The sequence below is a fragment of the Poecilia reticulata genome, linkage group LG5 (genome assembly GCF_000633615.1).
Source record: "Poecilia reticulata strain Guanapo linkage group LG5, Guppy_female_1.0+MT, whole genome shotgun sequence".
Lineage (NCBI taxonomy): Eukaryota > Metazoa > Chordata > Actinopteri > Cyprinodontiformes > Poeciliidae > Poecilia > Poecilia reticulata.
The window spans coordinates 26,394,647-26,465,377 of record NC_024335.1 but is presented as its reverse complement, the minus strand read 5'-3'; the positions used below and the strand labels follow the sequence as shown (position 1 = coordinate 26,465,377).

The following is a 70,731-nucleotide window of genomic DNA, read 5'->3' as shown; positions in this document are numbered from 1 at the left end:
CACATGAAACCCAATCTGGAAATGAAAAGGAGCCGCAGAAAACGCTGACTGCGGAGAACACAGCCTGTGCCTCTTATTCGATTGATTAGCTGTAACTCATTTTATTGCAGCAAACCACTCGGCTGTGCTTCTTTTCAATCACGCTGAAACCGGCTGTGCTGAATAGAAAAACAGCTGTCACCCCCATCATTTCAGATGACACAATGTACAACAAGATAAGATGGGCTTTATTGTCCCGCTGGGAAAAATCCGCCTTGGTATAAATAAAACACAAACACAAACAATGCACTAAACTGTAAATTGTGCAACCACCTCTAGGACGTTTGCCCTGCAGAGCAAGTGAAGAGTTAATGACACAAACAGACGGGGACAGACTCACTGTACATATTTTAACCTAAGTGCAAAGGGACAAGGGAATGCTTGAAGCAATTACTGCGTCTCTGGGGAGCCTTTTACTGCGGGCCCGAAGCATGAATCTCATACTCTGAATTGAACCACATGGCTAGGAACTAATATTAGTCCATAAACTTGTCTAATTATGGCTTATGAAAAAAATGACCTAAAGTCTGGAACATTGGCAAAGTTACAAGTTAGTGTTTTGGGGATCTGTGTAAGTCAGGTGACCTCAGCCAGCAAATCTCTCTAAGTCTGACTTTTTGGTTGCTAGGAGTGAGATGGTATTTCTAAGGCGTCGTTGGTTCAGCCTATAATGATGTGAAGCTGAGAGCTTTCAGCTGCTGTGTCTACGTTGAGTCTCTTGAAGACAGGAAGGATTTCTTCAGCCCAAATATGTGACAAAGTTGGGTAATATCAATTATTAGACTGGATTATAAACCTAAAACCTATAAACCTCATTGTTGTCTTCTCGGGCATCTAAAATCCAGTATTCTTCACTTCTTGTTATACATGTATATATTTCAACATATGTCTGTTAGTAACATAGAGATTTATTGAGTATTTCTGTGTCAATACATGACCACAGAAAATCAGAGACACCAAATTAATGTTTCCATAACATCAGCATTTCCTCCAACTTGCTGCAGAAATAACAGAGGATGTTCTTTTAGGTTATTGTTGAAGGGCGTAAATGATGCTAGAGTCAGGTTTTGTCTGAATTGTACTCTGGTTCAGGTTTTACAGAATCTTCGATCAATGTAGAATAGTTCATTCAGGTCTTTATGCTGCAGTCTAAGCTGATGTAAAATAAGAAGGGATAATTCTCCTTTTTGTCTCCACACTTTGTAAAAAACCTCTGTTCAGTCTAGAAAACTCCAGTTCACTCTAAATGTTTCAGATGTTGAACTGGAGATGCTCCAAAATGCCACATTCCTTCAAAAAGAGACCTTTACTTTATCACTGAGACCAACTTTACTGTCATGATATCTGAACTGTACAACCTAATATTCTCAGCATGAAAGCTATATATGGTGCATCTCATTGGACTCAGAAACGCGATAGTAGAGCTGACAACATAGAAGCTGCTGGTTGTCCTACTGGGAACCTTTGCAGCCTGGAGTTCAGCATGGCTGCCACGGACATAAAACAGTGAAAGCTGCAGGTATTTAGTAGCTTCTGATGGTTTGTGTCTCATTTAACCAGAGGTAGATATAGTAATGCACCATCTCTATTTGTGAATTAATTCCTCGAGTGTTTAAAATCGTAAAATAGTGAAAGTTGCGTTATTTTGAACTTAGTTAGCGCTACAACAATTAGCATCTCCCAGTGGTTTTTCAACATGTTGAACTCTTAATGTCATTCCCAAATCTAAGGCTTGCATTACAATTTTTAATAAAGCAAATGAAAAGGTGTGTGCTGTGAAATGAACATTTAAATTCATGATAGGCGTTTCTGCTTCCCTTTAATGAATGGAATGACGCTCTGGTGGAGAGCCATAAGTCAAAATATCAAAACTGACACCAAATTTGATTTGACGTATTTAAACAGGTATTTAAACAGGTATTTAAACAAGAGCATCTGGGTTTTGTTTGCATTATTGGTATCTCTTTTTTACAGCTCTGGAAAACCACTTAAAATGATCAGTTCTCTGATGTCACTTTTTATATGATGTTTGAGTAAAATGAACTTTGCTCTTTTATTCTATGAACTACTGACAGCATGTCTCTGAACTTCTTAGCAAAAACGTAGCTCAGAAAACAAGAATTGGTCAAAACAACTAAAACAATGCAGTGCTTTCAAACCTCAAATAATGCAAAGAAAACAAGTTCATGTTTATTTAGAAACAACAGAACTAAAGTTTTAACTGAGGAAGAGCTCAGAAATCAACATTTGGAGGAATAACCAGGAGGTTTTCAATGGGGTTCAGTGCAGTGGGCTCTTAAGTTTTAACGAAACTGCTTATGGACAAAAAGTCTGAATAAATGGTTTTAAAATGCTTGTCTTGTTCTGTGCTTGTCTCTGAACTGGTGTTCAGATTTTCTTCATAAAAACACGATTACATTCAGTCTGCAGTAGAGCTGATGAGAACTGAGCCTTTAATAAAACAAACTCAAATTATTCTCAAATTATTTGTAGTAGGCGACCAGCAGCATAGTGTTAATTGGGTGGTTTATTGTTTTATCTCATAGTCTCCTAATAGCAATTTGTGTGTTTTCCTCTATAAATATTGCTAAAGCAATTTCTATTTTGATTAAAAGTACCAGAAGTTGTTCCTGTCCATTTTTATTAACATCCAAACTTTAAATTCTCGTCCATTCTTGCCTTTTGAGCTAAATGGTAGTGATTCAAAGACACATCGCTGTGTCCACATGCTGGTGTGTGAGAACTCACGGCGTTAAAGTTGTGGAAGAGGCCGATGCTGGCCGGATGAGGCGACTCCAGGGGAAACTGGAGGAAAGGCTTCATGTCCAGAGGCGGCGGGAGGACAGGTGGGTTCCTGAGGAAGGCAGGGACCGGCGCTGGTCGGTTTACACTTCCTGTTGTAGATAGAAAAGAAAGCAAAACATTGCATGCTTAGATGATGTAAATCAATACATCTAAGCCCCTTTATATCACCACGGAAACAGAAAACAAGAGTATGGAAAAGTACTTTTGTTTATTTTCTGTCTAAATCATCCAGCCTGGCTTTCAATAATTGTTTCCAAAAGAAACTTTTGTCACACAAGCAAAAATCATCAAGTCAAAAGGACTCATGGACCAAGAATTTAAAAAATCACAAATTACAGCATTATTGTTATTTTTTTGTTATTCATCACAGATCCAAAGGACTTTGCTGCATTAAAAGAAATGCATGTAGTTTTCTAATTTTGTTTAAACTTAATTGAACGTATTTAATCTCTGGTATATCAATGCGGTTTGGGTCACTTTTCTTTCAAAGAACTTGCTTCATTTAGCCAAATTTAATAAATCAAGTACAAGGCGATTTGGGTGCAGAGGTCGGCTTTTCAGTAAAACTCTGTAGATAAATGTGCTGTAAAAGTTTCATTGTAAAAATATGAATATTTTGTGTTGTTCATAGCATTTTTCCACTGTAAAGAAACTGTGTTGGTAATAATTTTACCCTGATTAAAAACAAAATGTTTAATAAACAAATCTGTATCATTGTTGAATTGCAGTAGAGGGCGGCACAGAGAAATCAGTCCAAGGGCCACAAATGGCCCCCAGACCAAAGTTTGAATTAAGCTTTATTGACTTATGCTGAATGCAAAACAACTCAGAACTCATTTGTTTTTCTCCTTCGGTGTTTAAAATGGAGTGGGTTTGCTCTAAACCCACTGCATCATCTTCTCCACCTCTTCCCACCCTCACCTCTCCTCTCCTCGCTTCTTGCTCACTTTACTCTCAGTAGCTCAGTGGCAGTGAACGCTGCTCTTGAGGAGTCTGCTGTGACGGGCAGGAGGGCTAAGCTCCTTAAGCCTCGCAGCTGGGCCGCTGCAGATATCAGTCTATACTCAAATTCTCTCTCTCTCCTTCTCTCCAAGCTCTGTTTTCTGTTTCCATTTCATGGTCGCTTACTCCACCTGCCTCTGGCTCCCTTGTTCGCCCTCTCAGCCCAGCACTGATTCTTGTGTTTTGTTCATCTACATTTTTCACAGTTGTTCTAATGTTTCTTTTCTGGATTTTGTAGATAATCGGTCAAAGAACTCGGTGTAACGTTTTCTGTGGTCATTATAGACAGTCAGCATTGCTTAATTCTGCCATTTTATGATGAATACTCAACATTTTGTGTTCAGAAAAGCTGGAAATGTTGATGACAAAAGAGGATGCTCCTTGTTTCGGCAACAATAAAGACTTGCAGGACTTAGAGGGGAAACCCTGCTTGTGGTGATGCCGTTTTGTGTCTCAACCTGCTTCCATTTTGTTCCAATGTATGTAACCATTGCAAATTATTTTATTTCTACTGGTGGTTCGGATATTGATAAGCTATGACCATAAACCATCATTGAAATGAATATAGAGCTCATTTCTAATTTATCAGTTATTGGATATTTGTGTTGCATCTCATTTTTAGTTGATATTAAACATCCCTGATGCAGGAATGAATTGGTGCCAAAACTACTAAAGTCTGAAATGTTCAGTCGCCTAATTGACCAAAGTGCTTCACAAAGCAATTTGTGGATTTTTCTGTGGAACAAAATGGTCAAATTTACACCCATCATTTTTTTACGTGGCCCTCTTGTCTAGAGGGCCACGTAACATTTGAGCAACATTTGTGTGCTTCAAAATTCATTTTATAAATCAAATCAAAGTCTAATTTGCTGCCAAGTATTCATCAGATGCAGAGATAACAATTCATTTGTATGTTAACAGTTTGTTAATGGGTAATTTTATCATCTGGTCCTTTGAGGATTCATGATCTTCTTATGAACCAAAATGAAAATGAGTTTGACAATCCGCTGTAAATGCTCAAACTCAGGAAGGGAACATCCCTGTTTGACTGTGCAATAAATCAGGATGTTAGAAAACATTTGTACTAGGAGCTTTGAGCATAATGGGGAAATAAAATACAAAATTCAAAGCGTCTGGGATAATGTAGGCAAAAGGTTAGACGTCACCACGTTCCCAGAAAGGGACATCTTTTTTTTGCATATAAAAGCGCGGCGTGACTTTATATGCAATAATAACTAATGTTACAGGCATTTTTACAGAGTAATAACTCCTGAACTTTGACAAATCTGTTCAGATCTGCAGAACCAGAAATGCCAGCAGGTGGATCAATACCAGCGATGGATGTTGACAGGCTTAAGTAAAGTGTGAGAGTAACACATTATTCTGTGGAGTGTGGCAGATTTAATACGTAATATTCAGCCTGACGCAGGGCAATTTAATAGTGTCCAGCTTCTATCAGTCTGTGTGTCCCTCACTCTGCTGTCCATAACCGGGACCTTACCTTTTAAAAATACTACACACGCAGTTCGATCATTGTCAGCAGGGATGGCAGATTACTTTTGGCCTTTTTAACATTTGTACAAACGTGCCTTTTTTCGAAATGGAGTGACACACAACATGCAACTTAAAAGTTAACGCAAGATCTGAAGTTAAGTGTTCTGATTAAACTAAATTTAAGAGTAAAAGTGTGAAGCCTGAAAGCCTGAGATCGTCATCCAAACTGTGAAGTCAGTCAGTCTCATTCTGTCTCAACATCTCAAGACATTAATGTAATCCCAGCTACCCTAAAATGAGAAAGTTTAGTCTTTTTTAATGTTGTGTCTCTTCTTACTGAGTATGCACAGGTACATCTCAAATACTTTTAAAAGATGTATTTTAGTCAAATATTTCAGATAACGAAGCACACAAATACAGTTTGATGGTAATGAGCCAACAGATGATAAAAACCCAACATTCAGTGTGTCAGAAAATTAAAATATTGTGAAAGAGAAACATTTTGTGTCACACCCTCATCAGCAAATTATGTCAAAGGTTTCCTGAGCCTCTAAATGGTCCCTCAGTCTGGGTCAGCAGGACACCACCATGGTTGAAGACAGCATGGTTTGAAAGATGTCCATAAGGCAGGAACTGACAGCCTCCACATCACATAAATCACAAAAGGTCAGAGCTAATGTAGGTGTTGTATCCAAACATATTCTTAGAAAGTTGAGTGGAAGGAAAAAGTGCACAGGGATAATCATTCCTAAAGTCAAATCACTCCTGAACCAGAAACAACATAATAAGCATCTTAATCATTACAAGAAATGATATTGTTGAAATATTTTTCTCAATGTGTGATGAATTTATTTAATACATGAATTTCACTCTCTGAAATGAGTGAAAAAAATATTGAATTATTTTTGAGATATACATCTGTAAGTATCTCTTTTTAGCACATTTTCTAATTTTGAGCATAAATAGGATATTTTGTATGTACCTAAAACAGAACTTCCCAAAATGTTCTCCTCAATATGTTTTGCTCAGCAGAATGTGGAAATCTGCAGTCGACTGTGTTTAGATCAGCTTGCAGCGCGTTTAAAACAGCAGCTCACCCAGGTGGTCGTTTAATCTAAACTGTATTCAGGCGGTTCGTCTGTAATGTTTCAGCTGTGAGGTTTAATACCGGCATCATCACTGTTTCCCTTCGGGTTAATGAAGCTTATTCCTGACATGCTTCTGGTAAATCTGAAGCTCATTTTACGCTACATTACAAGTGAAAGGTCACAGCCCGTCTTCTATTATAAATCTATATTTAAGATGCAGACACTTGCACTGGAGGGAGGTTCTTTACAGTTCTGCACCATCGCAGAGCCGCTCGGTTTGGTGTGTGTGCGAGCGTGGCAGCGCCGTCCCCCCCTGACCTACCCTCCTTCTGAGTGATTTACAATGACATCAGATAAGCGAAACGGCGTGACTCTTCAGCAGCAAACACGCCGGGAGGGGTGGGAGCATTGATTGGACACATTCTGAGGAGCGTTAAAGTGTTAAAGAGCTGCCAAACTCAATAAATCCAGGCACCACTATCCACGGCTCCTTCACTACACGAAAACGAATGCCATCTCACCGACTTTCCCTTTTCTAATGCAAATGTTTGGGTGATAAAAAGATCAATGCCCGTGTAATGGCTTATTGAATTTTTTTGTGAGTTGTGATCAAAGGGTGTTTGGTCAGAAATGAAGAGAAAACTAAAGATAAACAGATTTTTTTTTTTTCAGTTTCCCAAACTACATTGCATTGCAGACACACACACACACACAATCCATTGGATGTGACTAAGGCCTCCTAAATTGGCAATTCATTTAGCCAATTTAGCTTTAATGATCATAGAGGTAACGCCAATGCCAGAGACGTCCTCGGAGCCTTTCTGCATTCCCTGGCTGCGTCCGTCTCCCTGCTGTACGACGGCTTCAGGATAGACCGCCGACAGAACTACCGAAATAAAATTCAAGTCAGAAACATGGCGGACTTTGCTCCAAAAAAAAAAAAAAAGAAAAAAAAAAAAGAAGAAAAACAGAAAAGATTTTAAGCCACGTTTGGTTACAGGCCTGTCAGCTCGACGATGGCAGCAGAGGCACATCTGCATCTAAATGGCCTGCTGTGCAAAGATGACTCTGAAATGAGAGTCTGCGGTGGATTAGCCTCCCCCCCTACAAAATGCCCCGCTTACTGTCACTGCGGCAGGGTGGGAGTGAGTCTGTTAACCAGAAACCCACGTGACGACTCTGTTTGTCTTCCCAAAACGGTTTCATGAAGGAAAATAATGAACAATTGAGCAAAAAGAGTTGATTGCACATTTTGGTGGCAGATGGCATCACTTGTATGTTTGTGATTTACGACTCTTGATTCTAGTTTTGCTGCAGCAGTGCTGAGCTGTTCGTCGACGCACTTTGACAGCTGACATTTATAACCCCCTCGTGAGCAAATCAAGTGCTCCGAACTATTTGTCACACAAACCCGCTTCTAGTGCGAGGTACAAATGCAGTGCAGCTGTGTTTGAGGCTCCTAACCTTTCGCGGTGGAGGATGGTTCTTTCTTAATGTCGCTTGCTGCTGCAACTGCGAAGGACTGAGCATGAAATCCAATTTACTGCAGCTCAGCTTACCCTCAAGTCAGAGGCAGCTATTTCAACCTAGGCGGGGGATGGACGGCCGTGTGTCGGCTCTCTGCACAGACACACACACACGCACACACACACACCACACACACACACACACACACAAACCTCTGGAATGTGAATGAAGCTGGGTGCTTTAGAAAGAGTAACTTATGCGCTTTGGGGTGATAAATGTTGAGTTTTGTTCTGTGTGAGATCGAGAGGCGGCGAGGAAAGGACAGAGTGAAGATGGGAGCCGAGTGCCGGTGAAGGAGAAAGCGCTTGATTCCAGACTGCACTTTGTTTTAATGATAGATGCTCTGCACTCCAGCAGCCCAACTTAAATGCCGGCTCCCAGAGAACTCGCTCCAGTCGTCCTTCTCTGGAAATGTGTGCGTGTGCTCACAAGATTAGCCAGTCCATTTTCCAGTCGACTTTCTGATTTTATGCAAAATTGGTAATTAAAGAAATGTTTCTATTTGGCCCCGAAGGCTTTTAGCACCGCTCTCATCATCATTTCTAGATTGTCTTGTTCTTAATATTCCTCCGCGTCTTTTTATTTATTTTTTATTAATTCTTTTTTTTTTTTTTATCGTTTTCTTGTTCTGAAGCATCATTAGGTTGTAAAAACCGGTCATTCAGAACCTGCAGATGAAAAGCAGGAGCTGGTTGAGACATAATAACGGTATGTTGAGTGGCTGGAATCAACCGAGCGAGAAAAAGAGGTCTGGACGCGGAGGGGGAGATGAGGTGGAACGAGCGGGAAAGCATGCGAAGAGAGAGAGAGAGAGAGAGAGAGAGAGAGAGAGCCGCATATTTCGAGGTGAGTCCAAGGTTAGCGGCGCAGGTAAAGCAGGCTGTTAACCTGCAGGTTAATGTACAGAACGGACGCCAGCTGCCTTGAAGGCAGTCCCAGTCCCCGGTGCGTCTTTTTAAAGAACAACATGCAGCGCTGTCGAAGCGGAGAAAGCTGTCCAGTCAACACCTCTGTCTAACCTTTGTCATGTCCACTACACAATGTCATGCATGAACTACTTTGTTTCATGTTGGCTTTGTTCCTCGTGGGCAGATCTGATTTCATATTTCCACTAACGGTGACGTAAACAACCTTTACCACTCTTACAGATTTCTCTTGTTTCTGGACTTAAATATCTTAGATTACATTTTTAATGCCTAACTCTAACCTGAGTGAATACGGAAGGCAGTTTTCAAACTGTGACTGAATTTATTACAGGGAAGAAGTTATTCAAACCTACCAGCTAGGAAAGGTTAATTGCCTTCCTGGTTGAATCATGAATTAATTTTGAATAACATCCACTCCTTTTAGCCGAGTTCAATTCCTCTTACCACACCAAAGAGCCGCCTGACTTTAACCTTTAAACAATGACTGAAACAGAATTTGTCTGAGGAAATACAGTGACCTAAACTATCACAGCCTGCTCTGATCTCGAGAAATTAGTAGCAGACTAGGAACATCTGCTACTAATAATGTTGCCGAAAGGTTACAAAACCTTTTTAAGGCTTTGAGATTGAACCAAATGATCAAGAAAGACGTAATGAACAAAGTTTACCGAAGGAAATTCTTCGTCTTTCTTATGTGAAATTTGAAACTGCTAAATGCAGAGCTGATTGATTTATTTGGGACTAAAATGTTTTTTAAACATTTTTTAAAATGGGCTTTTTATCCAGCTTTTGTCCTTTAAGTTTATTGATTTTCGTCCTTCATAGCAAATTATTATTACAAACAATTTACATACAAATAAATAAGCACCTAGAAGATACAGTCTGATCTAAACTTGTTGCAGGTGATTATGGTTTAGTTGATGGAGTAGTTTTCTGACAATCGAAAGGTTGTGAGTTTGATTCTTGTTCAACAAAACAGCAGGTTTCTCAAACCTTTGACTCAAATCAAAATGAGTTCAAGAGAAGATTTCTATTCTTTTTCATCTTATTCTGTAAAATCTGCATCCATAAATTCTTCATCTAGCTGTCAATCTGTTGAGTCTACAACATTTAAAGTGTATTTAAAGGCAGATCTCCACAGAAAGGCCTTAAATTCAAAGCCAACTCTAAAAATGGACTTCACGAGGAAAGAGAAACCACTGAGAATTGGAGTCTGGAAACTGAAGCCACTTTGACATTAAATGAGTTGGAACCTTGAACACTTTTAGAGGTCAGGTATAAGTTCAGAACATTTATTATATTTTGGTAAATATGCCGACCAGCCATTAAGTGGTGCGCTTGGCAGAAACCGGTCCTCCTGGATCGCCTGGAGCATCGAACCGTTTTGTCAGAAAACACTTAATGAAGGTCGCCAAAAATAGACGAGGCCTCATAGACGCGTTAGGACGCTTTTCTGCCTTTTGATGGACTTTGTCAGAGGTCGTATTTTGTCTAGCTGGAGGCTGTGTGATTGTGTGTGGTTTCCCAATCGTTCCAAGATCATTGTGAAACCTACGTCCTCCAAATTCCTGGCATTCCCACCGCAGTACCGCCTGTGCACCGAATTATATGAAAACCAACCATTCTTTCTGCATGCTTAATTTTCCTCTAGTGGAGTATACTTGGTGCTAATGTTGGTGGTGAATAATGAGTTTAAAGGAGGGAAGGGACCCATATCAAATTATATTTAATGGCCTCATAAGACCTTCAGCCATCTGTGTTTATTGTAGTAATGCAGCGTTTTAATTGCATCAGTTTTACTGAGCTCAAGTTGATGGCTTGAACATAAAAAGGGCTCGGGTTCGTCTGCCATTCCGACATCTTAAAAATGCTGAAACGCCCGGAATCTGGGACGGATTTACTTCTCGGATTTTTACGTAAAGTTTTGCAGGTTAAAGCAAACAGGCGCATCTTTTGTCACGCAGCCACGTCGAGCAGAAAGAGGATCACCAAGAGCTCCGCCGTGTCAACACAACAACCAGCACTGCATTATTGCTTCTTTTGTCAAACAACCCGCACACCTGCTGGGAACAGCAGGGCAGCACTTATCTGTAGATGTGAACCTATAGAAACCGGGGAGTGTAAGCTGGAGAGGTTATACAAGACCGATGCACACAAAAGAAACCGTGTGCAAAAAGAGCAAACAGTGGCCTTGGATAAACAGAGAGCACACAATAGCAATAAGCAAACCAGTAAATATATATTTTACTGGAGTGTATTTTTAAAGCTGACCACAAATATATTTTGAGCAAAAAGTTTTGAAGCGAGACAAAAGGCTTTGCATACTTTCTATCTAAAAAATGTCAACACTGGTGTCCTCCAGCTACCTTTAACATCCAGACGAGTCAAGACTTGTCGTCTTCAGACATGTCTAAATGTTCAGGCAGTTAAGTGAATAAATAAAATCTTCATGACAATTTTCTCAGCTGTCGTGCTTGCGTTTGCAAATATAAAACATTCATTTTGCACCACTTGTACTCGAATATTCAGAAGTGACTCAATCCATATGAACTCTGGTCCTAAAAGCGATAAATAAAGGTGGAGGATTCCCTCCTGGCTCCAGCAGAGTCGCACCAGCAGCTTTTTTTTTTTCTTGCTGTTTTTACAGGTGTGTAAACATGGCGCCACGTGACACCTTGTCATAGTCGGCTTACAAAAAAGGATGTTGACAAGCGTTTTGGCAGTGACAACACAGCGACAGGGTGAACGTGAGAAAACGATCAGCTTCTTCACCCAAAGTCGTTTTCACATCCATTTATCCACAAGCCTAACTGCTTTGCACATTTTTCTTTAAATGGTTAAAAAAAATTGCAATTTGTTGTAATAAATTTAAATTTAAAAGCAAACAAATCCCTTTCTCTAATTTCCAGCTGATTTCTTGTACTTGACCTTGAAATCACACTCTTTCTAGAAAATAAGGAAAGCAGACGAGAGGAGAGCAAAATAAGAGTGAATCTAATGTGACAGGAGATGTGCATAAAAAATTACATCCCTAACACTTTCTCTGAAACAATCCAGCCAGCCATCGTTTCCACGCCGTTTTATTCAGGAGCGTTGGTGCTTGGTATGCTGCAGCTCCGGCTGTGTGTTTAGTTTTGGGTTGTTCTTGTTGGAAAACTCCACCCCAGATTTAACTTTTCTGCAGCTTCTTACAAGTTTTATTCCAGTGTCCACAAGTTTCTTGCGTCCTCTACCCGGCTTGCCTCAAACTGCAGAAAGGCTTTCCTATTGCTTTTCTTTAAAAAAAATAATTTCTTTCTTGCCAGTCTTTTGTGAAGCCAGTTCCTGTTTAGTGACATGAACATCTCCAAAACTTCATCCTCAAGCTTTTGTGTGTTCACGTTTTCTAGCCCAATCCTTTGGGCTTAACAGTTCAGCGGCATGTAAACTGAGATCAAATGACGTCATTTTTATGTACTAACGAGGTAACGGATAGGTAAGAGGCTGCTCTAGATTTAGATTTGCGGTATCAGAATTGGTGTAGGATTATGTTACCTGTATGTCGTCTGCATGTTTGGCATTTTGATTTGACCTTCCCTTATCTGACGTATTTGACCAGCTTGTCACGGTTTGCACAAATTTCAAGCTTCCCAGATGCCTGAAATGTTCACCGGTTTGTCAGACATGCAGAGCGACGGGCGCATTTCTCCAATTCAAATGTCAATACTTTTCACCCTTCGTTGCATCGCCCTGGTCTAAAGGTCACCCTGTTTGTCAGGGACAACGTGTACCTGCGATTTATTCAGGGGACATTTACGAGACGAGGACTTATTTGTTTGAAATGCATGTGTGTCTGTGCGCCGGTTGTAAATAAACAAACACAAGGAAACATATTTTATGCAATCTGTGATGTGTTAATGTCTATGTGTGTGTATGAGAGAGAGAGAGAGAGAGAGAGAGACACACTGGTTCAGCAAACCGTGATGCAAGCAGCGAAGTTTCACATACTGCTGAGTGAGGTCTTTGCATCAGACTGGAGGAAGCTTCGGCTCACTTTTAAATAAATAAAAACCCATGGGTCTGAAATATTCATCATAAAAAAAATCACACGAGTTACTAAACTGAGCTCCACTCGTCTTTGCATCAAGGGAGCCAGCTTCGGCACAAATTTCCCAGTCTCAACCTTTTTCATATTTTCCTTTCATCAAAGCAATAGATGGATGAGGAAGGATTAGCGGAACGCAAGGAATGATAAAACGGCGGCGTGGAGAGAGGCGCTCATCCCTCCATCTTTGCAGTCAATGTCATTGATGCTATTTTGGTGCCTGCGTCTAACTCTAAAAGGAAAATAATACGGTGCGCGGACTTCCACCTACCCACGTTGTCAGGTTCACGAGTTTGTCTGTTCAGTGTTTATAATACACGCAGAGTTAAAGCCTCCGCACCGGGAAGGGGATTACCGCGAGCTGGAGCTTAAAGCCAGATCACAGGAAGACCCGAGTGGGGCTGAGAATAAAGCAAATATTTAGTCAGCGAACACCTACGCGGAACAAGGTCACTGCAGTTAATCAAATTTACTGAGAAGCTGCACGTTGGACTCATTATTACTATTATTATGATTATTAATACACTGACAAGATGAGACGTTTAAAGTGAACGGCTCCACTGTGATCACAATGATATGGATTATAAATTAGAGATACTACTGGTTCACACTGAATGCTGTCGATGCAATAAAGAGGACAATCATGATTAACTCTGTTACACAAAACCCAACTTGTCTGCATTCATATGTGTATAATGTTAAATTGCTTCCCTCTTTATCGCAAGTTATATTTCCATGTTTCCATGTGTAGACAGTGAATGTAAAAGTTTACGTAACCCTGTAGAAATACCAGGTTTTGTGATGCATCAAACCAAAATCAGCCAATAAAGTGACTATAATTGAACATAAATGTGTTGCTGAGAAAAATGGGAAAAATAAAAGCTGCAATCACCTGGTTGCCTAAGCTAACACTTGGATTAAACCAATTTTAGATCAACTTTCAGCTGTCCTAAGGCGATTTCCCCAACATTTTCTCATTTGCATCCTTTACTTATTTTGAAAAATGTGACTTTTTTTTAAGTTTGCATCATGTTATAGTGAAGTGTTGTTTTGATTCCTTCTTGCATGTTTGAGGAATCCTTGTATCTCCCAGACCAACTTGGGATGAGAGTTTAAAACACTGATTAAAGCCATCTTGTGTTCAAATAATAATTATGTAAAATATTCAGAAAATATATTCAAGGAACCCAAGAATTATTTTGGATGTCGGAGTTAGTAAATGTTGCTCGGTGCAAACAGAGAGTCTGCATAAGGCAACATAACGGTATCACTTTAGTTATTACTGTAGTAATTGAGTTGTATTTGCACAAAAATATGCATTAAAAATTGCATCTACACTGTCATGAGATTATAGCATAAAAAGTGAAGAAAGAAATGCTGTAATAGCGAGTCTTAAGTTGACGACATCAATACGTGAGTTTAGGTGAAGCTGTTTTTGACTCAAGATTCTCCCCAAACATTTCTGGAGCTTGCATCGAAAGTTTATATACATATATACATACATATACACACATATACATACATATACACACACATATATATATATATATATATATATATATAAAACACAGTTTAAAGGGACAAAGCTGTGAAAAAATCATACAAGTTTGTGTTTGTAACACAGAAAGTATAGTGGGTCATTTTAACTCCTTCATATTTTTGTAGTTTCAGTAACTTTTTCACCCTTTTTCACAAATAATTATGTTCCACTCATTGTCTACTGTAACACCATTTGGTTATATAACGATGATTATATGAGAATCAGATGGAAATCAGAATTAAAATGAATAATGATTCAGTTTAACACTTCAGATTAAAAGAAACAACTGAATAAAATTCTGTTTTTGCATTTTAAGTAACATCTACCTCCATATTTAATAGATATTATGAACACATTCCCTGATGCATCATGGTTTAAAAACATGGGTATGGAATGGTTGGTTTAAGCTGCAAAATGAAAACAGGAAGTAGAATGTTGTTGCTGACGCTACTGACATTTCTTCATGCCTAATTAAAATGCGATGCTGATGTTCAACGGTGTGACGGAGGTCTAAAAATTAAACTGTCTGACCGCTGACAGGAAGTGAGGCTGCATGTCATCATTTAACCTCCTTTCATCAACAATCTTCATTTGAGTCCTTGCTAATTAAACGTGACGCATCGACTGTCCGTGTCACTACTGAGGTAAAATTTTCTTCAAGATTTTATGACGTTAGCTGCCAATCTTGTCTAAAAATGTCTGACTTCACCGTGTTTCTTCTGCAGAAAAGTCAGATTCTTCACTCGTAGTTTGCTGAAGCAGTTTTTCATTCACATTCAGCTTTTATTCTTCTTAAGATATTGGCAGCACATTTCCCACGTTTCACACAAAGTGAACATCTCTTGTCCTCTTCACTCACAGTTGATTTGTTGGATTTAGACTTAAGTAATTCCAAAACCTAAATTCACCTTTTATTTTCAGTGTAAGGTTAAAGTCACTTTACGTGATAAAAACTACAAGTCATCTTCTTCTTTAGACCAAAATGTTGAACTATTTGTGATTTTTCTAATAAATCTCCATGTGATCATATTGAGTCGCTAACAAGGTTTTTGGCCGATTGGATGTTTTCTTTGAAAGAGAAGCCGTCTGTCTTTCTACCATACATCTTCAGAGTTGATGTCTGTAGGGTCAATTTGTGACCTCACTCTGAAACTTTTGTTTGTACTAATCAAGTAATTACGTTTCCTTCAGCTAATAAAACGCTGCATACATCAAACACGACTTATAGGTTATCTGACTTTGTAATTTGATTCCATCTCCTTTAGAAGCTCCTGATCTTTACAAAACGTCATCTCAACAATGCTGCTTCATGATGCCGTTAATAACCGTTCTCAGAAGCGTTGGACTGAGAAGTAGTTTGTATTATAAGCCCTGCTAATTGCTGCTGTCGCTAGTCTGGAGGAGCTGAGTTGAGAGGCTCTGTGAGGTTGAAGCTTGGCTGGAGACTGCAACTCCAAGGAGGGGATTTGTGGAAATAGGCTGCGCTTTGTGAGAGTAAGCGTTTAAGCACCCTGAATGTTTGCCATAGAAAACTCCAGGTATGTTTTTGATGAAGAAATAACATTAAAACATGATATAAACATGATATTTCATGTGACATCCCTCTTTTAATAGACATAACGAGGTAATGTCCACAAAACGTGACGTTCTTGACATGAAGACCCACAGGAAACGGGTTTCTAGTTACAGCTCCATATGTGGTAACATAAGAAAACCGTTTCACAGCAGGCTTAGGCGTTAAAATGTGAAACAGCTCATTTCATTCGTCAAAAGTGAAAACAGAAGAGAGATAACTCAGATAAAGAGCATGTTGTTGAAATGAACCTATTTGGCTCACATTTGGAAAAACTAAATTTGGTGTAATACCGGTTTTAATAGGTTTAATAGGTTTGATGTGTTTTGATCACAGGAGAAACTTCGGATTATAACCCAACCTATAAGAAAACAATGCCCACATTCTCCAAAGACTCCACAATCTTGAAACCATGCAGTTCATAGAAGGTAAAAATTCCTAAAAATGTTGTAGAACGAACTGGATAAAATGGTCAAATTAAGTGACTAATCTGAAGGAAAGCTGTGTGCCAGCGAGAAGCCAGTCAATCAGATCAATAGCGGCACAAAGAAGCAAGAGCTCTGAAATGCGGTCTTACCCAGGATCATCCTGAATCCTTCCACTTCTGTTTCCCACGTTGTCTTCCCGTTTCACTCCTCCACTCCTCAGTCTGCTAAAGGGATGACTCAAAACTTTGGAGCCCTACATCTCTGACTCGTACAACTCAAGGTGGAAAAGCCCAATCACCATCACAACTTTCACTTTTTCTAGCCCCTAACCTCGTTCCCCTCTTCGTCCTCCTCGTCCTTGAAAGAAGCTCGCTCTGCCTCTGATCTCGACACCCGGCTCAGCCAGCTGTTGACAGAGGAGGAAACCCAGCAGCCTGAGCTGCAACACAACATGCACTCAAGCTGCTGCAAGGAAGCCTGTAATTTATTCTCTGTGATGCAGGAGGAACACCAGCAACACGGAGGCTCGGCTCACAGGAGGAACCTCTGCACTACAGCATGCCTTTCTCTGTCTCTCCCTCATATTTTGGGGTTGGGTATAACCTAAAGGCACCTTGCATTCCCGAGCTACGATTGGCTGGAGGTGCAGCCAATGAGACGAGCCAGAGCAGAGCGTTTACTTGTGGTGTTTGAATCAGGAGGCAGAGTGATAATGCGGCTGTCATTTCTGCTCTCTTTTTCTCTCTGTCACCGTTTCTTTGCTGTTTACTACAGGTCATTTTTCACTCATGCATCCTTGTCTCGCTGCACACCCATCCTCCTTTCACTCGTCTCTCAGGTGCATTAAAGCCGGCTCTGACAACATCCTCTCTCTCTCTCTTTCTATAATCCTGGATGTTTCCACTGGTGTCCACCTGTCTTTAGACTTTTAGGTTGGAGGCATATTCGTCTCCCCCCAACAAAAAAAAAAGAAAAGAAAACGTTGACAGAGTTCACTGAAAGCTGTGTGAGGACAACAAAAAAGGGAGGCAGACACAAAGGTGCAACACAGACTGACAGCTTCAGAGACTCAATGAAACATTGTGTGGAGGTGAGGAGAGATTGAGGTTAATGCGAACTGACTCCTGCATGGACGTTTTGGGCGAGGAAACGTGGAAGATGTGGTGAAGCAGCAGGATGAAGAGAAATGCTGACAGCTGCTTGACAGTCATAGGCAAAGGCTGCCGAATGAGCTCAAATAGTCTTTGCATGCACATCTTTTGCAACGTGAAGCAGAACAATGCAGCCTAATAAAAGCACAACTCTATGCTAATGGATGTTTAAGGGTTTTATAAACCACATTAGAGTGTCACAAAAGCCTCAGCTTCAGGTAATATAAGAGTTTTACTGACAGCAAGTATGTCCGTAAAATAAAGAGGCAGTGCCAAAAGAATTTGGTCACATTATAACTACTTTATTATAAGCAAACACAGATTGAATCATATTTTTCACATCCCTAAGTACAAATTCTAACGTCACCTTGTTAGTAAATATAGCCACTTGTGTGTAATTTCATCTCAGTATGAAGTTATTCTTTAAACACCTCAGAAGCTCGTTAGCAAACATCAGTGAACGGGCATCATTAAGAAGACAGAAATACAACAGAGAGGTCAGACATGAAGTTGTGGAGAAATTTAAATCAGAATTAGAGTTTAAAATAGTTTCCCAAGCTTTTATGATCTCAAAGCACAGTTCAATCCATCATCTGAAAGAGCCTGACAGAAAGACAAAGACGTGTCTGTCCACTTGAACCGACAGGCTGGGAAGAGGCAGCATCAATCAGAGAATCAACCACGAGGTCCAGAATACGTCTGCAGCCGAGCCAGATTTATTCAGAAGCATTTTTAAAACAACAAAACTGACCAAAGTGCTGGACAGACTTCATATGCAAACAGCAAACTGAGACTGAAAGTATGTTTCGTAGAAGATTTGCAGTAATGTTGGACACATCGTCCCCTCTGTGAAACGTTGGCGGCAGCATCATGCTGTGGGAACGCTCGTCTTCAGCAGAGACAACAAAATACAGAGCGATCCTACAATAATCTGTCCTGCATGAATTTACAGCCAGAATTACAACTGGAGCACCGCAGCTGAAGGTTAAAATATTGGTTCAGTGAGACTGAATATTAAAGCTGCAGTTTGTAACTTTTGCAAATGATTAAAATTTAAAATTGTCACCACGTTGTGACAATATAATATGAGAGAGATAATCTCCTCCCCATGTGACTATTGCAGTCTGCACCGGTCAAAAACAACCAATCAGAGTCAGGGGGAGGGCCTTAGCGCTGTCAATCATCCTCCTGAACGATGCTAAATGAGCTAATGGTGGAAAAACAACTTATTCTGACAGGAAAACTGTTTGGTGGCTATGCTAACTAGTCTTAGCATTTCTGGCAAGCTATGTTGTAGTGAACCAGTTTAGCTTAGCAAAGAGCAAGCGGGATGAGCTGAGCATGAGGTGATTGACAAGGCTAAAACCCTCCTCCTCGCTCTGATTGGTTGTTCCTGACTCAGTGGTGTTTTTCTGCAGTTAGTACTGGGAGGACTGGGAGAAGGCAGAGGAGCTAGATTTTTTATTTTATTTTTTTTACAAAATGTTTGTTTTATATTACACTATCACCACATAATGATAATTTTAACAAATATGTACAAAAAACATATATTTTTAATAAAAGTTACGTACTTCAGCTTTAATTCTTATTTTTTTTAAATAATTTTTCTCCCAGCTCACAGTTATACACTACTTTGTGTTTTTTATGTCATATAAATCAGATTTTAAAAAAACTTCTCTGTGAATGAGGACATCCGAAAGGCCTGCAGCAGCTCGACATCAGCCCATCTGTTCAAGCCTGGGACGGCGCTCATGACTGATAAGGTTTCCTCATTAGTAGAGTCGGCCTGCATAATGCAGACAGGTGTATTGTTGTAGCCAATAGGCCAGGTGCTAATATGGCTGTCTGAGGGTGCAGGGTCAGACGCAGCATGACTTTAATGGATGTCACCATGGGAGGATGAAACCAGACCACTGGGCTCATGTTGCAAACCGCCCTGCATGTTTGCGGGAGCGTTTGGGTGTTGCTCCATTGGGGATTTATAGCAAAGTTTTAAGATGTTTACAAGGCTGTTAATTATAAAAATTTATTGCAACTCTTTACTTTACACAGCTCACGACACTGTGGTCTTTGAAGCTCTAATAAGCTTTTATTATTCAAATATATGCAAAGGAAAAAGTCATGGTCTGAGGGCTTCATCAAAGTCATAATGAAAGGCTCTTCATTTTCTGGAGCTCACTTAATGTGTTCTTCAAGACGGCTTGAGCTTTTAAAAATACAGAAATATTATCAAGATATATTTCAGTTATTGTGTCAAAATTTTAGAATAAAGTTAAGAAGATAATTGAGGGAGCGACATTAAATCAGTAAACAGCTGGTTCGTTACATAACTCAAGAAGAAGAAAAGAAAGAAGTTTTATTTATAAAGCAGTTTTTCAGCAACAAGTTCGTTTAAAGTCCTTTCATGAATTAGAAGAAAAGCAAAAACAACAACACAGGCACAATAACAAAAAAACAGGCACAAGAAAAGAAAAACTACACTTTAAAATGCTCCAGTTGTTGCTGGTCTGAAAGTCTTGGGAGCCATCTAGAAATTTTATAGATAATTGCGAGGTTTTGTTGTTCCCATTTTTTTATTATTAAGAATCATGAACTCTGACCTTGTGACCTCCTGGGCAAATTGTTGTTACACTCTAGAAGTAAGTTTGGTTGGCTGTGTATTTCTGCAAAGATTCATTACTTTTCCATGATTTGTCTATTTGTGGTGAATGGATCCACTTTTCTTTGAATCCCAAAGCTTCTGGAATATATTTTTAACACTTTACAGACTAATTGATGTTAGTAACTTTACTTTTCTTGAACCTCGTCTTCTTCATGTACAGGTTTATGATTCCTTAATAAATGGAATAATTTTGAAACTGCTTTTATATTATTTGTCAGACTATATTTAAACAAATTACGCAGAAACATAAGAAGTTTGTAACGGAGCAAATACTTCTTCATAGTATTCATTACGTCTGAACATTGTTGTGTGTTCTCAAACTGTCAGGTATGAGGGATTGTACGAAAAAAATGCCAAAGAAAAAGAAAAATGTTGGGTTGTGAAAAACATCCAACATGTTGAGTCCAAACATTTTGAGTCAGAGTGTAATGACTAATTTTTGGCTGTGAGCTGTGCAGCCAGGATTACTTTATTGTGACCTCTGCCATCCTCTCACTCCCTCAATCTGCCCCAAGAGGCCATAACTGTGTCAACAGCCTTGTTAAACTAAAATTAGCTTCAGCCGCTAGCAGAGAGTCCAGATGAGAGTCCTGCCAAAGCTAAATGATGTCTTCATTCGATGTGTAACTCCCAAGGAAGTAGCTTTAAGCATGTGTTATAATCAGCTACAAACAGGTTAAAGTGCTTTAATTTGAGGAGACGAAAGGATCATTTAGATTTAGTCTCTATGATTTGTTTTCTTTAGCAAAGTAAACTGATTCACAGTTTTCCATGGGGTTTGTCTCATGTTGTTACACATAGAACAAATTGTTCAGTTGAGGAGAGTTGTTTGGATATGAAGAAAATATATCTATAAGTTGATCACCTTATAAGCACATTCAAACAAAAAAGGACTGTAGAAGTTATGACAACTAGATGCATTAAAAAGATTATATTTAAACCCCAAAGTATTCAAGTACTAACAGACTTAAGTAATACATAGATACATGCTGCTTAGATATATTTATTTTTACCAATATGCCTCGTCTTGTAGATATAAAGCTGGTGGAAGGAGCTAAGGATTATGGTGACGGCATGGAGGTCTTCACACCTCAAACACTTGGAGGTCATTGTCAAATAATCAATGGAAACAATCAATTAAAAAGCTGCAGAGAAAGTATAACACGTCTTCTGTTGCTGATTATCAAGAAACATGTAACGTTTTTTACATAATGTAAATAAAAACAATAAGTGATACCCTTTTTTGTTGTGCAGTGTTATTGTGAATTTTATCTACATTTCTAAAAGAATAAACTAATTAAGCTCTGACTACCTGCCTAATTTATTCACTTTGGATCAACATTATTAGCTTTTTCTTCTTTTGCTCTTTCCTTTGGTTTGTTATTTCCTTTTAAATCCTGTAAAGCACTTTGTATTGACTTGTTGCTAAAAATGTGCTATATAAATAAAATTATCTTTACCATCCCATCCTAAAAAAATCTTATGATTAGATGATTTTACCTTGATACATGAAATCACATTAATAGTAGGTAACAAAACTTTACTGCTGACATTAAAATCTTAAGTAACTCTTAAGGTTTCCATATTTTAGTTCTAAAATCTTAAATCTTGATTTTTTTAAACTTTTCTTAGCTCTGCGCCACCAGACATCTTTTCATCAACAAGACAAAAGCACACAGACTGAAATTCTTGTTGTTTTGGTGATTTCAGCTACATGTCGTCCTCAGGCAGAATGCCATCACTGAATAGCAGTATTATTGACTTTTTGCTTCCACCACCTGGGGCTCTCTGTATGTGTGCATGATATTTCTGTTGTAAAGCTGCAGGAGGGACAGCGTGAATGTCAGGAAATACAGTATCTTGAGATAATATTCATACTCCTTCATGTTCGTCACAGTCTGTGGAATTTCAATGGATTGTATTGGGAGTTTCTGTGATAAACCAACACAAAAAAACATGTTTTTAAAGGGGAAGTATGATTAACTGAACAGAGTCAGCGCGCATCACTTTTCAAGTCTCGCAACAGATTCAGTGTAGGTCTGGACTTTGACAGGACCATTATAGCACATTTGATTCAAACTGTTTGTGGTTCGATATTCTCTGACCGTCCTCCCTGTTCCTGGTGAAGAAACGCATCCTCTCAGCATGACTCTGCCGCCACCAATTTACACCGCCGAGCCAATAGTTGTGTACAGATAAAACTTGCCTCCCTGAATCCCCCTCCTTCTCTCCATCGCTCCTTTTACTGCATCAAACCCGCTGGCCAGAACAGGAATAAGGGGACAGACCTGTGTTACACGCCGATGTTTGCCGACAACTGCCCGAACTCTCGTGTTATGTCAATTGCTCTTTGGTTCTGCTCAGAAAAAAGTCAGCTATGAGAGGAGTCCAGCTGATGCAGCCTCTCAGCTCTTTCTAAAGTGATCAAAGGACAGGTACTGCTACCTGGAGGTGCTTTCTTAGCCTTACCTGAGCCCCACATCTGCTGCCTCAGGTCCTCACGTTGTTCAGACTGATTTAGATCCGTTCTCCCCAGCTCCAGAACTCAGTGCGTCAGCCGGCATAAAGTAGTACGGATACGTCCGCGTAGAGTGGAGCAAAGAAAGTATTCTCACGTTATTTTGGGTGGATAAATCATGTAGCACTCAGCCACATGAATGCAGATCTTCCACCAGTCGGCTGGAGAGTGTGGAGGGAAACACTGTGTGCAGGCAGCCACATGCCTTCAATGAAGCCGCATCAAACAACAAGCATCTGCATGTTCATCTTCCTTTCACACAATTTATCCTCCTTCCTTAAGTTTGTCTGAAAGCCTCTTAAGAGTCTGTATTTCCCTCTCGTTTTCCCTTCATGCCGTCACCTCCTTCCTAGGATTGAAGGAAACAAGTGCACAAGATTCCAGGCTAATTCTGCTTCTTAGGACAGGGGAACCTAATATGTGAGGACAACTGTGGAAGGGGGGAGATACAGGCAGAGCGAGAGAGAGGGAATGTAAGGGGAAGGAGGGGCTGAACGGAGGAGGGAAAACCCAGCAACGGATGGCAGATCAAAGAAAATAGGGATTGCAGACTGGGTGCAGGAGGGATGTTGAGTCACTGAAACTAGACTTACAGATTTCAGTTGAAGAAGAAAATGCAAAAATGACTTGGTGGACACAGAGATGAACTGCAGGCTGTAATTCTTCTGAGTTTCCAGGCAAATTCTGCAGCCTAACAAGTTTTTATCATCTGATTTGATGAATTTTTAGTGACTAAAAAGGTGAGGAGACTTTCTGCAGGACCACACAGGCTTTACTAAACTGAAACATGGAGCACAGGATCAGCACACGAAGCTGGACTGTAAGCGAAACTAGCACACATAAAGCAACGCTGAAAATTAAATGCACAACTTTGACATTAAAACAGTCCCCACAAACCGTGTAAACCTGATACTGTGGGAGTTCTCCGTCCCCACATGTCAATTCCTCCTCGCTGCCAGTTAAGGTGTAGATTCAGATCAGATATCTGAAATGTGCTTGCATGTGTCATTTTAAAGAGGTAGGCAAGGAGAGAGTGAAGGAGCAGAAGACGAGTGCCGAGGTGAAATGGTGCAACGTCGAGTAAATGTCAATCTAATTCTGATATACAGGACGGCCTCAGCTCCTCTCTGCTTTGACGCAAAGTGGGAAATAAATATGTGGTTAATCTTACAGAAATATAAACATGTAACAGTGGCCTTTTGTGTAAATGGTGATAATTGTCCTGCTGGACATGCCAGACTCCCATTGCACTTTTAACAATGCATCCATTTAAACTCATATTCCCCTTTTATTCCAGGCACACACCCTGACTTTTATTCCATTTGAATAATGCGAACTCCCAGAAAACAGATGCACCCGCTCCGTCTGGCAACGTGCCGCGTAGAGGTTAGGTTCAGGGACAGCCGGGAAGGACGGCGAACTGGAGCAGTAAGCACATTTCATCAGGGGACACAGTTACACACTAACACACAGACACACAAAGATGTGTCTCTATCACTTAAAAACTAATTGCACACACTTACATAAATTTCCCAGAGCCTTACCCAACCATTAGCATAAATAGCTCTATCTCTCAACCACATCTTACTGTAATGTTCCATGAACCAATTTTTTCTGGCTAAAACAGAGAAGGGCTTTAAATAGGCTTGTAAACATGTTTATGTCCTGACAGCATTGTTGGTGTAAAGACAGCTGACCACGCTGCTCTCTCCAAACAATTTGGTCTCTCGCTCAGTCATAAAACTTTTACATGAATACGCAACATAACATCTGTAAGGCTTTGCAGGACGCTACATTCCTCTGTGTCTCTGATCTATATGTGGTCCGGCAGTGTTTACGCCCTTCAAATGCAGAGCCGTGACATAACTTCTGACATATATATGACAGCTGAATACACAAAGGATACTGATAAATCTTTATTATTCTGTCTACATTGGGTTATATGTGTAGATAGGCTTTATATTTGATGCATATCAAATATAAATTCATATAAAACAGGTGATTGAGGTGATTTGAAAAACATACCCTTTCCAGGGACTTTTGTTTATCTAAACTAACAAATTATCTTCTTAGAAAATACCAAGACAAGCTGGACATTTTGAGTGACTGTCACTTATTGCAGCTGTTTTAAGATTCACTGAAAAACTGTGAATCTTCCCACAATATAATTCTAATAATTATCTGTCTAACTCTTTTCCGTTTGATAAATCTTGATTAAGAGTTCACAAACAGTCCCATAACTTTTAATTAATGGCTCATTAGTTTTAGAACCAGATGTGCTGGAGTGCTATTTTTTTTTTAAATGAACAGAAACAAACAGTTTCTGTTTCCGTTTTCTCCTTTAATCACAAGATTACAGATACAAAGATTTTGTTAGCGTCTCTAAAACAGTAGATGCCCTTTGAAGCTCCTGTAAAGTCCAATACGTTTTCTGTAAGAACAGAGAAATGTATTCATTTAGTTTTTTATCTAAAAGATTAATTTCTTAATTTCCACTGAGTGAGCTATTTCATAAATTTAAAAAGGAAATGAGAAATGAAATGAAAACTGACCTAATTAAGATTGACTTTCAAAGTTCACTGACTTTATTATCATCCCTGCAGGGAAATTTGTCTCACCACCAGAAGAAATCATAGAATATTACAGAAAAACCAAACAGTTTAGAGAAAAAAGCGTTTTAACTATATGTAATCAGGGATTTACTGTATTAATGATGCAAAGGTCTGATTCCTAATCATTTATTTCAGTAAGAGACGAAAACACAAAGACGATGTCTAGTTATTGTCATGTTGTATTCTTGTTGAGTGGACCCAAATACAGCAGGTGGAAGTGTGGAGTATTAATTTAAACAAACCTACAAAAAAATTAACAAACTTATAAAAATTACAAGGAGCCAGGGCAGAACACGGGGTAGAGCAGGGAAAGAAGAGATGGGAGGAACCAGCGAGGAGTGACTGAGAAAGAAGTGCTTAAGTACTGGGAGCTTGAATGCTGAAACAATGAACCTGGACTGATTAGTTAACGGGTTGCAGGTGTGAGGGGAGAGAAATAAGAAAGCAAAGTGAGGAGAGGGAGAGAGAAAGAGAAAGTGGCACATGGAGATGAGGGAGATTACACAAGAGACTAGAAAATGAATCTAGCAGTAAAGCAAACTAAACATAACAAAACTAGAGTCATTAAGGAAGGACTGAACTAAAGAAAACAGGAACAAGACTGATCTAACCAAAATAACAAACTAACACAATAATAATGAAAATACAATCAAATCAAACTACAAAAAAGCCCAATATCCTAGCAATTCTAGTTAAATCATTGTAGATAAAATAACACATCATGCCTAGAGCTGCTTTTTATATCCAATATTAATATTTGCTGAATATTAACCCATGGGTTAGTATTTAAAGCTAATTAATTCATGTTATTTATGTTGTTGGTAATAAAGTGTAAAAATAAAACTATTTCTTTGAGAATAGCTTTTCAAGGTGATAAAAATACAAATAATTTGAAGAGGTACCGCTTTTAGCCCATACTGCTACTGATCTAAAGTCCATCAAAATATTTTCAGGGGACTCTGGAGAAAAGCAGACTCAAATCCTGTACCCATGAACTATTAAGTATTAACCATTATATTTCTGCATTTCTCATTTTCTAATAGAAAATGTTAAAAATGCAACTACAAACCCAAAATTCAACAACTTTATTTTTACAATATTCTTGAATAACCAAAGTATTACATTTGTCTCCAGTATCTCTCATTAGTTATCAACTACATTCAACTCAGATGACCCGTTCTCCCTCAAACTGTGGCTGACTTTTCTGAAAGTACGTCGAGGCTCCTGAAAAGAACCGCCTGGTTACTCTCATCCCCTTTTTCCACGTCAAGGATAAAAGCGCCGACTACACCCCTCTGTCCCTGGTAGCCCTTGCGCATCACTGCTGCCTTTGAAGATTTAATCAGTCAGATTTCCTTGATTAATCCCGCTTCATGTACTTTCACAGTAAATAATTACAGATATGATTGCTCGCAGGATAGAGAGGGCAGCATGGAGATTTCTCATGAAGCGAAGTCCCCAGGTATCTTCATTAGCCTGATTATTCCGATCCAAACAAACTCCATCAGCCAGTTTACATGCAAATAGGTTAATTTCATTCCAAAATCCCCCCTCGCTCTGAAGGCATGTGGTGTTTAAAAGATGACTTCCCACCAAATGTGTCTTTTTTTTTAAATATGTGTTTGTGTGAATATGCTGCTGGAGATATAAAAACATCTTACTGGAATATCTAATTTGCACATTTAGATTTTTCAGCTGATCATGTTTAATAGATGATACACCATACATACTTCAATGTTTTCAGGAGACGTCAGCGCTTCAGGAATGTGGTCTAACAGTGACACCTAGTGGTCAAAATCCTAAACTACTCTGCATTTACAGTACTCACCACTTGGTGGCGGTGTTCGTCTTCCTCTTTGTTCGACAGCTGCCCTTCTTGACATGAAATAAAACTGTCGCTCTGTCAGACACTGCAGTGCTGAGCCTCAGCAAACAGCGCTGACTGCCCCTCTTCATCAGGATTAGTGAATTAATGGAAACGTTCAGACACTGAGCCCTGATCATCAGCTTAGCTGTGTTTTATCCCAAACAGCACATCCGGCAGCGTGAACATGTAAGATGAACATGATGCCAGACAAACCTGTGCATACCGCAACAAACGCAGCTGACATGCAGACGCTTCAAGAGCAGGAAGCACGTTTTTTTAAATAATTGGTGGCACAGGTGCTGGTATTCATAAAAACCCTGGTAAAATGAATATAATTGAAGCATTCTTTTTCTTTTATATCAGATTTATTTTTATTTTTTTTACAATTTGTTTCTAATGGAGAAAATTTTGATGTGACAGAGGTTTGGTTCTTTTAGGCACTAACTAGACTGGATGAGGGCCCATATTTAACCATGCAGAGTGAACAGGATGGTAAGGGATGTGATGTTAGAATGTTAGAAAACTGCAGCAAAGACATGATCTGGAATAAAAAAAACAGGAAAAAGAGGAACAAATTGACTGGAAACAGCAAAGCAACAGATGCACCGTAAAAACGGACACTGAGGACACGGACAATGGTCAACCAGGAGAGATTTATGAGGAGAATGTAGAGCAGCTGATGAAGGATACGAGCAATAAAGATCTTCAGTGCAACCAAATCATTTTATGTTCCTTCATCAAACTGTGTTAGATGTCAGTGGTCAAAAAGGTTTATTGGGGCTCCAGATGATTCTTTGTCTTCTTCTTTCTAAAATGTTTTCTGCTCTAAAGACGGCGCTTTATCAAATCCATCATTTATCATGTGAGAGCTAAACGTCTGTGAGTGTCTGCGTGTCCGTTGACCGGAGAGATGCCCTTCTTTTGTTATTCATCCGCTCCCTTCATCACAGTCCCTGCTTTTTTCTGCTTTACAAATACACTCTTGCACACAGAGGCTTATACTAATCCTTGTGAAAACAAAGCGATATATTTCTCCCCACACGGATCAGGAGTGGGATGTTCATCAGTGTGTTTATCGGGATTAGGAAAATGTCTCCCATAATGCAACCTCTGACATCATACTTACAAATATCTGATCTAAAATGATGAGCTGCTGCAACTCTGCACAAAAATACAAAGTAAGTGATGAGAAAAAAGTAACGATGCTATGAGTGACCATTCTCACCACTGAGCCCTGACCCGGTGTGGCCTTGTGACCTCTTTCATTGACCTCTCGGTGGGTGGTCATTGATACTGACCGACACCAACGCTCTCAGATCAGATCTGTTATTTCTGTCGTCCCTTTTTACGCTTTCCACTCTTTCTCTTGGCTCCAACACTGGCTCTCTCTGTGTGAAGTCAATTGTATTCATGTGAGTATTTAGTTTGTGGTCCGATGTCAGGACGGGATTACGCTGACCCGGAGCCGGTGAGGAGAAAAGTCTGCACAGGCGGGTAGACACGTTAATCATAAAATCTTTATCTTACAATCCAGCCTCACGCATCCAGGCTTCATTAAGAGACAACCCTGGGATTAGGGCAGCTAAACCACAGAGCTGCAGAGAAAAATGAGAGAGGAGAGAGATATATCTCTGTCTGTCTGTCTGTCATGCTGTTTTCTGTTTTCATCCTGGATTATGGTTAGACACTCCCAAATCATCTCACTCCCTCCATGTCCGTGTATGAATGTATGAATATTCATAAGTAAATAACCGTGAAACTTGTCACGTAAGTATTTTGAGTTATGACTAAAAAGCGCTTTGCAGGTTGCAGTTTTTCTCAGTCGCTTTGATGAACTTCTCATGAGTTGAAATTCTCAAAACTACTTGTTCAATATTAAAATCTTTTTGTCGCCTGTGAACATCAAAAACTAAGTTTCTCATTCTTTCAACAAGTTGCAAATATTTTTTTATATCCACATGCATGAGAAAATGTAAAATTCTCTGCTTTCTCCTACATTTTCAATTGCATAAATCATATTGATCAAATTTTATATAGGTCTCTGTTGAATAGTCTCAACCTCCACAACATTTAATCAAACGTTTGCCGTATAAATCTTAACATGGAAACTGAATGAACAAGTTGTCACAATATGTCAAGCATATTTCTGTACATTTAATTAGACTTTTTTCTAAATATGTCTTGAATTGGTCAATTACTGCCAAGTGAATCCTGAATTTCTCTTGTGTAGGTAAATGTGTGAATCATTTGATCAACCAATGATCAACCAGTTTTCTGAATTAGCTCAAAGTACGTCTGATGAAACATGAACTGGCAAGTAAATAATATAAAGTCAGAGCAAAACAGATAAGTAGATCTTCTAAAGCCCAAATATGGCAGAGATTAATGTGTGCATGTCTACCCATGAAAGATCCAGAGTTGAACAATTTTTCAAAAATATTTTAATGATACATTTTCCAAATAGAAACAAGAGTGAATAAGTCTAATACATAACACAAAATCCAATGTAAAATGGCTGCTTTGTCAACCTGAGAACTGTATGCGTTTCTTCTTCTAGTATCCACAAAAAAATAAATAAAAATAAAAAATCAAGAACATCATGTTGAGAAATGTACCTTTTGATGTGTTTTAGTGCAAAACATCAAAACAGTTCACAAAAAAGGAAACTGGACACAAAAACAGCTTAATAGGATCAACTAAGCAAACAAATAAAAGCATTGACAAAACGTATGCAAGTAAAAAACAAACTTCATATACACGGTATTAAATTACAGAATAAATAAACGTACTTTATGCAGCAGGTCTCGTGTCACCTAAGCAAAAATTAGAAGTGCTTACTGTACAGTACTAGAACATCTGGTCAAAATGGCTGAAGCATCAGCTGAGGACCTGAGCACTCCTTTGATCATTTGGTAATCAGTTTGGGAGATATTGTATTGGTTTCAGTCAAGTATTTTCTAATCATACTTAGCAGTACTAATCTACTGTGCAAATGCACCTTGTGTTTGTAAAAACCTAAAGTTATCCTAGTAGTTCTTCATGAAGAGATTGGTCAGTCTTAAAGGTGACTTATTATGCTTCCTTGAACCGGATGAGAAAGGTCTATGGGTTATACACAATATGTTCATCACATGTTCTGAACAAAATCATTCTTAGGTAATTAAACTTTAGTCTGCCTTGTTCTGTTTACACTCACATGTGAAAATGGCTGCAAACAGATTACTAACTATACAACTGTACAACTTTGAAAAGCATTGGTAGAGGCTTCTGCATAACCAACAAGGATGCAATATGTGGTTGATGAATGGTAAGTCAGCCACAAAACACTCGTCTTTTCCAGAAGCCATTGTACAGCAGTGAAACCAGCTGAACTCAGCTTGGGTTGCTAGGTAATGGACTTTACTCAGCTGAGGTTGCTAGGTAATGATGCACTGTGCCTCAAAAATGGGAAAATTTTTGAAACGGCTCATTTTCCAGTCACCAAAAAACATTATTGTCAAAAAAATGTATCAATGTTTTGTTTCGGGGGTTTTTAAGCGCTCTGGCTGTTTTTAGAAGCAGTTGAGACTCAAACGGAAGTATAAAAATGTGCAAAAAGTGAATTTTGCATAACAGACCCCTTTTAAAGAGGTCATGAAGGGTTCATTGCTTGGAATCAGTCAGGTTGGAGTGATTCATGAGGTGGTGCATTGGATTCGTCTCAGTCTCTGTAGACTGAGGTTATTTGTCTTGGGACCATGTGCGGTGGATGGTAGGAGTCATACGGACCCTCCAAGTGAACATCATAGCTGGTCTGAGTCTGATAGAGAACCTGGTCCACGTTGGAGGGGGAGTACTGGTGCGGAGGTGGTGGGTAGTGGGGGGAAGGCTCCCGTTTGGGCACCATGTTACTGCTGATGCTCAGAGGCGGAGTGGGGGGGCCGTCATACGGAGGGGTTCCCACACTTCCAGCATTATACTCCGGTGGAGAATGGTTCTCGCTCTGCCGTCCTTTCATGGCTCTCAGGTGAAGCATGTGAGCCGTGTCGTAGGTGCCGTACGGGGGGCTTGGCAGGCCTGGGGAGGTGTACCCCACCATGCCTCCCAGAGGATTAGGTGGTGGACGGACTCCAAGTCTGTCCTCAGGTCTCATCCCAGCACTGGAGCCTGATCCAATCTGTAAACATCCGGCAACCAGGTTGGTTGTGGGCTGAGAAAGCCCCTTGCAGAGTGTCTCCATGAAAGCCCTGCTCTCAGTGGAAAGCCCTCCCTCCAGGGCCTCGGACAGAGCGCAGATGTAGTTGCGGGCCAGTCGCAGCGTCTCAATCTTGGACAGTTTCTGCGTTTTGGAGTGGCAGGGCATGATGCTGCGCAGGTTCTCCAGAGCGTCATTCAGGCCGTGCATGCGCGAGCGTTCCCGGGCGTTTGCCTTTATGCGTCTGGCACGGAAGCGCTCCTGCCGGGCTTTGGTCATCCGCTTTTTCTTGGGCCCACGTCTCCTGGATTCATTTTCATCCTCCAGTCCTTCATCTGCATCCTCCTCGTCCTCCTCTGCATCTTCACTTCCCATCTCTCTGTTCTGCTGGGACGCCACGCCGGCGCCGTAGTGGTGCGCTGGGACGGAGGCGCTCCCGTCCGGTGAGCTCACATCTCCATCCATCCACTGCAGGGGGCTGATGACCTCCTCTCCCTCTGCTAGTCTCACATATGGCTTAATCATCATGATGTTCTGCAAACAAGAGCTTTGTCAACCACATATGCTTTTGCACAGGTTTACAAATATTCAAACATTTTAAACCTTTTAATGTTTGACCAAATATTAAAAGTTTCACCAAACTTTTAATGTTATAAATTAATTGTACTGTTTATCATTTATTGTGATAAATTTCTTATTATGATAATAATTCTGATTTATCATTGTCGTGATAAGTTCCAGTTAATGATATGTAAAACCGCCCAAAACTGTCCATAATATCATAATTGTTATTTTTGACTATTTTCTCGATGAGAATTCCAGAAAATGTAAAAATCACTCTCCTCACTGTGAGCAGCTTAGAGATAGAAATCAAACTTTTAAAATATGACTTGTGTCCTAAAGAAGCACGTTGCAAATGTTTCTCAAGAGATTATTTTTGTGCCGTGCAGTCAAAGCCAAACAATTAAAAAGAATAAACTCAAAAATAGTTTTTTTTAATCAACATTTTCATCCTTATCGCAATAGTACCACAAAATATTTTAACAAAACCTGAAGTCAATATCACCTACCCCCAAAATAGGTCATGCTTACTGAATGCCAGAATACAGAAAGACATATTTTTGTGAGACCAACTAACTTCAAGCTCAAAAGTTTACATGCATTACCTTCTTTCCATTTAGACTTTGTGACTTTGATTATCCATCTTACAATAATTTGCTGTAATTTTGGTCAATTCCTCCTGACAGAACGACTCCAACTCTTAGTTTTGTAGGCTGTTCCTCGCACTGATCTTTTCAACAATCTACATAACTTTTCTCTTGGAATTAGATTTGAGATTTCTGCTCTGAAACATGGATTACTTGAAGTTGTTGGTGATTTAAAATACCAATTTGTTCCAATTTCAACATTTAGCATTTGGTATTTCTTCATGTCTACAAAAATTATGGTCTGACTGCATTTGCATTAATACTTTTGTAAAAAAAAAAAAAAAAGGCTTTTTCAACGCTTTTGTCAATGAAATGTTATTCAGACATATTCTCGGCCTTACAAACCTGTTAAACCGTGATAAAGGATTTCCCAGATTATTTAAAGGCATCGTATGTAAGCTTCTGAATTTGAATAAAGTGAAACAAAAGTTGTTGTTTTTATCTGTCTCATTATTCTGGCATTTAGCAAATAAAATCAATGCTGTTAATTCTAACTGACCCGGGAAAGCAAAAGATTATGATTTAATGTCAGACAGTAGGGAATTAAATTGCTGTCTTTTTATAAAGTTTATGAATATTTATGTTTTTTTGTGTGTATTTATTGGTAAAACTCTTTTTTAAATGTTTGTTTTTAGGGAAGAACGTCCCAAGTAAAGTCAGATTATTGTAATTTCTAACCAGTGCAGTTCAAGCAGCTCTGCATGGATCTGTTTATGGGCCTGTTTTTATGCATTATGTTATATTTTTTTCTTAGAACTCAACCACTACTAAGTTAATACTATGAGCTTATGCAGCTCATGTTGTTGGTTTTTCCAAGAAAAAGATTTTCAGTGCACAATTTTGCTTTCCCATCCAAATAGTGATACTCATGTCAACAGATCAGAAACTGAAATTGCTTTTGCAGAGAATTTAATTTCTCTTGCATTTTCTAGAACTCAAAAGCAATGCAAGGAAATCTGGTTTGCTTGCACAGATTACACATACTAGTAGAAATACTGTTTATGAGATAACATATATTGTTACACAACACAGTTAAAATGCAACACTTTCTTAGATGTTTTTAAAACATGAATGTCGTGGTGGATGTTTTGTAAAACAAAATGTAGTTAAACATTTAAATTTCAACCCTTATCATTTTCTCCATATTGAACAAATAAGATGTTTTTCTTTCTGTCTGGATGCTTTTCAAGAAGTTACAAAAATCACAAATGATCTTAAAAGTTTATTAATAAAACTGCACTGAAGTAAATGTGCATTTCAGTTTGGATTTTATTATATTTAATATAAGTGATATAAGTGATTATAAGGACATTGGATATTATTATTTGAGAAAGACGATGTGTGAAGTAGTTGTTTTTTTGGGTTCACAACTTTAAATAGTGATGGACTCCCATTTAGAGTCCATCACCAGATCTCGTACATCATTATGTAAATTTAGTTTTAATGATTTGTGGAGTGAAATGATGTACTGATATATGTAGACTGAAATGAGCTCAGCAAAACAAAACAAAACCGAACTGACAGGGACCATCTCTGCCTTTAAACAACTATAAATGATCCTGTGTTGAGATAACAAGGATGAACCTTTCAGTTTATTTATACACAAATTAAACGAACATCGGTAGGTAGTTGAATATTCATCTACTAAGCAATATCTTAATAACTTCATTTTATTTAGAACAGATTAAGGAGAATTTGTTTATCTTATAGCTTATAGGCCAATATTCATTAAAATGTTTGTGAAATATCTAAAAAAAAAGGTTGTACTCCTATAGAAGAACATCCTAAATAATTAATATAATTAATTACTTCAATAATTAATAGTAACTATCCATTGCATAAAAGATAACATTTAATCTGCAATGCCCTGTTTCAGCACCGGACAGCTCCACCCTCCCTGCCCATAGGTGCCTCTAGTTGCCCGAAACTCAATTTAAAACCTAAAATATACGAAATATTCTCTAAATTAGTAGATTGTGTGTGTTTTTAAACGAATCCATTGTCTTCTGTCACACTCTGCCCCCACCACCCCGCTCGGGGTCAGCCTAATCCCGGTCATTTTGTGAACTGGTAATGCTGCAGCGAGATAAAGTCACTGACAGGACTTCAAACTGGGGCAGCGCAGGATTTACTCAGTGGATGAAGCGGCGACCACGAGGATTAAGCGAAACATTGACATCCTCCAGATCACTGGCCTAACAGAGGGCTCCGGCTGAATTAAAACAGGCATTTTGGCTATTATGTGTCGTATTTGGTAAATGCGAAATAACTAAACCTTAGATGCAGATTTTCCATCGATTTTACTAAAGCTTCTCGCCTCGTATTTCTTTCTTCTTCTTTTTTCTGCATGATGTTAGCGCAAATTCAAATGAAAACAAACATACTAATCACGATATAAACTTTATAAATTCTGAGTGTTTTAAAGTATTATTTGGAAGCCTACCTGCACTTTCGGGTCCCTCTTAAGGAAGTTTTTCAGGCCTTTTTTTTTTTTTATTGCTCTGATCCCGGATCACAGTTTGCGGTCTGCGCACATCAGTCAGCGCTAAAGTTGTGACCTGAAGCAGAGCAGCCCTTCACTGTGCGGGTCACTCCACAGGGGCTCCTGGTTTTAGCTTCCACGTCAAGCTCCTCCTCCCACTCCCACCCAACTCCCTTTAACGCGCTGGAGATCGCGCGTGTCCGGCCCGTGGCTCAACGCGCCCCCATCGCCCACCCGCCCTCTCCACCCCCTGGCGCTCCACTCGTCGTGCATGCGTGTGTCGGTTTATGTGCTTGTGTCTTTGGGAGTTGCGCAAAAGCTCTCCGACGTTGTGCTGTGCAGACAGACAAACAGGAGAGGCCCAGGCTTTTGTTGCCTTGCGAGGGCGGCCGCTAAATCCGCAGCGCGGCCGCATTGAGCTGAGGGGAGACGCGCTCAGCAGTCTGAGCCTAACTGTATGTGACAGCTTGAAGTTGCGTGTGAGCAGGTGTTTGCTCCATCCATCCCAATGCAGTGCGGAGATGGACTGTCGAACAAGTTCATTTCTCTCCCTGAGGGGTTGCTCTGACCAGAAGGGCCACATAGGCGCATGAGACGCGCAATTATGGCCGATATGACTTTAGGGACCCCCGACTCTCTGCAGTGAAGGAGAGATGAAGGAGGGAGAGGGGTGGGGGGGCTTGGAGCGTTATAACATTGTCAATAAAAGGCTTTAGTTGAGAAATGGTTCACTCTTTGAGAAATTCTAAAGCACAGAAATCTACTTTCAAAAATGTGGAACATGCATAACCACAATTTACATTCAAATAGATTCCTGAAAGCTCCATTTTACTGTATTAAAACATAAACCAAATAAGCATTGCGCTCTTAAGCTTTTTTCTCAGTCTTTGTGCATCAATCAAACCATTCAAAATTGGGATGAAAGGGAATAAAATGTCATGTGAGTTTGACTCACCTACCTTAAAGTCTTGAAGGTTCTTGGGCTCCTTCCTCTGGATGTTCAGTTTACGTGACATTAACATTCTAGAAGTTTGTTTACGTTATTTCTTTGGAAGGAATCAGATGTTTTCTCAGCTGTGTTTGGGGCCATTTTCTCCATCAATTCTCCAACCAAATGTCCTAAGTAAGACCCAGATCATCATGCTCCCACCTGCAAACATCCTTTCTGGCTTTTTGATTTGGGGTCAGAGTTCAGAAGAACCATTTTTCAAGACACAATACCTTCGAGAATAATCCAACATATTCAAACAAACATCATTCAATTAGATATCAGAATTATGCTATAATTGATGAATGTTTCATGACGTCTGATTTCAAAAATAAAAGGTTTGTGTGATCCAAATTTCTTGCATTGCCGATTATCCTGATTTTTTTAAGAAGCTATAAAAACTGTAACTTTAGTTAACATCAGCTGTTTACCCAACATTATATTATCTCAACTTGCAGCTAGAAAAAGATGGTCAACATTCACACTTTGACTAAGGAAATGGTTATTATGTGGATACAGCCTGAAACAAAATTGTTATTTCAAATCCGGTTGGTTTTCAGTGAACATCCTTTTGAGTGGATGTGCAATGCACGATCAGTTGAATTTAAATATCGACTGATTAGAACAAAGAAAATTCTATATAATTTGCAAAAGTCCTTGTTAACTCCCAAACGTTGAGTTTTTTTAACCAAATGGTTAATTTCCCTTTAAAAATCACATGACTTTTATTCATTAAATTAATGTATAACCTAATTGACGTTGAGAAATGTACAACTAATTTCCTATTTACAACAGGAATATTGTAAACAATAAGAACTTGTTTTGATTGCTTCAAGTTTTTCAATGTTTGGTAAAACATTTGAAACCTTTAATGTTTTTAAATGTGTTTTTTTTCTCTGTTTTCAGGAAATTGTTCATTGAGTAAAACAACTTTTGGGTTTGAAATCCTGATTCAAAGTCAAAACAGTGACTATGTGTGCCAGACGTGAAAACACTGAAATGCGTGACAGACTTGCTGGGTAACGATTTGGTCCATAAATGAGAACTACGCTCTCCTGTCTCATTCCCCAGCCGACCACCTCGCCCGCCGCTCCTCCCCCTGCATCCTTTCCTGTCGTACTCCACACCTGCAGCCTGAGATGGGAATAGCAGAGCCCGGCGTCTGCATCCCCAGAGACGAAGCGGCAGGGGAGCATGATGGCTGAGGCTCAGTGCCTCCACCGCACACGCTTGCTTCATGGGTTTTAATGTTAATTTTTATTTGCATCAGAACATATACATCTACTAGTTTTGGTTTCAAAACTTACCTTTGTTTGTTTTTGATTTTTTTTCCAGGTAGACCCACTTTAGAGTTTAGTCATCAGGCTCCACAGGTGCTGCGTGAGAGCGGAGCTGTTACTGTGAAGTCCCCCGGTTCTCCCTCGGTGTCCACACATGACGAAGTCCTGCTGCAGATGGCCCACTCTGTCTGTGGCTCAGATGCCTGTCCGCTCTCCCTCGGCTGCTTCGTCCTTTCCTTACCTTTCTCAGGATATGAATTTAGTTTATCTCCTGAAATTGAATGACATATAAAACTTCACTTCAGTACACACACACAAACATGACCCTCCTGTTAATTCCCAGAGTGTTTGAGTGTGACAGTGGGGGGAAAGTGGGTTTCGTCCATCTGTCATACTGGAAATCCTCTGAGAGAAGCCAGACAAACTGCGCGGAGGGTACAGCAGTGTGCAGATACGACCGCTCTCAATAAAAAAAAGTATCGCAGAAGTATTTATGCCCCTCAAATTGTTAGGGGAACTTACATGAATTTATATCATAAACATAAAATAATAAATTTTCCACACATTGAAAGAGAAAATTTATGTTTATATCCATCTGTCTTTACTGTGATACCTCTAAATATGTAAAATATAAGCAAACACTGCAGTGGCACCATCAGGCAGAGGGGATTATTTTCTTCAGTAGCTTCAAGGATTCTGGTGAGATTTCATTGGAGCAATGCATCATCTATTGATAGAAAAACTTTGGTAAAGCTACGAACCACACTAAGACATGACCGTCCACTTGAACCAACAATGACAGATTAAGCAGACAAGAGGCAGTTCTGGAGGAGCTGCACAGGTCCACAGCCCAGGTGGGACAATTTGTTGACATGGCAATTATTTGTTATGCTTTCCACAAACTTGGTCTTTCATGGAAAAGAGAGATATGTTGACAACATCGTCAACACTCAAGTAAGGGGCACAGCAACACGGGGAAGCAGATTGTGTTTGAGATAATAGGAGACTGACGACCAGAGGTGTCCAACTCCAGTCCGTAACAATCCTGCACGCTTTTAGATGCATCCTTGCTCCAGGAAAGTCGATTTAATGCTTTAATTTCCTCCTGAGTATGTAGTGAAGTTATGCAAAGGCCTGGTAACGAGTGATAATTTGTTTCAGGGAAACTGCAGAATCCTGAGGACTTTAGAGTTGTATCTGATTAATAAAAACTGGAACGTCGACCAATATATTTGATGGTTATTTGCTTGATGATTACCATGACTTCATTTGACAAAATGTAATGTTTATTCCTTCTTCCTAACTAGTTTCTACGTTATATTTTTATGATGTACAAAACTTCAGGCTTCCTTGTTCCTGAAATGAGCTATGCAGATAAACTTAACTTGGCTTGAGTGCTGCACTAAACATTCAACCAAACCTACAAAGAAATGGCCCAGATCAACATTCTCTGTCTAACTTCGAGGTTTAAATGTTTCACAGAAAGGAAGAGGCAACAAATGTTGCCTCCAACCTTCGTCTAAAAGATGTGCAGCTATAATTTCAAGGTTGTTCAACAACATGTTGATTTAAAGAGCCAAAAACAAATGCAAAATGTATATCTTTTAAATAGAAAGTCTTTACCTGCATTCCACAATTAGGAGCTATTTTTCCCCACATAAACATTGTTTTATTTTATTTATTTCAAACATGATAGTAGGATAAAATCGCGCACAAGAGCAAGGAATGCAAAAGACACATATTTTTGTACCATAGTAATCTTGACAAGCTCGAAAAGGAGTAGGGGGAAGTGAGAAACTTTTGAACTCCTACCCCATAAACTCATGCAATATTTTCTGTTAAACTGTTTAAATACATTTAGACCTGAAGCTGTAACGCCACAAACTACGGTAAAGCTTACAGGAGCACGAAAACATTTCCAAAGGCTCTGTAAGCAGTCGAGGATATGCTGCATGAGCAGCAGTTTGAAAGGCTTTTTGCAACACAAGAGCCGCAGCCTCGAATGACAGTGCGAAGGTCATCTCAGCAGACCAATCGCATCTCTCTCCGTCTCCCCGCATATGTCTGTATACACTGGTGAGAGCAATGACAATATGGTCAGCTCAGCCAAATTGTTTGGAAAGCTCACAAAACAGCGGCAGAGAATGAACGTTGCTCTGTATTTCATGGTCTCTCATCAACTTTAGAAATGGCCAGCATCTAAGCCAAACTTGAACCAGCCTCCAGCCAAGCGCCGACCCTGGGGAGACAGAGGTGATGTTGACCATGTGTCCCTCCACTAACCATCTCATTGAAGGCCCCCCGACTCCTGGGTTAAACTGACACCCTCCTCTGCGATCACCCCTGAAAACCCTCTTAACCCTTTCCTAAACCCTCTGCGAGCCCCCCTGTTGTGCGTGCTCATTGGATGACCGCCTTCAGGCGTCCCTGTTCCATGGCTCCATTGTCTGGCCCCATAAGCAGCTTTGTTTCTGCATGTGCAGCTGGGATAGCCCCGCTCAGCCATTAGCCACAACACGCTAAAAAAAAAAAAAGAGTGCGGGATAATATAATTACAAAACAAAAGTCAGGTGGTTCACGAGATCTGCAGGGAGAAAACCCATTGGGGGAGATGCGAGGACACGCTGGCGGGTGGCCAGCTATAATTTGATTATAAAGTTGTGTGAGCGACAAAGGACACAATTGAATCCTTTTTTTTCCTTTTATTTACCACTCCATGATTTAATTTGATTCCATTGGGGCTCTAAAAGGAGTCCAGTGTGAAAAGAGAGAAGATTTACTCTTCCAATTTCCAGCCACCAGCTCAGAAAATGTAATATGCTCTGACAAAATATCGAAACTGACTTTATTGTCCTGCTGCCTGTGAGGCCCGAACGGCTGAATCACCGCTGGCTTGAGTTTTCCTCCAAAATAACTGCTCTCGTGCTCTTTTTCTTTTTTACTTTGCGTGAATGCACACAGACCGGCGGACAATAGGATCAGTGGCAGATCCATCTCCTGTAATACTTTCTTTAAACAGGCCAGCAAGTGTGTCCCCCTGTTCTGTCGGCAGACCAGAATTTATCCTGTTAGTCACCCTAGATGAGTGAAAGAGCAAAATCAACCCCCAGTCCAGCTGGTCATGCACACAGAGATGCAGCCATTCACACACACACACACGCACACACCCACAGCTTCACAGACAGCTGATAAGAACAGGTTTGTGCTGGTGCTTCTGTTCAGAGCAGGTCAAGCAGAATAAAATCTGTTAATGTCTTTTTGTCTCTTCATTTCATAGCACAAGTACAGCTTTTTTTATGCTTTGTTTTGCTCTTACATAAGACAATGAGAAGCTGCACAATACGCCCCTGCCCCTGCCACTGCAGGACTGGTGTCAGCTTTGTGCCCTCTCTGGGTGTGTAAACGCCCATTTTTTGCCCCATTAGGCACTGAGAAATTGTACCACTGGGAGAGAACCGCATTCTCATGCAGCCCTGAGCTGCTCTAAAAAGGGTTTTGCTGCAGATTTATTCTCACACTGAGCATCAGGAAAACATACAGAAGGCATCGGATTTTCAGATGACTTTTTGCTTTATTGCGGCATGTAGAGAATGAAATGGTAACGCTGTGGTAATTTCCACTTCAGTTCTTTTCTCTTTTACATCGATACGGGATAGGCTGAGCCGATGTACTTCTTTCCATTTCCATAGGAAGAGTTGTCCCAGGTGTAAGTTTGTAGGATGAGCTGTGTTCCTCCCAGACTGAGGTAACAACTGAGAAGGAAGAACATGAAAACCATCAGAAAATGTCCACATGTAAAGAAATCATGGATTTTATATGATTTTTTTATTATTATTATTATTATTATTTTGTTGTATTTTAACTCAATGAACAAAATTTCTTAGATAATCTTAATGCAGCTTATAAAGGAGCCCAAAATACTTTCAAATAACGAGTTTAGTTTTCTCACATCCTAAAATGACTCCCTGCTCTTCTGGTACAACTGGTTCTGATATCTGCATTTTCACCTCACTGGTACTGAGTCTTGGAAGATTCCTAATACCAGTCGATTTCTTACATATTTTGTCCAAGATTTTATGTGATAAACAAACAAAATTATACCTTCACAATTTCACAGCGATTTTGTGCTAGTTAATCAAACAAAATCCCAGTAAAACATAAAGTTTCTGGCTGAGAAATTATAAAATGTAGTGGCGTCTGAAGGATCCCGATGTGTTTGCAAAGCTACTCACTATTTCCCAGGCCGAGCAATGTAGCAAAGGCTGTAGAGGGCAAAATCAAACTCAGGGCTGCAGCCAATCACTGCAGAGCCCACCTGCTTGTAGTAGCCGTCCCAGTGGAACTGCAGTCCCAAAACATCAGGATAGCCAGACCACTGCAAGGAAAAGAAATGAACAGATATCTGTTTAGCATGTGACACACAGCTTAACTCAGTCACTGTCAGTGGAGGATGGAGGATGGAGGATGGAGGATGCTCACAGGCCCGTTGAAGCTGTGGCTGTAGTAGTTCAGCTCCCCTTGCTTCTCAAGAAGATAAAACCGGATCCAGTTGTGGAAACCAGACACCTTTCCTCCCTTGATTTCACCTGCAGATATTTTACTTTTGTTTTTTTAAAAAAGCTATTTTTAAATTAAATGTGACTGCAGCATTCAAATGAGGTCTGCTTCATTCAAACCTGCAAAGATGTGTTCAAAACCGCTGGAGTCCATAGCGCCGTTGTAGCGGGAGTAGAGACCAAACCACATGTTCTTCAGGTCCTCAATGAACTCTGCCTCTGATTTATAAACACCTTCAAATGCAAAGAGACCCCATGTGTCATGAAAACCGTATCATGGCATTTTTTAAGACAAAATTAGTTGATTAATTAGAGATCAGACTATGAAGGAAGAGAGCCAAGCAAAAGTATTTGTAATGTTTAAGCATTTTTAACATGACAACCACTAATCCCAATGTCTCTTATTGACTCCAACATCGAACCATGGTACCTCATGGTACCATGATACCTCAAGGTTCGGTGTTGGAGACGCAGGGCTGCATCCTTAATAGCAGATTTACTTGTGGAAAATCGAGAGCGGCGGAGATACTACCAGCAGCGTATAGCCCGGTGTGGCTTATATATGTACGTTCCCATTTGTTGTTTTTTTTAACTTTGTGGGTGCCGCTTATAAGTAAGGTGCGCTCTATAGTCCGGAAAATACGGTACTTCTTCAAGGTATTGTAATTTAAATACATGACCACATTACCCTTGGTGTAAAGGAAAGCAAACAGCTCTCTGCCCAGCTGGGTGTTCAACATCGTCTCCTTCAGGAACGTGTCCTGCTCGGTGAGCTGCTGAGAGGTGAAGCTCTCTGCCTGTCCAGTGATCCTCTTGTAGTTGTCGAAAAGATTCAGAAGGGCTGCATAGGTCGGGCGGGAGAACAGGGTGTTTTCATCCACGTACTTGTACAACCTGAGAGCACAAAAAGCAAAACAGCTACACTTCAAAAGAGATCTCCAGAAAGACTTCTACGGGTTAGCTGAGAAGCATAAAGGTCCTCACGGTCTGGAAGAGAGATCCGACTGGGAGCCGGTCTGGGAGTCAGCCACCAGGGCTTGGGGGTCAAGGGTCAGCTGAGAGGCCGAGGCCTTGTTGGTGTCCAGGGCGAAAAGCGTCTCAGACAGAGACTTGATCTCAGCGTCAGTGATGGTAGCACCAGAATCACCAGCTGGACACGACAAACACAAAAGTTTTCACTTTCATTATTTATCCAGCTGCTTTTAAACAGATAAATCCTCAAAACTCCAGAAAATTTTGATGAAAGTTATTTTATTCAATTAAAATGTTTCTGATATAAAATTAGATGGGTAAAAGATGATAATATTATACATAAGGGGTGCAATTATTACATAGAATAATTTATGCATTTTTATTTGCATTTTGACCAAAAACAACATGTCATATGTTACTTAAACTGTTCTCAGTTATTAATAAGTCTTTATTGGTTTTGCAGCAATCTAGTGCTTCTAATATTTGCTGACAAGTTTTTGCGTTTTTCCACTGGTATATATCCCTTCATTCTTTACAATTAGCCCAGAGTATTTGCCATCACATCTAAATCTACCATGGGGTATAAATAATTTGGGCACCTTTCAAACAAAAGAGATCACTGTAAGGTTTACATAATCATAAAAATGATTAAGTATTTTTGGGTAACTGAGGGAAATATTTGAGTTTTGGAAAGGAAAATAGTGTCTTTCAAAGGTAAAGTTATTGTCTATAGAGTAATAGGATTTTTTTTTTCACTCGGGCCAAAATTGCTAAGTCAATGACCACTATAGCACTTTTTTTCAATTGAAAATATAAAAACGATTTATTCTAAAAGCTTAATTTTCTCTTGCTCAACAATCATTCTCAAAACAATTTTAACTCACGCAAAGTGTCACAAGAAAAATAATCCAAAAAGTAATAATTATGGGACTGAACTTTAATAAAGGCTTTGTATACTTGAATTTTTTAAAGAAAGGCGTATTGTGTCAAAAATGTTTTGGGTCTGCTACTATAAAAAGTTTTCAGTTTATTTTTTATCGTCTCCTAGACTGCACTTTCGACAAGAACGACGTGTTGAACAGGTAAAGACAACAAGGTGAATGAATTTAGAGCTCAAAGAAGGCTGAACACTGACCCCTACTGGTCAGTTCTGAGAAAAACGAATAAAGAGCTCGGGAAATATTCATATAAATAATGGTGAAAGACCCAATGTAGATACACAAATTATGGGAGATAAAACCAATTATTTGTCCTGTCAACTAACTTTAAGGATTTTATTTCTATTCTGGAGAAATTTCACTTCACTCTTACCTACATTGTTGTGCATATTTCACCATGGACAGATCTATAAATCAAGTCAACAACCACCCAAAACATATCAGCATACTATATTTATTTAGGTTAATATTTGTTTGACCTGCAAAATTTTAATTTGACAAAAAGAATTAACTATGTAAGAAAGTACGTACTTTTTCACATTAATATATTCAGTTTTTTTTTTTTGCAGGAACAGATGGTCTTTTTTCATGTCCTAATTTCTAGGGTATGTTATGGGAAGTAAGCATTAATTCTCTGTAAAGGCTAAGCACCATCCTTTTAGTTTCCGCTAATTTGATAATAATAACATTCAAACTTTAATAGCTTTTTAGGGTACTCAAAGGTGCTCACCTTACTTTTAACTTAGCAAACTGTAAATAAAAAGCGCCACTAACAACCAATAAATGATCTACTTCTGATATTTTTCCCAAATTTTCCCCCCAAACTGAAAAACTTTGTCTTGCAGTTTTGTGCAACAAATGTTGAGTCTCCATGTATCTGCTATGATTATCTGCTAAAAAAGCATCTTGCGGTTGACAGATGGAATAAAAATACTGCGAGGCATGTGCTCTGAACAGCAAATCAAAAATGCACCAACAAACTGCTGAGGAACAGGTTTAGCTGAAGTCATGGGAAAACAACCAGGTGTTACAGAGAGACAGAAACTGATCGAGTAAAGGCAGCAAAGAGCCTTTAACAGCGAGGAGAAACACTGCTGGTCTTACTTGAACAGTAGTCTGAATAGTCGCTGCAGCAGTTGTTGTACTGGGAGCACTGGGAGTTGCAGTGACAAGGGCATTGTAGCTTTCACCACACCTGCCATTACAAGATGTGGGTCCAACTACAGCTAAAGGAAAGTTTCATATTTTTATTTACATATTTGTCAGTAATGGAAAAATGCAGTTCCCACATTTTACATCGATTTCAACGCAGTCTTTATAATTCAGAGCTGTAGAAATGGGTGAGTTTAGATTTATCTGTGTAAAAACGATAAGAAAGTATCATTTTTTTATGTTGAATTAACTTAAAATAAGTAATTTATTAAATGATTGAGTAGGGTCTTTGAACTTCACTGCTAAACGTAACAAAAATTAGACTCAGTAGAGTTGTCTTTATTCTCCTAATAACGTTTTACAGTGTATATAAATCTGTTAAACCAGTCACTTGTTCTATGAGAAAACTAAGAAAGATATGTGCCAAAACAACACAGCTGAATTTACTTTACTTAAAAACGGGGTACATTTACAAGACAGGAAAACAATTTAATTAGTTTAGGTGCAATAACTTGTTTAAATGCAGAGTAATACACTGAGCTTCCTAAATGTGAAACTTAGCAAGTGTAAAAAACAAATCACAAAAGCACTCCCATAAATATGAACAAATGACTAACTTCTGATGGGATCATGTGGAGTGGGAAGTGTTAAGAAGCAGCTGAAGTGTTGTTGGTTTTACCATCACAGAGGGTGGAGTAGTCGCTGCAGCAGTTGTTGTACTGGGGGCACAGGGAGTTGCAGTGGCACGGGTTCTGTGCGTTGTAGCTTTCACCACACCTGCCATTACAAGACAGAGCCGCCTCTGGGAGCAGAGGAAAGGTTTGCATAGGCAGGCACGTGCAGAGGGAGTGGGTAGGGGGGCTTGAGCACCTGCCCTCTTTGCTCCTTGCCAAGTGCCCTTTTGGCTGTTTTGTTTTTTTTTGTTGGTATTATTATTTCCTAAGCCCTCTTCTGACACATAATATGTACTAAAATTATTTGTTTTTTTGTTGGGTTTTTTTTATACAACATAATAAGCCCTCCGGTCACCTTGTTACCTTTGACCTTTTGCCCGTGACACATGACGCAATTGCCTCTCGTGCAGTGAGATAAGGCCTCTAACTGGAGCTCAACGTAGCGAACGTTCCAATTACAGAACAGTTTTTGGTGAATTAAAAAAAATGTTTTTGGTGAATAAAGTGGAGTAGACTTGCTGCTTGTCAGATGACGGAAAACGTTGAAGTATCGTTTCTGCTTCAGCACGAAGTAGCGGTTTAAGCAGAGAGGTAATGAAATACAACAGACACTGACAGGCCTCTGCGTCTGCCTTTCTCTGAAGAACTACTGAGCRGGAGGAGACAGCCAGGTGAGGAAAAACTGTTCTTATCTATCGATTCAGTATTTTTATCCTACAGACATTAGGCTGTTGTTGTGCTATTAGCTAGTTGCTAGCTAACGACTTTGCTAGTAAAGCAAGATAACTAAAACCTTCTTCCCTGTGTCGTTAATGATATGAGTCATTCTTTAGTATTGCTTATGCAATAAGGGCACATCGCCCGTCCAAAACCGATCAACACCATAATGGATATATGTCTTCTAATTTCCTTTGCTGCATAATGTACATTTCATTTATTCTAGCGTTAGGTAAACGTATCTTGAAGGAGAATAGCACTTAAATAAAAGTCCAACAAGGATATTCATTTAGAATTAAAAATAACTCACCCTGAATTACCATGATAAATATAATGAATGTAATAAAAGTGTGACATTAATGAAGGGGAAAAAACTCAACCCAGACTTTAAGTAAGTTTAGGGTCTGGTTTGCAGAGTGTAAAGTAATTTTTTTTTCCCAATTATTCAATGAAAGAAAAAAACTAATCTCAGTTAAGTAAAATAAAATTGTAATCAAAACTTTTGGAATTGTAATGATTTCTTTTGTTTAAAAAACGTTTTTTAAATTACGCATTTTTGTCTCGTGAACTTAAAAAGTTATTTGCCAAACATAAACTTTTATTTGCACACATCAAAAATCTTTTGTTGTGATTTTGGGCCCTGCTCACGATGTCATGTGAGAATCACAAGCAAAACTTTGAGTCAAACAAAAACTTAGAATAGCAAGAAAAGATTTCTGACATGCGCAAATAAGTTTGTTTTGTAAATACTTTTTTCACTTCATGAGACAAAAATGTGTGATTTTAATTTTAAAGCAAGATTTTTTATAAGCAAAACTCAGTAGGCTTTTCTCATGGTGACATGCATTAACAATTCAATATTTGCTTTTCTTTTTTTTCTGCAGTTCCATGTTAAAGTTTGATGCAGCTCTGCTGTCCTGAATGGACCATCTTCATCTCCACTGCAAGTGTAGCAAACAGGCAGCTCTTTTTTATAGATTACAGTCACTAAAACGTTGCATTGTGCCCTTGTTTATATTTTTCATAGTATAATTCTGTAAAGACAAAATATGTCTGATGGTCTAACTCTGATTTACATATCTTGCTAAACTGCGGGTTTGAATATTGCAATACTTTTCTATAACAAAATAGACCTGCAGAAATAAATTACTAATAATATAGCATAGTGTTATGCTCTATGTAGAGATTTTTTTAGCTTTGATTGTATATCTCACAATTTTGTAATTTATCATAGTTTATTAAACTCTGAAAGCTGAGTGGCTTTGTTAATATTCTGTCCTAGAATGAGGTTAGATGTGCCCTTTTATTTTTTATTTTTGAGCACCTGCCCCTTTAGTGGTCTCTGCACGGCCCTGCCGTATAGGAATTTACATTTTACAAAAAACAGTGTTATATTTTAGTAGGTTTTACCTGGTTTTGCTACTTACCTTTGCATAGTGTGTAATAGTCGGAACAGCAGTCATTGTACCTCTCGCAAGCCGTGTTGCACTGACAGGAGTAACTACTGTCTATTCCAGACCCGCACCGGCCCTGACATGAGTCTGAAACCACACCAGAAGCATTTACAACACCGACTGCAACATTTCACTCACATGCTACCGGCTCAAGATGCTCATTGTAAAGTGATGCTGTGAAAGAAGGAAAGAGTCTTACTGCTGTGTCCCTGGTGGAACAGGGCCATGCAAAGGAGAAGGATAGCAGCGACTTTCATCTTGGATCAGCAGCCCCCTAAAACAAGGTGACCCAGCTGTTACCACATCCATCTTTTTATAGCAGTTTTATCTCAGCCAATCCAGAGGGAGCCTCATGAACACAACCCAGTCACAATCATATCAATCTAGATATGGTCATATGAAAACTTTTTCTGATGAGTCATGGATCCTATTTATGTTCTGTAGATTGTATGCTGAGACATACTAAAGTAGTCAAAACTGTTGAATGTTTGAATACGGTAACACATTTGGAAATATGTATAATTCAGATATTACTCTCATGTGTGAAAGTGCACACCTGTCGGATTTCAAAAACATTTTGATAAAAATTATTGTTTAAATTATTGATCTCTTATGGCAGCATATTCACTATGAAGTACAGCGAAATCAGTATCTGTCATGAGCCTTTTTCTATTTTTATCAAATCAATTTGATCAGATGTTTTACTTCTCAGGGTCCATCCAACATGAAAACATGGAGTTGTCGGTGCAGCGTCCCTGATCACGTTGAGGTTAGCTGGCCCTTTGTAAACATTATGGGGCAATCATGTTCTACACACTGGGTTCCAGATCAATGGAACATTTTAGTGTTGACATAATGAAATATTTGCACAAATGTCTACAAAGGAAATTTTCCGTTAGGTGTGGGCAGAAAACACCGATGTTTTGATTCTTACTGCAGCTTTAAAATAATTTTTTTTTCATTCATTTTAAATAACACATTTTACAAGTTGATTATTATTATTGTAGTTTTTATTTTATTATCATAAACTATAGTATTATTAGTTTTAGTGTAACTATCTGTTTATTCTCTTCTACTAATTTTTTTTTTTACTTTATTCATTCAGAGTGGGTAGGGAGAAAAGACAAGTAAAGTACATCTCAGTCCCATTTATATTAGTTTATATTACTTGTAGCAACTCTGATAAATGGCTTCAATGGAAAGCCGTTTAAAGCAGATATGCATTAAATTACATACCTGCATGATTTAGGAAGGTATAAAGTGAAAAGTTGTTTATTTGTGGCAAGTCACGGTAGATGTGAAAGGTTGGATTAACTAAAATATTAAATATAATCATAATAGTTTTATTTTTTTTCTTTTGATTGTATAATGTTGTGGCAAGTATTTCTATTAGATAAGAAATGATGTGAATAGTCGATTCTATTTCATTAGACAAATTTCTTTCTTTCTTTCTTTCTTTCTTTCTTTCTTTCTTTCTTTCTTTCTTTCTTTCTTTCTTTCTTTCTTTCTTTCTTTCTTTCTTTCTTTCTTTCTTTCTTTCTTGTGAACTCGCTGAACTTGCGGGTAGCAGATTAGGAGCAGCTGCATATTAAACTCCAGGCCTGTAGATGGCGCTAATTAAAAGTACCGGTCTGTAACATTTTTTTTGTTCTATGTCGGCTTCCTTCCGTCTACAGCGTGGATTTCAATGACATTGTAAGCTTTCATAAGAGAGCTGTGTTTTCCAGTTTTTAATCATGTCTCTAGCTTTTTTATTTAGAGCTGTTACAAGAGAAGCCGTAAAGGTGAGCAGACTAAACTTCTTCATTTCACTTTTAGCTTCAGCCGTGTTTTAAGAGCTGTTGTCGTTAATGGTTGACTGTTGTCTTCCTGGCTTTCCCTGGGTCAGTTCCAGTGGCTCATTTTACCATTACTGGGATTTTATGTTCCTGTAATTGTTAAAAAGGGTGAACATTGAATAGTAGTATTTGCGTGTTTGTCCTTTGTGTGGTTCAGGTGAGCGTCAGTCAGCCTATGCAGAGTTTGCACTCAGGATGTCAGCTGCTGGCTGCAGACAAAGCCCTGCTGTTGAAACTGAGGAAAAGCACCGGCTACACCTTCATTAAATGCAAGGAAGCGCTGCAGAGGTTTGAGAATGACATGGCACAGGTGTGTTGTCTGTTCTAGAGGGGATGGGGGCTCTAATACTGACTGGTGGAGGAACAATGTGTGACTGTGCTGCTGAACCTCCAGGCTGAAAGCTGGCTACATGAGCAGGCCCAGAAAGAAGGCTGGAGCAAAGCCAGCAAGCTGGAGGGTCGAAAAGCCAAAGAAGGTCTGATCGGCCTGTTTGTGGGGAAGCAAGCTGCAGCGATGGTGGAGGTAAGGGCAGCAGAGATCTACTGTACCAGCAGGTTTTATCCCCTGCTTGTTGGACTTTTTTTTTGCTTTATTTTTGGTTTTCTTGCAGGTGAACTGTGAGACTGACTTTGTTGCCCGTAATGAGAAGTTTCAGCAGCTGGTGAAGGATGCGACTCTCGCCACATTGGCACACCATCAGGATAAAAATCAAAACCCGACAGGATACCTAAAGGTTAACATATCGTTTACTTACACACTTGTTGTTCCTGGCCATAACAATTTGGGGAAACGGTTATGTTCTCCTGTAACTATTTTTAATGTAATGGATTTTAATTGTTTAAATTCCAATGGTCATGTGTTACAGCATTCACTAAGAACTGTGCCTTTTTAAAACTAAGACATGAACTGAGGGACTGGAGAAAGAGTTTCTGATTTATCAAACTTTTATTACTAACTAATGGTGCAAAGATGCCAAACCTGAACAGTCTATTGCAAAACTATATGTACCAATTTAACTTTACTGCATTTACTCCTGTAACGACTAGAGCTGACGATGTATTTTGTCATAATCTGCATGGTTTTATTTTTTGTTTTTACTCAAATAAAACTCTTAGAAGAAATCTTATTCCATTTTACTCTGAAACCGCTACATAAATAAGACCGCATCACAAAGACAGAGTAACACAGCAGAGGCAGGGATAAAACTGTGGAGAGTTTTACAGCATTACGTAACTTTTAATATGTCATGGAGCACTCTTTAATCCGTAACCTGAAAGGTACAGAAATTCATAGCTTGGGTGGAGAAATTTGTTGACATTACCTTTCACAAATCTGGTTTTTGTTGGCCAATAAGCTATAAGCATTGCTGTTTAATTTTATAGAAGCCATGTAGGGACTTTAAACTAATGCACACATACTTTTTGAGGTTCTTCACGGTACAAGGGGGAAAAAAAGCTAAAAATAGACAGGAAACATTTTTTTCAGAATTAACAGCTATGCATAACTTTGTGTAGTAGTTGTTTCACATAAATCCCAGTAAAACAGACTGGTTTGTTTGTTTCTTTTATTTTCAGAGTGTCCTGTCTGGTGACGAGCTGAATAAACTCAGTGTGGGAGAAGGATCTTCACTAGCTGACCATTTGGCTCTCACAATAGGTCAGTAAACAAACACATGCTTATATATTTATATCCCAGCTCAGATGTGCTCTACCTTATTGCTCTGTGATGTTGCTTCATCTTGTAAAAAAGCATTAAAAATGAGGTTCTTTAATTTAACCCTTACAGGGCTACAGGCTTTACAGACACTGATACATTTTGGATAATTTTAACTCTTTAAATTCCAGTTTTGGTATTTGGATTTTCTTGCTTTTTGAAGAAATCTTTTATTTTTTGTTCTTCCCATATCATACATACAAAGTGGAAGTTTTTAATGGCAACACTACAGACTAAAAACAAATAGTGACATTGATTCTCATCTTAAAAACTGTATGCAAATGTAATTCATATGTGCATTTTGAATGTTAGAAAATAGTACTGAAAATTAAAAAAAGACAAACATTCCTCAGGTGTTTTAGAAGATGTGATGAAAATAAATAAATAATTTATTCTAAGACGAATCAAAATTAACCTTAGAATATATATATATATATATACCTCATTAAATTTTAATTTATTTACCTGAACTCATGCAAAGTTATCTCTGAATTAGAAAAAAAAAGCTTTTCAAGGTAAAACCAAAATTTTGAACATTAAAAATTACTGATTTCTAATTTAGTCAAACAAATTTGACAAAGGATTTCAATTACTTAGTGGTGAAATTTATCACCAAGTGACAAAAAATAAATATGATCTCCACAAGCTAATCAAAATAATTCTGCTAAAATATAACAGCATATTTCAGCATTTTTTTTAATAGAGAAACCCCTTTACAGGGGTAATTTACCAGTGTTGTCAACTCGGCAGACTGATAGGTTTCACTGGATTAAAGCTTCTTCCCAAAAGTATTCTCCTTCTGCTATTGTCACGAATATTTGTTCCTTTTCATCCACCTGACTTCTCCTGTCTGCCACTCCTATTGATGAAGGGCTGAATAAAGACTGAGTTAGTATCATTTCTGCCTTAACCTGACTGGCCAGATCTCCAAGTCAGTCTATTAGGACGGGCTATGGAAGACTGTTACAAAATCAAATGTCACAAAATTATGTAATTGTAACATTTTTCAGGGTTTTTCCCAGAAAACCTGCTTAGCCTGGTGGTTGGATCCTATGGGAGTCATTCATCCAGCAGCCTGTCCTTTTTTTGAGTTAAAAAATGTTTAAAGTTGACAGGAAATGTAAAAATATCCCTTGATAATTATGTGTTATTGAAAGATTGGAAGATTAACACCTGAACACCAACTATAAAATCTTAAAAAATGCAAACATTTAAAAAAGAAATTAAATAAATAAGCAATGCTAAGCAGGGTGGGGCACAAGAAAATCCTGGTGGCCTGCCAGGGAAACTCTGGCTATATTTCTGCAGCAGTCAGTTGTTGTTACAAGATAAATTCCCATGTGGTGCAAAAGTAATGTGTAATAAAATTATAACATTTTGTAATTGCTTAACAAAATGCTGCAAAGTCTTAAGTAGCCTGTAATGTATCAAGCTGTATCTCATCATGAAAAAATCAAGAACTGATTATTATTATTAACCTATTTTCCTGGTTTAGTTCATGGCCTAAAACTGTGTTGTCAACTATGTAATATGGTTAGGCGACAATTTCTTTTTCAAATAAAGATAGGCTGCTTCATCTAGTTCTTGGTTTAAAAATGCGATTATAATTTGGAAACTGCTGTTGGTATAATCTGAAACGTTTAAGTATGACAAAGTAAAAACAGACAAAATATTGAAGGGGAAAAATATGCGTTTACAAAGTATTTTGGATTGATCTCCCTCATCAATTAGATCCTCTTTGGGTTAGGAAGTAAACTCTTAAATTCAAAATATGCACCATGCTACATTTAATTAAAACAGGCTTAAAGCTGATTTAAAAAATAACAATCACTCTGTCAAAAGAAAAGTTTAACTTTTTGCACATCAACAGTTTTTGTGTAAAGAAGTCCACATATTTACCACCTTTTCAGGAAGGTTCTTTCAAGATTGAAGGTTTCTCCATCTGTGGGGAAACAAACGCTCAAATGTTATTTGCAATATTACAATTAAAGGCCTGGTCCACAACCTGATTATTTCAGCCTGATTATGAACTAAAACCAGAGTGCTGCAGTCATATTCAATAAATTAGATTACTAATGAATAATGTGTTTGTGTAACTCGACTCAGATTTGAACGGATTACTTGACCACGTTTTCTGCTTGTGACTAGTTCCAGCTCCCAGTTCAATAGTAGGAATTGCTAAAATTGGATTGGATTTGTACTTCAGAAAATATGATATTGGTTATAAATATATAAAGGTTTTAGAAGTATTATCATTCATTAAATGGGTATCTTCTGCTCCTCTTAGGACGTCTTGGTGAGAACATGTCTCTAAAGCGGGCAGTGACCGTGAGAGTCCCTGCTGAATGGCACATAGGCTCATACGTACATGGCAACATCAGCGGTCAGACGGAGGTGACATTGGGCCGCTACGGTGCACTGGTCGTATTCCAGGGTGGAAAGGATGAAGAACGAGATACTTTAGGTCGTAAACTCGGCCAGCATGTGGTGGGGGAGGCCCCTTTGTCTCTAGGGAACGAGGACGACCTGCCTTGTGGTGAAGCTGAGACACGGCTGCTGCCTCAGACCTTTCTGGGAGACCCCACTAGGACCGTGGCACAGTTCCTCAAGGGTCAACAGGCTCGAGTGTTGGACTTTGTCCGATTTCAGTGTGGAGAGACACTAGGGGAGCAATGAGGAGTTCCCATAACATTTCTCTGTGTTTTTTATGTACAGAGATGAAGTGCAAGAGACGGAGTCACAGAATGGTGTGACAAATGTGATGACTAAAAGGCATTTTGGAGGTGATGAAGTTGAAAATGTAACAAACTTTTAAAACGGTAAATGTTCAAGTACTTTTTTTTTTTATTATTAAAAACATGTTTGTTTGTTTTTTGCCAATGTTAAAGTGGCAGCAGTGTGTATTTTCCATACCACAATCAAGTAGTGTGCTTTAAAATAGCAAATATGACTTAAAAATAAATTTTACTTGAAATTGGTCGCTGTCTCTTTAAGGAGTTCATGCTCTTTCCAACACTCCACCTTCTGGTCAATGTATGCTGTTCACAACCATTCTTTGGAGCGTTGGACTGAAAAGTAGTTTATATAAGTTCAGCAGATTCAGTTCCACCTGGTGTTTGCTAATGGCTGCCCTGCCAGTCTGGTGGAGCTGAGTGAGGGAAGGGCTGTCTGAAGCTCAGCTGGAGACTGCAGCTCCAACGAGGAGAACTTGAGACAGCAAGCGTTTGGGCACCCTCCAATGGACCCCACCGGACAATCAAGGATTTCTGAAAGATTCATGAAAGAATTAAAGCAATACTCCAGTTGTGATTTTTAATGAGAGAAAAGTCGATTTTACATAACACGTCCTTTTAAGATACAGATTTTTCCACTACTGAGGCTGAAAAATAAGACTTCTGTCAAGGGGTGATTCTGAATTTCCTAGTTCTTTGTTTTTGAGAAGTGCTACGAGCTAATTTCCTATTAAAACATGAAGAAATAGACATTAATGTGTGAATATTAACAGGGTGTGGCATAATAATGTGCATAGTACAATCTTTGCCCAGGGTTCGAAGCTGCTGTTGAAAGCCACAAAATATGTCAAATATTCTGACATTCTTGCAATGTGATTGGCTGATTCAGTTTGAGACGTGTGACGTCAACGGGGGCGTACCTACCAAACTGGTTAGCTGCTGCTGTCCGTTTATCTCTGCAGACTGACATCCTCGTCATAGAAACACCAAAATAAAATAAAATAAGACATGGTGAGTAAAGATTTTCTTCTGGATTCATGTTTTATAGCATACAATTTTGTTAATTCGTTTCTAAAGGTTGTAAAATGTGGAATAAATATAAAGCAGGTTAGCTAATGGTAGCCTGCTTTACTCCATGTTTTTAACGTCTATCCTTCGTTGTCTCGTCTATCTTAAATCTGCCTCTGCCAGTCTGACTTCACAGAAGACCAGATCATTGGTGAGTTCATAGTTATGAATAGTTTGGCTTTTAATGGTTAAATGTTGTACGATGTGGTGTGATGCAGCGCAGATTTGAAAAAAAAAAAAAAAAAACTTTATAAATCTTGACCCTGTAGCTCCCCACAAACTACTGGAGCCCTGAAGGTAAATAACGATGAACGGAGTCATTTTCTAGACCTGGAAAAGTTGTTTTGTTTTGACATCATTAACAGTCTGCTGAAGAACTGTGTGGTAGTTTGCATGGGAGTGCATTTGTGTGCATCAGGGTGTGAACCAAGACATGAAGTCACTGATGTGGTTACAGTCACACAGATACGCATTCAAAAATGTGTGTTGATATTCAACAAGTTATAAAAATGCAGAAGGTTAACAGGCCTCTGTGATACATGTGCTAGCATCTTTTGAGACTTTATGTTTGAAATAGTATTTAAATAACTCTCATACAATACAAATGTAGGTTTAAATTATAGAGTTGTATAATTTTAGCTCAGATTCTGTTGTAATATATGTTCAAACTTAAAAACCCAAACATTGGCGAAATATTCTCCGTGTTTATCTGTTTGCTGGAATAAAAGTTTTCGTCCTTTATTCGGTCATAAAGCATGATGAACATGATTATGTTGTTTTTCCTGCAAAACAAAAACACATGTGGCTTGTGTTCTTTTTCAAAATAAGTTTGGTCGTGAAGTTGAGATGAAAACTACTTCTAGAGATGCACCAGTAGGTATCTGTTTTTGCTTTTATACTAAATGCATAAAAACTAATAACTTTTCTGACTTCAGTCAGTAGGTGCATCAACCAACAGCATGGGTTTTCATTTTCTTCTCGCTAAAGACAAAGGGCGCACGCTGAACAGGTCACCAGTTCATCACAGTAAACAAAGGCCAGCTAAAGAGATTATATCATACAGATTCATAATTCAGTGTGTCATACATGTCTAATCACCTAAATCTTGCATGAAAAAGTACATTTTCATACAACTTTTGTTACTATCAATTATAAATGTACCAAGTTTTGGGTCCCCAGTAATAAATGTGGATTTACAGAACTGCCACTAAATAGACACTTCTTTGTATAAAAGACCAACTCCAAGTCATGGCCAAGTCTGCAAATGCAAGCTGGCATTATCGGGAAATACTAAAACATTTTCTATCGTTTTCACTTCTTCCAAATACTTAAAAAAGGACCAACAGGAAACTTACTTCAGTTCTTTTAGGGACATTTCATCTGCGTAGTTGTGTGGAGCTTATTTGCTTTTCAGCTCAGATATGACCTATCTAACCAGCAGACTCTGCACTGCCCCTTCTATGGAGATGCAGCACTAACTGGATGTCTGAACAACTTTAGGCAAATGAAGCTGAAGAAGTTTGTTCAATAATTTATCTATGGCCCTCGGACACATTTGAATGTTTTGCTCTCATTTCTTTGTGCCTGGATGGTTTGTCACCGACAGATGTTGAGCTTAGCATGTGCCGTTTAGCTGAACCGCACTTCTTTCTCTTTTTCGCTTTTCAGAGTTTAAGGAGGCCTTCCTGTTGTTTGACCGGACCGGTGACGGGAAAATAACCTACAGTCAGTGTGGCGACGTGATGCGAGCCTTGGGACAGAACCCGGTCAACGCAGAGGTGCTAAAAATTCTCGGAAACCCCAAAACGGAAGGCAAGCATCTAATTTCACCAGTCGCACAAACGGGGAATGTAAAAATCCAGATGGAATAATAACTCGGATGTTTGGCCCGTTTTGGATCATTTTATTTTTAAATTTCACCAGATTACTTGTGGAAAAATCTGCTTTGTGTTACATTTCTGGAATATAAAAGTTTCCCTCCTGCTTTCTTTTTACCGCCTGCAGAGATGAACAACAAGCTGCTGGATTTTGAGCAGTTTCTTCCCATGTTTCACGCCATCGCTAAGAACAAGGACCAGGGCTCCTTTGAAGATATTGTCGAAGGCCTGCGCGTCTTTGACAAGGAGGGAAACGGCACAGTGATGGGAGCAGAGCTGCGTCACGTCCTCACCACTCTGGGTAAGACCTGCAGCAGAAAAGCTCGGCTTGACGTTTCTCTGTACAGCTCAGATGTTTGTGTTTAGGTCAACACTTAGTGTCTATTTTTCAAACGAATCTCTCAATTTGAATTTTACGTTTGTGTTTCAGGTGAAAAGATGACAGAAGAAGAAGTGGAGACACTTTTAGCAGGGCATGAAGATGCCAATGGCTGCATTAATTATGAAGGTAAATCTGATGGATAAGAAATGCATCGTGCAAAAAATACAGGCATAAAAACACACACTTTTCACAGTCTGTTTAGTATTTCCTGAAGCAAATGTTACTATGCAAGTGTTGTCTGAGTACCAGTATAGTTTCACCATCCAGGTGAACGTAATGTAATGGCAGGCCTATTTTTATATATATATATTTCTAATGTAATTATCCTTTTGGGGGTTTTCTTTAGCTTTTTTTCAAACTATACACAACAACAAAACACTATCCCACAGTGGACATCTTTATCCCACAGTGGACATTTTATAGGAGTCAAAAAATATGTGGAATATTTTTTGACTCCTAAAAAATGCAGTAAGCAAGTGAAACATTGCTTACTGCAATGTGCAGTAAGGAAAGTGCAACATTCACAGATTTAGATTTTTATGTTGCTTGATAAATTTCACATTTGTAACCAAGTACACTTTAAATACTTTCTTGCTGATCCTGCACTGAAGGCAAGCAGACGACCAAACCCAGGCATGATCTCAGTCATGTCAAACATAATGGAAGAGGAAAATTACTTTTTACACGACAGTATTAAATATTGCTGGCCTGTTGACCATAAAGATAAAGTAAAATCTAATTTACCAACAACAAGCGAAAGGAATTAGGAAAGAAAAACCACTCAACCATACGTTTTATTCTCTGTTCACTGCCAGTTTTGTTAAAACTGTAAAGATTACTGCATTTGTTTGTTTGCGGGGTTTTTTTTCCCTCACTGGTCATTGCATATTTTGTTATGTTGTTTTATAACTCATTATTTTTTGGTGTGTTGGCTGGAGAAAGCTTTTTTTTTTCTCCACTGAGTGATGCTGATGAAGTGTGCTCCTGTCATAGTGACGCCAAGTTTCTTCCCGTCTCTTTGCAGAACTCGTCAGGGTGGTGATGAGTGGTTAAGGACGTCAGACGCCTCCATCTTTAAATTTATTCCTGAATATTTTCTGTGCCGTTTGTCTCGTCTTTCTCTTTTATCCACGTCATTCTACCTCCAACATTGTTGTTTTGTTGCTGTTGAACCTTTTTTTTTGTGTGCCTTTTCCTGTCTAATGTGAAAACCTCATATTCCTAACTCCTGTTGACGTTTGCAGGCACAATCAGTGGTACAACTCCTCTTTTTGGTTTACCTTCATCATCTCTGGCAGCCAGCGTATGTGTTGTTCTTTTCTTTTGGATGGATATGATAATGAGACTTGTTGCGTTAAACATATGGAATAAAATGGTTTGCAAAGTTTTAATTAGCCTCCAAGTTTTGTAAGTGAAATTAAAAATAGATTAAAGTTGGGTAAAATGGATTCTGTTGATGAAATGTGGGGATATGGATTTGTGATTTCTTTAAAATTGTCTGAGGAGGTTTTCAAAGTAGCTTTGACTCAATGCATGCTGGTACAATGTAAGATCATGCTGCAATAAAGTAATTATTAGTGTTTTGCCAAATACAAATACAGGCCTATTTTGTTCAGCCTGCTCAGTCAAGAGATAATCCATGTAAATATATCAAAAATACATCTAGCTGAATAAAACTTGATCTGGATGAGAAGCTGCTGCTATAAAAATAACCCAGAAACTTTTTAAGCTAGCATTAATTCATAAACTAAATTTATCCATATTATTTTCTGAACTAATGCTAAATGCATCTTGATCAGATTAGATCAATTAATTTTGTTGAACTGGATAAAACTGAATTGGATTATACATTTAAATCGAGGCACAGATGTGAATGTATTGTAAAGCAACGCCTTAAACATTTCTTGTGCGACACAATTAAATTAATCCAAAGATGTCAAGAAATGATTGAGAACCTCCACAAGTTTGGTTCATTTTACAAATTCTACAAAATAAATAAAATCCTTGGTAGCAAGGAAATTAAACCTTTAAACGGAAAGGATTGAATGGAAGTGATAAAAGATTAAGTACTTAGCGAACAGAAATTATTTTGGTAATCCTAAATAAAACTAAACCTAAAACGAGATGAGTTTTGTCTAATCTTAAATCATGTAGTGAGAAAAAAATTTTTTTTTGCACATTTTGCACATTGCACATTTCTACTGTATGTATTTGAATATGAACGAGGCCTGCTTGCTCTGAGTTCACTTAATATTATTTTTGAAAACTGGAAGAGCATCAAAATGAACAAAATTGAAAAATCATTAGTTTTAAATGTGATGAGTATTTGCATTAAACAAAAAAAACACCACACAATGACTCCTCTTCACATCTTTATTTTTTCCTCAAACATTTCGTAATTAAACCAGTCCTGATGTGTTTTTTTTTTTTTAATAAACTGTCAGCACTAATGTGATGATTTACAGAGGAAAAAAAACAACTCATGTCTACTGTATAATACCGCACTTGCTGCTACCTTGAGCGAAGTGAAAAACATACAGAAACTGAGCTGACACTTATTTCATATCACAAAATTCACACAATGTAGTAATAACACAGATAAAAGATGTCCATTTATGCTCACGGCGGAGGTGAGGACTGCAATACTGGCTAGATGGACATTAACTGCAAACGTTCACCATCTGACTGGATTATATATCATGACACTGATGTGACGTGTTGAGTGTGTGGAGCAAAAACGTTTTTTGTTCTTTTTTAAGCTTTCCAAACTTGGTGATCACACGACTGATGGCACTTAATAAAAAAATTAAAATTAAACAACTGAAAAGTAATGTTGTTTACAAGTCTTAATGGCGTGGGCACACATGATCACAGTCACGTCTCTGACAGATCCGGCAAAAACAGTCCAGATCGCACACGAAGATGGCAAAGGTAGATACAGGCTACAAAGATAATAATATACAGTTACAATGTTGACATATCAAAGGAAAAATATGGAAAAATTACATGTAAAAAAATATAAAAAATCGACAGGATATAAAGTGAAAACACTGTTACGGATTTCAAGGATTCTCTGCTAGAGAGTTTTAAGGTGTTCCCTTGTTTTTGACAGCATTGGAGTTTCTTCCAATGTTTTGTATGAAAAAACAAAAGTTGTTAAAAAAAACAACAACAAAAAAATCCCATATGCAATCCCAAGCAACCATCATAAAAGAAAAAATATTTTGGTTTACATAACACAGCATCTAATACTGTTTTGCATGTAGTTGCTATAAGTGAACATTTTTTGACTGGATGCTTAGAGTTCATCCACACTGAAAGGTTTTACTCTAAGTCCTGCTGGCATGATGGGAGTTTAAACGAGAAAAAAAAAATCAAAGAAAAGTCTTTTCAGGACTTCAGGCTGTACTTTAAGTTTCCACAGCATCATAACTGGATACAAAATAGATGTTTGTAACAGATAATCCAGTTTACAGTACGCTTTCCTTAACAGCTTAGATCAGCTAATTTAGCGATTTAAATCTCTTCCTTCATTACAGACTCTCAGTCATGTAACCTTCAGGTTCAACCCTGTAGACACGACTTATCCACGCGACGTAAACACAAGTGGATCTAAAGAACCATGAGTAAGTTTGAAACTTCCTGTTGGTTGAAGTATTTAAGACCACAAAACAAAGATATAAGTGCTAGAGTTCAATACGACAGATGCTTCAAGTCTTTCGGTGAGACTTTCAAGGAGAAAAGTGCTTTTCCTTTACATACATGTATGTTTTTTTAAAACGTACCTAAAGTACAAGGAGGCAGGGCCACTGGATGAACTATGAGGCTTCATGAGCTATCGCAAAATGTTGCAGAACATTAAATGAAACAACAGGAAGCTTTTGTTCTCCTACGCTCTGACACGTTGGCGAAGCTGAGTAAGGTGTTTACCGTGAACTCGCCTCGCTGCCTTTTGGTCAGCAGCAAAAGATTAAAATCAGTTTTCCCTTAAGAGAGTCAGTTGTGTTTTAAAACGACTTACTTTCAAACAAAGAGGTGGATTCATTTACATTTTGATCTTCACATCGATTGCCTTGTAGAAAAACAAAAACTAAACATGTGAAATGTCTTCTCATCCATCTGTTGGTGACTTCTTCATTTCAGATATCGGCAGGCGTCAAAATGGTCAGTCATTTGGATTCGCAGGCAATTTATGGGTGTTTTTCTCACTGTGGTGCAGGAACAGGAGCTGACGGGTGGAGTGACTCACCTTGGTGAGGAGCGCTGGGCTCTGTGGGAGGAGCAGGAGGGGAAAAATATAACAGCTGTGACTTCAGGTGGAAAGCATTGTGTTATTTATAAGTTGGACTCATTCTCTTTTTACAAAAGTTATCAAAACAATAATGTTTGTGTTTATTGAGATGGGCATCATTCAGACACCATGCTCAGTCAGTGAGATGTTGACTAGTAGCTTATTATGGTGGGCGGAGCAAATTATAACCATCTTTTTAACCTAAAACTATCCAGCTTATTCAAGATCAACAGCAAAGAAGAAGGTTGATTTAATTCAAGAGATTCCTCTGGTGTTAGGGCCTGCAACCTCGTTGGGTCTTCCACTATGGTTTTTAACAACTTTGGCTAAAAATTACAATAAAGCAGTTAACATTCTTAAATGTAGATATAACACAAAAATGCAGGTTTTTATAATTTAGTTTTCATAATCCAAGTTTTATTACGGCAGAATGATATGACTGAAAAAGATCACTTCATATAAGTGGTTATTGATAATTATTGATCAATTATTTGTTTTAAATATGGAAAATGCTGCCAAACTAGTGACGTGACCTTTCCTGTTTTATCCACAATTTTTCACACCACTCCATTGTGTTTTTTATTTTTAAGCAGTTATGATGCACAGTGGCAAAAACCTTAAACTGCTGCTGCATAAGTTACTCCACAGGCTATTGCTAGGTAACCAAAGAGTGAGTGAGTTAGCCGATGGAATCCAGCTAGCAAATGCCAGAATACCACAGCAAAAACTCTAAGTGTTGTTGTGAATTCCTGCTATAACTGTATTGAGTAACAACAAATGTGATCAATGAGCTCCACCTCTTAACTCACCGTGGTGTACGGGTGTAGTGCTGGAGCTGGAGTGAGGCGCCGGGGGCTGGCCTGAGGGGCAGGGAGATGACGTGTGAGTGCCTGCTGCAGGTTGGGACTCGGGGGCCGGGGCAGAAGAAGCTGGTGGGGCAGGACTGGGGGCCGCCTGTGGAGCTGGTGTGCTGGGAGCTGGCTGACTGGCACTGGGGCCTTGAGGCGGTGCAGCCGAGGCCGCCTGGTTGGAGTGAGGGCCTCCGGCCTGGCTGTGCTGCTGGTGCTGGATCTGCTGGAAGTGCTGCTGACGGGCCCTCATCTCAGCGTACTTCAGCTGCTCCATGTGGAAGGACTGGCGATCAGCCAGCAGCTGCTGCCGCTGGTACTCCAGCTGAAAACACAAACACAACTTAGTGCATGATGCTCAATTCAGATTTTTTTTGTGAAATCATATTTTAAAAAATTTTTTTATTCATCGTCAGTCATATTTTTAAATATAATCAACTTATATAGGATCTCCTGTGTGATTTGCAAACAACCTGAAAGAATCTCGCATCTGCAGTGGAGGACGCGCTAACATCAGGAAAAGAGCATGCTCAGTGTTTGCAGAAGTAAACATGGATGCTAATGGTGGAGCATATTTTGTGATTTTAAGGCTGTTGTCTAACCGGAGCACGAACATTAACCACTTAATCCTCATTACTGTCTGCCGTGGTTGTTGTTTCCACCCTGTTCAGAATGCAGATTAGTGACGTTTGATGAATGTGACCTGGCCTTACAGACACAGGTCACATTTGAAAAGATCAGATCATATTTAGAGCCACAAATTTAAGAGGTTTGGGTTACATTTATAAAAATTTGATCTGTGTTGTTCAGAATTTCACGAAAAAATCAGGTGCAGGTAACGTAAGAGCAAAAAAAATCGTATTTGAATCCCTTCAGGCTGCAGTCTGAACGTAGCGTTAGATTATTTGGTGAAACAATATTTGGACTATAAATAAAACTGTGTGCTGTTTAACAGGACCACATATCCCAGGTTCCCGCACTCACAGCCTCCCGCTCTCTGTCCATGATAGTTTCCAGTTCTTCAAAGTGTCGCAGTTTAATCTCAAGCTTCTTCATCTGGGTCTCCACCAGCAGAGCCACCAACGATTTGATCTTCCTCTCTTCCACTGCAGCTAAATGCTGTGAACACAGAGCAGGGGATCTGTCTTTTTAGGAGGTAAAGAATAAGAAAGAGTGTCTTGAAGAGGCAGGAGTGATAAATTGAGCTTCACCTTGGCTTTGACGGCAGCAGCTGCTAACGCGGAGGCGGCAGCAGTTGCCAGGTTTCCCTCTCCCACATCGCGCTCAACTTTAGCCTTCCTCTCTCCTTCCATCTCTCCTTCTCTTTGTCCCTCCTCTGTCCCCTCCTTAGCATCCTTCTCCTTCTCACCATCACCTGAGAGAAGAGAAGCATAACGTCTGAGCTTTAATCGGGCTTTTATGCATCTGACATCTCAGAGATAAAACCTTGCGTACCCATCTCAGGCTCTGTTTTATCTGCCTCTCTCTCGCCTTCAGCTTCTCTTCCTCTTTCTTCTTCTTTCTTCCCATTCTCCACCTGCTTCTCTTCCTCCTCCATCGCTCCATCTTTGCTCTCCTATGTGAAAGAAAAACAGTAGGTTCAGCTGTTTTTTTTTTAAAATAATCGATTATTCTATAGATTATTTTGATTAATCAAATAAATTAGAGATTTTTCATGTAACCACTTAAGCCTTTTAGATACAATGTTATAAATACATTGACAGATGTAAATAAAAGGCAATTCAACTCATTTATTAAATAAGAAAATTAACATTTTATTGGCTAAAATGCAACAATAAAGCATTCCTTTAGTGAACTCTTGATCATTTGGATCTGCAGCTAAAACATACGTGACGAGCTCAGCCCTTTCTGGATTAATCAAAGAATAATTGAATAGAAAAAGTGCTTAACGGGAGATTTTTTTTTTTTCAGAATTTGAACCAAGTCAAGCTAAAACAATGCCACTTGAGAAAACATATTTACAGATAAAGACTTTTTTCCTTTATTTTAAATGCAAAGCAGTTCTGACCGTGTTGTTCTGTTAGGAAATTGCCTTTTTTGAGTTTGCAGACTCCAGTTGACGATTAATCAACATTTCAATCATTGATTTGTCACGATTAATCGTTTCAGACCTACAGTGAAGTTAGCTGCACTACGGCTCACAAGAAAATGATCAAAATAACACAATTAGATTTTATTTGCAATCTTTCAAATGAGCAAGCACGATACCTTAGCATCTCTTTTCTCCTCACTCGAATGACTGTCACTCTTGCTTTCATCGCTGCTTTCATCTGAAGAGAAGTATAAGAATTGTTTATTCATCGTTGCAATCGTTGCAGCTGTTTTTGTTCCAGCTTCTTGTGTTTTCTTCCTACCGGGCCTGTCTCCCTCCTCCAGGCCGGTCCCTGCGATGCCGCTTCCCTCCAGGCCATACAGGGGATCCTGTCGGCCGCTCACTCTCGCCGCTTCCTCCACCCGCCGTACGTGAGCCTCGACAAGCGCTGCAGGAACCTCCTCTTTCATCCGGGAGAACTCCTCTAATATGGAGAGACACATTGTTCTTGTCAAGACTTCAGGTTGTTTACTTTAAATAAAACAGGTGGCACATTGTGCTTTAGTTAAAGGTGAGCTTGAAAAGGCTAGGATAGGTGTATGGGCTTCACAAAGCATGTTCATCACATTATTTGCATAAAATCATTCATTTAAATCCAAAGAAGCGGCTGCTGACCACGCACCCCCATCTCAACGTTTGCATTCGCACTTGAAACAGCAAACAGATGCACAATTATACATCCATGAAAAGCAGAAGTTGAGCCTCCTGGAAAACCAGCAAGAATGCAGCAAGGGGTTTATGAATGGTAAGGCAACAACAAAACGCTTTTTTTTCCCCATCAGCCATTGTACGGCGCATACAGCAGTAAAACCAGGTGACCAAATGACCTGAAGCTCAGCGTGGGTTGCTAGGTGACAGGCTGGGCTTGGCTGAGGTTGCTAGGTAAAGGTGCAGTGACCATAGATTGTGACTCAACAATTGGGAGGTTTTTGAAATGACTTGTTTTCCAGAAACCAAAAAAACATTAACTTATGGCCAGAAAATGGCTGGGTGTTTTTTTTAAGCGCCTGGGCTGTTCTTATTCTTAGAAGCAGCTGAGACTCCAATGGAAGTAAAAAAACAAAGTGAATTTTGCCTAATGGGTCCCCTTTCAGTGTCATTATTGATAAATGTTTAAATCTCTGGATTAAGAAATGCACTAAAACCTTACGTCCATATTTACAATGATGGTGAAAAAGAACACAACAAAACATCACGCTTTGCTCATAACTGGATATCTGTTCATCATGAAATTTTCAAAAGAAGCTGCTTCTCACCGAGAGCGGATTTGGCCGCAGCTGAGGCCACGCGTGGGTCAACTACAGAAGCCAGGAAGGCCACGGTGCTCATGACGGGGTTTCCTGCTTGGCTGAACGGAACGGGCTGGTAGGCCAGGGGGCCCAGAGTAGACGAGCTTTCCTCCAAGTACGGGTCTTCGATCGGCAACCGCAGGAAGTGCAGGATGCACTCGTCTTGTGTACGGCTGCCCACGTGTTCAGAGACCTTGTTCCAGTCGTCCTTATACATCTCCAGCCCCTGAGAGACGCGGGATAGCCATTCAGCCATTGCTGTATCCACAGAGGAATTGTGCCTAATAGTGTCAGCAAATTGCAAATACCTCAAGTAGTAGTAGTGTTTCCTGCTCTGTCCACTCCCTCATAGAGCTCGCTCCACTCTTGCTCTGCACTCAAAAATATCACCACAAATTTATTTGCGTGCCAGACATACAATAAGGGTTACAGTAAGAGTTGTGCATGAGTTGTGAAGCTAAAACTGTGCTACTTGAGGAATTTTAGGTAGGACATATTTACACGCTGCAGTTTTTCTTCTTAAATGCAAATGTTATCTCAAAAATGGCCTTTTTTGAGTCTGTATACTCCAGTTAATGATTAGTTGATTGCTAAATTAGTTGATGATTGTTTCAATAATCACTTCAGCCCTCGTTATAAGCAACCACTCTTGTGTTCACCTTAGCAGATCCAGTCTTCTTGCTGTACATGTCGGTCCGCAGCCCAAAGTTTTGCAGATCTGTGGGCTTCTCCTTCACCTTGTCTGGGAATGATATCATCGGCTGGGTGGCGGGGGTCTGAGGAGGTTGCAGTGAAAGAGCAAGAATATAAAATAACATCCAGCAATCTCCGTTTGCATGTTTACATGTGAGTATTTAGAAACCTGGGATGTTTTGGGCTGCAGGGGCACCAGACTTGAAGGAGTGTCCGCCAGGACGTGGAAGTGAGAGGTCGGCGGGGGTCCCATTGGCGTGGGCCGACTCTCTGAGTCCACCTGATAGTTGATCAGTCCCCACTGCTCCAGAAAAGCATGAACTCTGCAGAACAGGAGACACGTGGCGTTTCCTCCACTGCTGGAAAGTTTAGATTAACGGCCGAAGGACGGATAAAGATCAACCCCCACTCTACCTCATGATGGCACACACGTCTCCTGCCAGGTTTCTGCGGCAGGCGGTGGAGGTCAGGTACTCCTGAGGGTTCAGTCGATAGGTGTCAATCATGAAGTTCCTGTATGCTAGATAACTAGAGGGATAAAAGGAGACAACTGAGACATGCTACTGCATTAAAACAGCCACAGTAGCTTCCAAACGCCTGACTAGTCACTCTGTGTTGTGCACCAATCAAATGCTTACATCTCGGGGGTTTTAGATTTGTTCTTCCCGTTGAAAAACTCGGGCAGGGCTCGCCGCTCGATGGCGTGAACACTGCAAGAGAAATCAGAGCAGAGTCAATGTGATGTTCTCAGCCATAGCCAGATATGATTTCTACTTTAATCTTTGCTGAATCAGTAGGAACAGCAAACAAACATTCATTCGATATGCGAGACCACAAACAAATCAATGATTTTCTGAAAGTTGTGAACAAAACCCGATGAAGATCCTACAAACAGCAGCTTTCAGTCAACAAGACTTTCTGTATCCAAGAAAAATACAACACTGAATAGCAGCATTTAATCAACTTCTATTATTTTTATCTGATCCTCTTCATTAATCATCTGTGCCATCAAAAGGCAATATCACTTTTTTCAAGGTCTGCAGAGGCATAAATGAGTTATTGAAACATTATGATAAATCCACTGGGAATGAATTAAGGAAAGAATGTTTTATCTCTCACTCTTTGCATGGCTGCAATGCTGTAAAATATTCAGAAATAAAGCGTCAAACCACTGTAATTCCTTAAACTCACGTTACAATCGCGTTTTGGAGACGTTTCAAATGAAGTCACTGCGTAAATGCTGTTACCTGTTGTAGTCGAACCAGGCGGCGTAGCTGGGGATGATGATGTGGTGAGTTTGCTCCGTCACGTTGTCCTCATGAAGGTCGGAGCTCTTCACCGGTTCGCCCTTCACACTGGGGCTGCCCTCCTCCTCTTCCTGTTAAAAACACACATTTCCTTAAACAGTCATGTAAACAAATTAAGAAACAAAAATTAAACAAAAATATTTCAGTTTGGTTAAAATTAAATTACTACACCTCAACACATTTCAGCATATTTTCTTTTAAATTAAACCTGTTAGATTAACGATACCTTTCCTGTTGTCTCCATCGACTCGTCTTCTTGTTCGTCTGTTGAAATCACATGTAAAAAGACGAAGGGCAAACTTTTAATAAATACCTTCAGCAGCACAAAGCTCTGCAAACACCTCTACAGTAATATTTAAAAAGTCATGTTTGCTCTGACATATTTTTCAAAGCTGCAGCAGGTAACTTCTATAAAAATGTGTTTTCTACATTTTTTTTTTAAACTGTCGAGACGGATAAAAAAAAAAATCGGCTCTGATTGGTTGTTTCTGGCCAGGAGCGTTACGTTTCTGCAGATTGGAGGGAGAAGCCAAAAAAGGTGTGATTGTTTTATTTTTTATTTTTTTCACAGATTGTGTGTCTCATAATGTACTGGCTAAACATACTGACAGTTTTAACACAATATGTAAAGACATATTGCTCTGTAAAAAGTTACCTACTGCAGATTTACAGATAAATAGTGTATATATGTTTTATCATCCATACCCATGTCAGTGCCTCCCTTTACTGGGGTCGATTCAGAGTCCTTCTTGGTGTTGTCTGCAGGCAGACAGCAAGAAATTAATCCACTGAAATGTTTGACAGTATAAAAAAGCTTACATAGTAGTTTTCCAACAATCTATTAAAATTTTAATGAATATATCAATATACTTGTCTTTGCTGTGTTTCCCTCTTCAGATGCAGGAGCAGGTGAGGCTTCATCCAGATCCTTGGACAGCTCCTCCTGCTCCTCCTCCCTCTGCCCTCGTTTAGACTTGGTGTACGGGGTCGTCGGCCTGGCAACACACACGAAAACACCTGTTCACCACCCAGTGTATCCCCACAGTGCGTGTAAGTGACTGAAAAGGGTTTTTTTTTTGTGATAAATGTTAACTTTCTGAGCCATTTTCTGAAAGGTTTTACAGATTCTTACTCATAAATCTGGTTCAGAAGATGTCAGCAGTGGCAGAGCTTAAAAAAATTACTCTTTGGTGTGAATCTGGAAAAATAAAATAAAATCTCTAGAGTGCATAAACACAGGATGTTTCGGCAAAGTCAATTACTTTATAAAACCAGCAGGGCTTCCTGATATATATAAACATTTTTACAACCAGTAAAAGATTTTGACTGCGTTTTATAATAAATGGAGTCCAACCTGAATGCTTGAAACAATAGGTCTTGTTGTATTGGTTTGACGTGACTGAATATTTCTGGATATGAACCACGTCTGTTTGTTTTATGAATAATTATAAGTAAAGTGAAATGAAACTGAATTGGACAGGCAGACAGAAGGATGGATGCGACTTGTAGGTTTGTTTGTTAAACGAATCGAACAAACCTGAGCTCTTACCCTTTTTTGGTGTTCTTTTTCTTGCTCTCTTGAGGCGGAGGGGTTGGTGAAGGTGACGGCGATCGCTTTCTTTTCTTGGCACTGCCGGGTTTCTTGTCCCTTCGCTCATCTGGTGTCGTCACCTCATCAGTCAGCGTCTTGGCAGAGATCCTCTTCCTCTTTGGACAGCCGTCTCCCACCTCATAGTCTTCCTCGTTCATCCACTCGTTGTACTGGTCGAGGTCTAAAATCCACTTTGCGTGAACCTGTCAATGGCAATATTCAAACATTTTCAGTAAGCAGATAACAAACAAGAGGGAAATACTTCTGCTTATTGCTTCAGACACAGAGTGACTTGCACCCATTTTACTTTTTTTAATATATTGTGCAGCTAGAGGCATAAATTAACTTTATTGAAATATCATCTGAGTGAGCAACATTAAGTAGAGTGTAACTGTCAAGCAGAAGGAATGGAAAGGATGGATTTCATTCATTTATTTTTTTTAAACAAATAAACGTTTTAAGACGTGGCCTGCATTTTTTTGTTCACACAACCTGTACTGCGAAACCCTTAAATAATATGCAGTGCAGCCTACTCAAAATCCCTTATACTTATTACTTATTTGTATCTGTTGCCCAAAGCAAGGAAAATTTGACCAAAATCCCCCTGTTCAGCTAACAACATTCAAGTGAAGGTAATTTAATCTCAGTGTAAATCCAGCTACATTAGAGAACATCAGTGAACAAACAGCATCATGAAGACCACAGCAGGTCAGGGAGGAGAAGCTTAAGGCAGAGTTAGTTTATAAAATATTATACAAAGTTTCACAGCACTGATTATTCATATGAAAAGGGAAGATTTTTGGCACCAATTCAAACCAAAACTGTTATCCATGATCCTGAACTAACCGTGTCTCTGATCTGGAGACATGTTGGTGGCAGCATCATGCTATGGGATTGGTTTTCTTTTTTTTTTTTTTTAGCAGAGATAGAGGAGCTGGTCAGAATTAGACAGAGCTAAATACATACAGCAAAAACCTATTAGAGGCTACAATAAGCTTGAAAGTTGACCAGAGGTTCCTGTGCCAGCAACCAGAACCACAACGAACCGGTTCAGTTTAAAGCAGTTCAAATGTTAGA

The 70,731-nt window shown here is 39.2% G+C and overlaps 6 protein-coding genes across 7 annotated transcripts in view; 2 read left to right on the top strand and 4 right to left on the bottom strand.

The window, feature by feature from the left end:
• Positions 1-23,259, bottom strand: part of LOC103465378 (zinc finger protein 385A-like) — a 39,976-nt gene extending 16,717 nt beyond the window's left edge. Inside the window, exons 1-2 of the mRNA XM_008410136.2 lie at positions 22,789-23,259; positions 2,788-2,933 (exon numbers count right to left, since the gene is read on the bottom strand). Of these exons, the coding sequence (XP_008408358.1) occupies positions 2,788-2,933; positions 22,789-22,801 (159 nt within the window). The 5' untranslated portion in view covers positions 22,802-23,259. The remainder of the gene's footprint in view (positions 1-2,787; positions 2,934-22,788) is intronic.
• Positions 23,260-30,855: 7,596 nt separating this feature from the next.
• On the bottom strand, positions 30,856-35,311 carry LOC103465377 (neurogenic differentiation factor 4-like). The gene is made up of 2 exons (XM_008410135.2): positions 35,142-35,311; positions 30,856-32,024 (listed from the first exon to the last, which is right to left on the bottom strand). The coding sequence occupies exon 2, from the start codon at positions 32,016-32,018 to the stop codon at positions 31,017-31,019; it is 1,002 nt and encodes a 333-aa protein (XP_008408357.1). The 5' UTR covers positions 32,019-32,024; positions 35,142-35,311; the 3' UTR covers positions 30,856-31,016.
• Positions 35,312-40,997: 5,686 nt separating this feature from the next.
• On the bottom strand, positions 40,998-52,465 carry endou (endonuclease, polyU-specific). 2 transcript variants are annotated; one of them, XM_008410132.2, is made up of 10 exons: positions 52,194-52,460; positions 48,111-48,185; positions 47,885-47,998; positions 45,746-45,868; positions 42,989-43,154; positions 42,693-42,898; positions 42,125-42,238; positions 41,928-42,034; positions 41,681-41,823; positions 40,998-41,200 (listed from the first exon to the last, which is right to left on the bottom strand). In XM_008410132.2, exons 2-10 carry the CDS (start codon positions 48,166-48,168, stop codon positions 41,086-41,088), a joined length of 1,146 nt encoding a protein of 381 aa, XP_008408354.1. In that variant the 5' UTR covers positions 48,169-48,185; positions 52,194-52,460; the 3' UTR covers positions 40,998-41,085. The 2 variants fall into 2 exon arrangements, with proteins under 2 accessions (XP_008408354.1, XP_008408355.1); XM_008410133.2 differs by lacking the exon at positions 45,746-45,868 and having other exon boundaries at positions 52,194-52,465.
• Positions 49,550-54,441, top strand: tsfm (Ts translation elongation factor, mitochondrial). Its single transcript, XM_008410134.2, has 6 exons — positions 49,550-49,695; positions 49,907-50,059; positions 50,144-50,272; positions 50,361-50,483; positions 51,325-51,406; positions 53,751-54,441. Exons 1-6 carry the CDS (start codon positions 49,648-49,650, stop codon positions 54,137-54,139), a joined length of 924 nt encoding a protein of 307 aa, XP_008408356.1. The 5' UTR covers positions 49,550-49,647; the 3' UTR covers positions 54,140-54,441.
• Positions 54,442-55,092: 651 nt separating this feature from the next.
• On the top strand, positions 55,093-58,913 carry myl6 (myosin, light chain 6, alkali, smooth muscle and non-muscle). Its single transcript, XM_008410130.2, has 6 exons — positions 55,093-55,206; positions 55,387-55,414; positions 56,932-57,075; positions 57,268-57,441; positions 57,571-57,648; positions 58,547-58,913. Exons 1-6 carry the CDS (start codon positions 55,204-55,206, stop codon positions 58,573-58,575), a joined length of 456 nt encoding a protein of 151 aa, XP_008408352.1. The 5' UTR covers positions 55,093-55,203; the 3' UTR covers positions 58,576-58,913.
• A 1,027-nt stretch (positions 58,914-59,940) lies between these two features.
• Positions 59,941-70,731, bottom strand: part of smarcc2 (SWI/SNF related BAF chromatin remodeling complex subunit C2) — a 15,074-nt gene continuing 4,283 nt past the window's right edge. The window contains 18 exon segments of the mRNA XM_008410129.2: positions 59,941-61,792; positions 62,623-62,986; positions 63,646-63,780; positions 63,873-64,036; positions 64,117-64,237; positions 64,891-64,952; positions 65,037-65,198; positions 66,031-66,289; positions 66,372-66,434; positions 66,723-66,880; positions 66,883-67,079; positions 67,171-67,284; positions 67,395-67,466; positions 68,004-68,134; positions 68,290-68,327; positions 68,769-68,822; positions 68,934-69,058; positions 69,613-69,857. Coding sequence (XP_008408351.1) covers positions 61,728-61,792; positions 62,623-62,986; positions 63,646-63,780; positions 63,873-64,036; positions 64,117-64,237; positions 64,891-64,952; positions 65,037-65,198; positions 66,031-66,289; positions 66,372-66,434; positions 66,723-66,880; positions 66,883-67,079; positions 67,171-67,284; positions 67,395-67,466; positions 68,004-68,134; positions 68,290-68,327; positions 68,769-68,822; positions 68,934-69,058; positions 69,613-69,857 — 2,529 coding nt within the window. The 3' untranslated portion in view covers positions 59,941-61,727.

Bases quoted from the DNA above. Each gene is read 5' to 3' on its own strand.
- endou (XM_008410132.2), bottom strand. From the start codon at position 48,168: ATGAAAGTCGCTGCTATCCTTCTCCTTTGCATGGCCCTGTTCCACCAG. The intron at 41,824-41,927 runs GTGAGCATCCTC...TTTTCCTTGCAG, and splicing joins GCCACAGCTTCAACGGGCCT to TGGTCTGGCTATCCTGATGT. The intron at 41,201-41,680 runs GTGAGTAGCTTT...CTTCCTTCTCAG, and splicing joins ATTGCTCGGCCTGGGAAATA to TTGTTACCTCAGTCTGGGAG.
- myl6 (XM_008410130.2), top strand. The intron at 55,415-56,931 runs GTGAGTTCATAG...TTCGCTTTTCAG, and splicing joins CACAGAAGACCAGATCATTG to AGTTTAAGGAGGCCTTCCTG. The intron at 57,442-57,570 runs GTAAGACCTGCA...TTTGTGTTTCAG, and splicing joins TCACGTCCTCACCACTCTGG to GTGAAAAGATGACAGAAGAA.
- LOC103465377 (XM_008410135.2), bottom strand. From the start codon at position 32,018: ATGATGATTAAGCCATATGTGAGACTAGCAGAGGGAGAGGAGGTCATC.
- tsfm (XM_008410134.2), top strand. From the start codon at position 49,648: ATGTCTCTAGCTTTTTTATTTAGAGCTGTTACAAGAGAAGCCGTAAAG. The intron at 50,060-50,143 runs GTGTGTTGTCTG...CTGAACCTCCAG, and splicing joins TTGAGAATGACATGGCACAG to GCTGAAAGCTGGCTACATGA. The intron at 50,484-51,324 runs GTTAACATATCG...TTTTATTTTCAG, and splicing joins ACCCGACAGGATACCTAAAG to AGTGTCCTGTCTGGTGACGA.